The sequence below is a fragment of the Octopus bimaculoides genome, chromosome 12 (genome assembly GCF_046866305.1).
Source record: "Octopus bimaculoides isolate indiv1 chromosome 12, ASM4686630v1, whole genome shotgun sequence".
Classification (NCBI taxonomy): domain Eukaryota; kingdom Metazoa; phylum Mollusca; class Cephalopoda; order Octopoda; family Octopodidae; genus Octopus; species Octopus bimaculoides.
Window position 1 is genome coordinate 57,032,420 of NC_142939.1, and position 61,487 is coordinate 57,093,906.

General features: G+C 35.6%; 2 protein-coding genes and 1 pseudogene across 12 annotated transcripts; 2 read left to right on the forward strand and 1 right to left on the reverse strand.

Annotated features, from left to right (window-relative positions):
* Positions 1–103: 103 nt before the first annotated feature.
* LOC106884396 (RAB6A-GEF complex partner protein 2) lies at positions 104–16,004 on the reverse strand. Of its 7 annotated transcripts, none has more exons than XM_014935755.3 (10): positions 15,655–16,004; positions 10,274–10,343; positions 7,129–7,277; positions 6,595–6,749; positions 6,145–6,228; positions 4,983–5,132; positions 4,077–4,220; positions 2,487–2,614; positions 1,632–1,809; positions 104–1,339 (listed from the first exon to the last, which is right to left on the reverse strand). In XM_014935755.3, exons 3-10 carry the CDS (start codon positions 7,236–7,238, stop codon positions 1,116–1,118), a joined length of 1,173 nt encoding a protein of 390 aa, XP_014791241.1. In that variant the 5' UTR covers positions 7,239–7,277; positions 10,274–10,343; positions 15,655–16,004; the 3' UTR covers positions 104–1,115. The 7 variants fall into 7 exon arrangements, with proteins under 7 accessions (XP_014791241.1, XP_014791239.1, XP_014791240.1 ...); XM_014935753.3 differs by lacking the exon at positions 15,655–16,004 and adding an exon at positions 14,505–14,727; XM_014935754.3 differs by lacking the exon at positions 15,655–16,004 and adding an exon at positions 13,717–13,877.
* A 1,201-nt stretch (positions 16,005–17,205) lies between these two features.
* Positions 17,206–17,360, forward strand: LOC128249218 (U2 spliceosomal RNA; annotated as a pseudogene).
* Positions 17,361–18,336: 976 nt separating this feature from the next.
* LOC106884397 (glyceraldehyde-3-phosphate dehydrogenase) lies at positions 18,337–59,503 on the forward strand. 5 transcript variants are annotated; one of them, XM_014935757.2, is made up of 13 exons: positions 31,113–31,142; positions 38,988–39,157; positions 43,256–43,294; positions 48,990–49,033; positions 51,192–51,288; positions 52,390–52,496; positions 53,023–53,113; positions 54,257–54,372; positions 55,380–55,518; positions 57,131–57,225; positions 57,482–57,560; positions 58,290–58,471; positions 59,294–59,503. In XM_014935757.2, exons 2-13 carry the CDS (start codon positions 39,047–39,049, stop codon positions 59,367–59,369), a joined length of 1,176 nt encoding a protein of 391 aa, XP_014791243.1. In that variant the 5' UTR covers positions 31,113–31,142; positions 38,988–39,046; the 3' UTR covers positions 59,370–59,503. The 5 variants fall into 5 exon arrangements, with proteins under 5 accessions (XP_089217209.1, XP_014791243.1, XP_089217207.1 ...); XM_089361081.1 differs by lacking the exon at positions 43,256–43,294; XM_089361082.1 differs by lacking the exon at positions 38,988–39,157.
* The last annotated feature ends 1,984 nt before the right edge of the window (positions 59,504–61,487 follow it).

Genomic DNA, 61,487 nt, shown 5'->3' on the forward strand with positions numbered 1-61,487 from the left:
TACATTCAACTAAAAACCCCTTAAAGGCAGTGTCCCAGTATGGCCACAGTCTAATGACTGAAAGAAGTAAAAGATAAAAGATAAAGAAAAACAACAACAAAAATTTCTTCATAGAATTTCTTTTTCAGTTTAATAATATTTCATAGAAATTATTTCATGTACACTATGGTATATATTTGGAAGACAAGTATGTGGAATTAAATCTGACTGAGATGAGGAAAAAATGATAAGAGATCATATATTTTAAATGTGTGTATGATCCTATGCAAGAAAAAAAATACTTTGGCTATTCCGAATTTTCTTCTTTTTACAATACAAGATGGTGAAATATAGAACTGGTTATAGGAGTTATGGAATTGCACATTGTCTAGGAATTCCATTCATTTATCTGAACTAAATAATTGTTTATACTTTCAAAGCAATTTGAAATATGGAATCTTGAAAGCAATTTAGAATATGGAATTTTGAAAGCAATTTAGAATATGGAATTTTGAAAGCAATTTAGAAAATGGAATTTTGATTAAATACAATAAATAAATGTTTTACTTTGCTGAATTTGAACTACTTCTTAACTCGTTTAAAATCTTATTGATTTATTTGAAAAGATATGTCTCAGTGAGGAAATAAAAATTTGGACAGAAAATAGAAGTGTTGAAAATAAAAATACTTTATAAATAGCAATTCTGCTAGAGCTCTTGTGATTCTTTCAAATGTCTGTAACATAAAGAATGACTAAGTTACTTTGTCAATGTTTATTCCTGGATATCTACAGGAGAGTATTTTCAGAGAAACTATCTCAAATAAACTTTCATTTTTGTCAATTAAATAAATGGGTAGCTGATATGTGAATAAAGATTTAGTTGCTGTGATTTTACAGGGACAATATAATACAAAGCTATGATGACATCCCTTCATTTGTTGTGAGTGACCGAAACTTATCTTGGTTTACAGGCCTCACAGGTAACACAGTAATATTTGATTCAAATATCTTGCTGCTAACATTTTACGAATGTTCGTTAATGTCAACACAACTGCAATCAACCTCCTTTACATTCACACAAATATATTCAGGTATTATACAGATTTTTCTTTCTCTTCCTTTTTATCGGAAACCATTAAACTTGGATAAATTCTTCACTTTTCAGCAAAGTAGCACTCCATGCATGGATTGGACTCGTAGGAAATATTTTAATAGGTAGGTCCCACACCATTGTCTCAACATTTAGTACTGGCGGTCCCTGCCACATGGAGCAACCATCAGCTGCTACAATCTGTTCGGTGTCATGTACTTCATCAACTACTGTGACAAACTCAAAATGAAGTCTCCATCGAAGACAAACTGGAAAAAGAAAGGATTAAACAATTCAATAAAACAGATGGAATATCTGAATAAGAAACCACAAAATCAATCACTAAATACATAGAACCAAATCAACAGCTTATGGGAAACAACTTTGAGGCCAGATTCCAAAAGTGGCATGAATGCTGGGACTGGTGTACTGCCATGCAAGGTGACTATTTCGAAGGAGATGATGTTAAAACTCAGGCAAATAAGTTATTCTTTATTAAGCATAACTAATCCTGGAACTCTTTGATACTACCTCATAAACAACAGCAACAATTATACTTACCTATGTCAGTAATGAAGCCAGGAGTTATAGTAAGCGGCACAGGGATACTGATGTGGGTGCGCTGGGTATGAAGACACATCTCTTGCTGTTTGCCATAGAAAGTGATGGAAGTGGGTTGGTTCTTTTTGCGACAGCATTCCTCGGCAACGCTCTCTTCACTCTGCAGGGACACACTCAGCTGGAATAGAAAGGGAGAAGGAAAAGTGTAAATGGAAATCATCGTCTTTGTCATTTAATGTCTGTTTTCCAAGCTGGCATGGGTTGGATAGTTTGACAGGAAAGCACCAGATTCCATAGACTGTTCCAGCTTGGTTTTTATCAGCTAGATGCCATTCCTAATGCCAACTACTTTACGTGTACTAAGTGCTTTTTACATGGTACCATAACCAGAGCTTTTTATTAAAAAACAACAACCACTTGTTTCTAACATAGGCACAAGGCCACACTGTTTTGTGGGTGGGTGAATTGGTCAGGAATAGTTGACTACATAAACCCCAGGACGTGACTAGTATGTTACTTTATTGATCTTGAAATAATGAAAAATGGGATTTGAACTCAGAATGCATGAAGCCAGAATAAATACCACAAGTTATTTGTCCAGTGCTGTAACGATTCTGCCATTTCTCTTTTCCTTCTGCCACTTGTCCTGCCATCCCATTATAAAACTAATGAATTCTAGCAAAATTCATGGTTAAAAAGTTTGGTTTGCAACCATGTATTATGATGATTGGAAATCCAAAAGCAGATTAACACACCAAGAAGCAGCAATCATCTTTTGTGTGACTGAGGCCATTAAAAAAAAATGAGAGATCGATAGATATTATAGATAGAATGAGAGAAAGAGATTCAATTTACCTGGACACAAGCTACACTACCACCTGAAAAATCAAACACTCCATTGATATCTTCTCCCAAACGATATGCATTTTTAAACAGATGAAAACGAGCAACTTTTCCTCGAACATTTGTGATGTTGTAGAAACCTAAAAAGAGAGAAGAATAGAAATAGAGTCAGTAAATAAGTCTTAGTGAGAGATCAGCTTTAATCCTAAATAAGCAGCTTAAACATCCTCCTCTTAATAATTTATTACCTCCGCCTTAACGAAGATGGAGGTACTGTTTTCACTCGTGTTTGTTTGTCTGTGGACAAGATATCTCAAGAACCGCTGGATGGATTCGGACGAAACTTCCAGGAATGTTTGGCCTCGTGACTGGCATGAACTGATTAGATTTTGGGATCAATCTGGTAATGGACAAGGATTATTTTTCCAGTTCTTTCACTTAATTTTTGAGAGCGGTTGGGTTCATTTTTAGTATTCTCGTTTATGAGAGCAGTAGAGTTTATTTCAGATATTCTCATTTTAAAAAATCATCTCTAGCTAATTGTTGAGAGGACGTTGGTGTTGCCTTGGTGGAGGTTTGCACTCAATGAGTGCTCTTGTTGTTGTTGTAGTTTAACAGGTGCAGGTATGACAGTGTTGTTAAGTTAATTCCCAACCACATGGTTTCAAGTTCAGTACCATAAACAGAAACTGAAAGAAACTCGTCATAGGCACAGGAGTGGCTGTCTGGTAAGTAGCTTCCTTACCAACCACATGGTTCCGGGTTCATTCCCACTGCATGGCACCTTGGGCAAGTGTCTTCTACTATAGCCTTGGGCTGACCAAAGCCTTGTGAGTGGTAGACGGAAACTGAAAGAAGCCCATCGTATATATGTATTTATATATATATATTTATGTGTGTGTATATGTTTGAGTGTCTGTGTTTGTCCCTCCCATCATCACTTGACAACCGATGGTGGTGTGCTTACGTCTCCGTAACTTAGCGGTTCGGCAAAAGGGACCGATAGAATAAGTACTAGGCTTACAAAGAACAAGTCCTGGGGTCGATTCGCTCGACTAAAGGCAGTGCTCCAGCACAGCCGCAGTCAAATGACTGAAACAAGTAAGTAAAAGAGTAATCATCATCATCATCATCATTGTTTAACGTCCGCTTTCCATGCTAGCATGGGTTGGACGATTTGACTGAGGACTGGTGAAACCGGATGGCAACACCAGGCTCCAGTCTAATTTGGCAGAGTTTCTACAGCTGGATGCCCTTCCTAACGCCAACCACTCAGATATATATGTATATATATATGTATGTATGTGTGTCTTTGTGTCTGTATTTGACCACCGCTTGACAACTGGTGTTGGTGTATTTACATCCCTCTCTAACTTTGCGGTATCGCAAAAGGGACCAGCAGAATAAGTACTATGCTTAAAAAATAGAACAAGTCCTGGGGTTGATTTGTTCAACTAAAATTCTTCAAGGCGGTGCCCCAGCATGGCCATAGTGTAATGACTGAAAAAGCTAAAGAAAAAAAAGGATAGACGTATAAGCTATTTATAAAAGAGGAAACAAGTTCAATAATGCAAAGAATCAAAGTTTTCAAACCAGACATACGAGCAGTTTTCCTGGTAGTGACTGTGGATAGAACTTGCAATGCCATATCTAAAATAGAATTCTCCTTCCTGGAATGCTTCAAGAATGGGTTTGTTGGAGCTACATCTACTTCGTTTTCATTATAAACACTTGTATCATTTAACCCTAAAACAGAAGATACATGCATATATATATTAGCAAATAATACTACTTTCCTACATTCAACATCATATTATGGTAAACAAATACAATATATATATTTCTAGAATAGACTCCTATATATAAGTGTGTGTCCCTGTCATTTTTTTTCTCACCTCTCCCTAATTCTTTTGTGCCTCTACCTCTCTCTTCTCTTCCCACGTGACCGGTGTTCAGCCAAGCCTGACCTTTCTTGTTTTGGGTGGCTGTTGTGCATGCAACATCGTTATCTCTCCCTGTGCCTGTGAAATATTGTATCCCAGCTGTAAGGCCTTATTTATATATACGCCAGCTTAATTTTATTTGTCCTTAGTCGAAAGACATCTGTTGTTAAGTCCCGTTATTATTCCTACTGTATTTGTGTAACATTGTTCGTTTTTTTTCTGTCCTTGTTTTTGTATACATTCGCTGCTTTCTCCCAAGGAAGCTAATGTTCTTAGCTTAGTTTTTTCCTTGGGGAATAACCAGCTGAAATTGCAAAGATAATCTGGATCTTGACTGAAGAGAGAAAACTCCGAATGACATGTCCGTGTTTCCTTGTATCATTTATCTGTATGTTTTGCGTTCTTGTCCCATTCTGTATTATTTATATATATATATATATATATTTTGAAAAAAAGGAGGCAGTCTTCTTTCTTAGTGCTCTAGCAATAAGTTTCCTCAACATAACTGACCAATACTTGACAATGTAGCAATAATAGAAAGAAAAAAAAAAAGGAGCATACCTACCAAATAGCACCATAACACGAATAGGAATGCGAAGTAATTTTGTTGGTTGGTTGAGTCTCTGTGTACCAATGGTGATCTTGTAAGAGTATTTAATAGCTTGACCTCGATAGGAAGGAGGTGAATCAGCTGGTACAATGTCTTTGTATTCATCTGTAAAATAAATATAAAGGAATAATATTGAAACAGGAGAGATGCGTGATAGAGTGATTGGTGCTACTTTAGCATGTGATCTACTACAGTATCTGTAAGCTATGCAATAAAATGACCTGATCTGGGTTAGTGTTTAGGTCAGGGGATAGGGATAGGTTATAGTTTAGGGTTAGGGGTTAGGATTAGGATTAGAGTGCATGCTAAAGTGTTAATTGCCAGGCAGACTGCACACTCAAATAGTACAGAGTAATTTAAATAGAGGTTTTGGATTGCTAAACCACTGGTCTTGGGTTCATATTTCATGGAGCTTTCTAGACATTACACTTCATTCTAAGTGAATCACTTCAAAGATGTTATTAATGCTCTTGTAGTCATTAATGGCTTTGGCCATGCTGAGATCTTTCCAGAATATTACCTGACATCTAAATCCAAAGTGGGACTAACATTTTTGTCACTAAATATGATAGATCCAGTCCAAGATGCAGGCAGCTTATTGCAATATACTCAGCAGTATGTGGAAACGATCAGCATATTTTTTTTTCCATAACTGCAAACACTGAAGAGCACAAGGTTACATAATTAGACTGTTATCTAACATCCTGTTGAACCCCTAGTACAAAACTGATTGGTAAGATCAGCCATAATGGATATATAATACTGTACGGTATTATATATCATTTCCCCAAGGTAAGATTGAACCTGAACCTACGTGGTTAGGAAGCAAGCTGCTTAACCATGCAGCCACATCTGTACCAGCATGGATGATGTAAATATGTAAAAACACTTCATCTCTTAAGATGAAGTTAATAGTGTAATTAATGTTTGCTAGTAATATCTGTGGAAGTCAATAAATGTCAAAGAAAATTTTATTACAACTTTGTCCATAATAATGTTAGCATTTCAGTGAAATATCAAAGCCAAAACATCTTTATACAGAAACAAAGTGTGTGTGTGTGTGTGAGAGAGAGAGAGAGAAAGAGAGAGAGAGTGGGAAGGGCAGTTTTATACTTACATTGTTTTGACTCTCCAGGTGCCAGTTTGAGGTCACAGAAAAGTATTTTTGGTTTTGTTGAAAGAACTGTACAACCTTTTTCTCCTGGAAAATTATCAAAATTATAAATATTAATGAAAATATTTAGGATCTAGTTACATTAACTGTTACTGAAACCTACAGATAAATATACAAACACACACATATTTATGTGTGTGTGTGATCATCATTGTTTAACATTTTCTTTCCATACTGGCAATGGTTGGATGGTTCGAAAGAGGCACCTGTGCTGGTGACACATAAAAGGTATCCAGCCATAGAAACCAAGCCAAAATGGACTGAAGCCTGGTGCAGCTCTCTGGCATACAACTCTGGTTAAACTGTCCGACCCATGCGAGCATGGAGAATGGATGCTAAATGATGATGATGATGATGATGTTTAAATGATACTCAAGGAAAATTAGGACTTACCTTTGTTTGGAACAAACGATGTCTCACAGCCTGTTGTTGATACTTCTTCAGTGGATAAATTAGTGGAAGATGGCAAGACAATACGCGTCTCACTCACTGTTCTTTGACAATGTATCTGGACGCTGGCCCAAGCAAGAACATCATACTGCTCACCACTAGAAGATAAATAGGATAAAATAAAAATAAACACAGAAATCAAACAAGGCTTTTATTAAAATATCTCATTTTTGATGGCTTCAAAAATGCACTATGGGCATATGAGATGCACTCCAATTTCAGCAGTACATATTAACGAAGAAAAAAGTTTGGCAGAATTCTGGTTCAAGCCTCACATATAACCCTTCATAAACTCTTTATTGTTTGGAATTTTCAGAAAATTTTTGTGAATTTGTGTTCAGTGCTAGTTTGTGAACATCCCTGTTAACTTAGCTGTTTGGCAAAAGCGACTGATCAAATAAGTATCAAGCATGAGCACTAACAATTCAACTCCCCGCCACAGACACACCTCCACCTGAGACAAACAAATATACTTACTGAGATTCATATTCAGGAAGAGCTGAATTTGAGAAAGTGATGATACAATGGATTGTCTCCCCTGCAAGGTAGACTGGCCCACGAGGGAGGGTGGCCACCACATCAATCATCTTGCTTCCTTCAACAGCAGCCAACAACAGCAACACACCCTGAAGCAGAAGAGAACAGTTCAGTATGATTCAACACAACTTACACAATGCTGTATGTTTTCTATGTTGTATATTTTCTATATTTATGTTATATGTTTTCTATATTTTAGCTATGTTTTAGCTTGGTGGTGATATGGAGATGAGAAAATAGGCACTTGTAGATGTGTTTGTAAAGGTGTGCATGAAAGATGCAGAACACACACACACACACACACACAAGCTTCTTTCACTTTCCATCCACCAAATCAACTCACAAGGCTTTGCTTGACCCAAAGTTATAGAAGACACTTGCCCAAGGAGCCATGCAGTGAGACTGAACCCAGAAACATATGGTTGGAAAGCAAACTTCTAAACCATACAACCACTCAGTGATTTAAATATCACTTTTAGTGTGTGTGTGGTGGTGGTGGGGTAGAACACACTTTTACTCTTTTCAATTGTTTATAATCAAATGCTATTACTCCCCTGGAATTGCCTCTACAAGTAGAGAACGACCATTTTCCTCAGCTTGTAAATAACTGTCATTGTATATTTTATTGCAATTGTGTAGGTCCTCTTTGGACCTGCAAATTACATCAGTCACTGTAACAGCTACTGACTTTCTATAAAGTACTGAGGACCAAAACAGAAGATTGCTCTTACATCTGGAACAGCACCACTGCTACTACACATACAGATCATCATCATTCACAAATTACGAAGTAACCACACGGCTAAGCCCACATCCAGACATTATAGCCCACATCTAAAGAAAGGAATTTTTGACTGATTGGTATAAAGTTGCTCACGAATATACACTTGCTTTTAGCCCAGAGATATACAGTTTTCTCTCTCTGCCTTTTCTATGACTACTACAGTGGCCTCTGTTCCTCTAAACTGACTAACTCATGGGTCTCCCCTCCTCTTGTCCTTCTTATTTTATCTCAACACTTCAACCCAAAGAATGTGATCTAACCTTTCTTCACCCTTGTTCTTTCCCTGGATATTAGTTGTTAGTTTTCTGGAATTCTCTCTCTCTCTCTCTCTCTCATCATTTAACACCCTCCTTCCATGCCAGCATGGATGCCCTTCCTAACACCAACCACTCTGCAAAGTGGGTTGTTTTTTTATGTGGCACCAGCACAGGTGAGATCAGTTTTAGCATGCTTTTTACAGCTGGAAGCCCTTCCAAATGCCAACTGCTTTACAGTGTGAACTGGATGCTTTTTAAGTGGCACCAGCACTGACAAGGTCACCAAGTAACTTGCAAGACAAGGAATCTTTGAGAGAAGAGGCAGTGGAGGAGATGATCTTGAACCAGATGATGAAAGGTTAGTATGATAGAGAGGCAGAAACAGATGTCTTGCTGTAGAGAAGGCACATGGTTATCCAACCAGAGAGAGTTAACAAGAAAGAGGGCAGAAACAGGTGTGTTGCTGTAAGGGTTACCTGGGCAGAGAGAGAGAGAGAGAGAGAGAGTGATCAAGAATGAGAGCAGAAACTCTCTCTGTGAGTATTTTTTCCCCAACAACCATAGAACTAGCAATGATGATGATGATGAAAGAGAGAATTCCACAAACACATAAACGGTGCTAATCTTCCTAGTCTCAGAGTCTCCAAGACAGCCTACAGAGGACAAGAGCTCTGCAGCTTCCATCAGACCACTCTCTCTCTCACACACACAAAATTTAATGCAGTTGTTTTCTCAGTCAACAGAAATAACATAAAAATGCTACAACAGGAGAAACCAATCAATAGAATAAATCAATTGGGTTATTTCAAACATGGTGTGTGAATATGTGTGTGTGCCAATGTATATATGTCTATGACTAATTGTATATATTATGTGTGTGTGTGTGCAGCAATGTGAGCATGTATATATGCATGACTGATTCAATGTGTGTATGTGTGTGTGTGTGTGTGTGTATCAGTATGAACATGCATGTTTATATGTTAGTGCGTTTGTGTGTGTGTATGGGTATGCATATTCACATAGCAGATAGTGCTTGTATAAAGTATGTGTGAATGTGCTAGTCAGTATGCATGTGTGTGAAAGTAAATGCAGGTATCTGCTTGCATATGAGTGCATGCATGTATGTGTGGTTGTGCATGAGTGTATGTACGTGCCTGTATGTATATATGACAACATCAGTGCCTACATTAACATGTGTACATTTATATGTGTGTGTGTGTGTGTGTGTGTGTGTATACACAATCTTCTGTGTCGTAATTTTGTCTGAATATATTTATATCTATAGATGAATTGTACGGTTGAGATACTGTTGTTTGTATTCTTGATGCAGAAACTGTGACTCAGAGCTCAACATTAGTATGGAAATTGAAAGAAGCCCGTCGTATATCATCATTTAACATCCATGTTCCATGCTGGCATGGGTTGTACAGTTTGACCAGAGCTGATAAGGCTGGGGGCTGCACCAAGCTCCAGTTTCTGTTCTGGCATGGTTTCTACAGTTGGATGTCATTCCTAACACCAACCACTCCACAGAAAGTACTGAATGCTTTCTATGTGGCACCAGCAACAATGCTTTTTTATGTAGCACTAGAACTGGTTCAATTCTGCTATGGTGGCTGGATCTTCTTGAGTATGTATATGATGGACTGGTCTCATGTGAGTGTGTGTATCTGTGTGTTTGCATGCACTACTGTCTCCTTATCCTGACATTATATGATAATTGTAAATGAGTGTCACCGTTATGCAAGCAGTGTCCTTTGTTTCCAATATTGTTAAATGTCTGGCCATGGGGAAATGTTACTTTTCTTGGAAACAAATTAGGGTTGAAATCAGAAAGGGCATCTGACTGTAGAATATTTGCCTCAATAAACTCCATCTGATCCATGCAAACATAGAAAAAGGGATGATGACGATGATAATGTCTATATATAATTAAAAGATTAATCACTTTTGTTTTGAATGGTGAGAAAGTAATAATGTGTGGAAAAAAGAAAAAAAAGAAATGCAATTACAAGGGTAAAGAGACAATTATTGTTTTACTTACAAATAGATATAAGGCCTAATGATATTCCTGTTTTACCATAATCCAAAATTTGACTGAGTAATCTACCATCCTGAAAAGAGAAAGTTGCTAAGACATTAAGTTTAAACAGTTATTCTTCATATTTTCTGTGACTTGTTTTTCAAACATGTTAAATAATTTGATACATCAGAAAATAGCAAAAGGCATCTGTTTGTATTGAATATAATTCCAAAACTATTTGCACTGATCAAAATATGCTGTAATTGAATTAAAATATTACAAAATAATCTAAATAACAATACTGGGACTTAATAGCAGAGCCCTCAAGTTCACTTCAAATGTTACGGTTCATCACCACGAAGGACCTCTCCTAGTGATTGAACATATTCAACGTAGGAAAGATTGCATCATAAAAATAGTCTTCCTCTTTAGGGCCTCCAGTAACATTCTACAAAACTCAAGTAAGGCCCACAATCAATAGTGTAGCATGGGGGAGGGGATTTCAGCTCTGAGTGATGCTTTTATAAGGGGAGCACTTTTGGGTTTGCTATAAGTATAGGCAGTTTGCAGGGTGGAGGTAGAATGCTTAAAGGCAGTCCTGGGCTACACTATCCACAATGAAGTACAGCTCCAGCTTCTACACCTGGAACAGTGCTGTTGCTGCACATGTAGATACTCTAGCCAACCACTCCCCAAAGGCTATGATTATGATCAGCATAAAGTTCCTCACCAATACTTTCCAGCCTCTGATCCTCAAACATGCTTTCTCCCCTCTCTGCATATATATATATATATATATATATATATATATATATAGGTAATCTTCAAGTTTAGGGGGATAAAAAAAATAAAAAAAAATATTCAAGGGAAATAACTGCACGACTTACCAGTATTATCCGTTTTCTTCTAGCTGTTTATAAATAAATCACACCCTAACCCTAACGTCAATCAAATCACGTGTGTGATTTATTTATAAACAGAGATGTACGGAGAATACTGGTAAGACGTTCAGTTACTTCCCTTGAATATTTTTATTTATTTTTTTTATCCCCCTAAACTTGAAGATTACCATATATATATATATATATATATATATATATATATATATATATATATATATATATATATATATATATATATGGGACATTACCGAATGTGTCCTCTTATTCAAGACGGTAGGCTGTGTTTTCAAAAGAACGTGACTGCTGTTTCTGACAGGTTGCGCAACCACTGAAAGGCTTCCTGGTTTGGCTCATAAACCTTAATAAAACGTATTTTGTCAACAATTTATCCAAACATCTTGACAGAGAGTAGCATGTGAAAGCAATTATCTCTCTTTTTTCTTTTTTTTTTCTCTAGACGAAAATTAAGATATATACTAAAACAAACAATGGTATTGACTTCAAATTTTGGCACAAGGTCAGTAATTTCGGGAGAGGGGAAGATCAATTATATCGACCCCAGCACTCAACTGGGGTGGGGGTAAAGAATACGCACAACACCCGTTTTTGGCGTAACGCTAACCCCCCGAAAAGGAGTGGTGTGCGTATTCTATACCTTCGCCCTCGACTGGTACTTATTTTATCTACCGCGAAAGGATGAAAGGCAAAGTTCACCTTGGCGGAACGTAAAAACGGACAAAATACTGCGAAGCATCTTTTGACCAGCGTGGTCGGCGCCTTAAAACAAACAAAAATATTGATGATTGGAACAAACAAAATAATAGAGAAACGTTAGAATTCAAACTGTTATGTATCCAACGAAGATCTACAAAAAATATTAGTAAAATGAATGAAAGTACTGTCAAAATATGAACTGTAAAATATACTTCTTAAAGTGTTTCGAGTGTAAGATAATTTCTTTTCCACGTCTACACATACCGGTTGGCAGGAAGGACACTTTGTCTTTAAATTCACTTATATATCATGAGTTGATTACAGATGTTACGATGAAAATTAATAAGTTTGAAATCAAATCAATCACACATATGTAAGACCAGGTCGACCCCATAAATTAACCCTTTTGGGCGATTACACGATTCAAAACTAAATGCTTTTTACTTCTAGTTTTTTTTTGTTTTTTTTTTCAAGATAAAATTGTAAATAAATAGCAATATTTATCTTCAAAATTTTAAAATGCTTATAGGATTCTTCATTAAAATTCTGACTTTCTCTTCTCTCAGACATACATACATACATACACACACACACATATACCCAGTTAGACTTGACTGGTACCTCTCATTCGCAATTTCTGTTCATGGTCTGTAAAATAATTTTTTTTTTATTTTTGGTAAAAATTTACCTATATATATATATATATATATATATATATATATATATATATATATATATATATATATATATATATATATGCGTGTGTGTCTCAAACAGTTTGAGGGATTTTAGAGAAGGCTTGTAGTTGGTTACATCAACTTTCTACCCCAAAAGGACAAATGGGTAAGTCGACCTCAGCTGGATTTAAACTCAGAACGTTCAAGAGGTGTTAAGTAAAATACCTGGAGTTTTGTTTTGGTTAACATTCAGTGCTAGTTCACACCGAAATCTCAGACTAATTTTTGACACTTCCTCTGTTAATCCTTTCCCCTAACGCCCACCTACATTAGGTTAATAAGTTCGCAGTGTGGCCGAATGGTTAAGACGTTCGCTTGGCAACCACAACGTCCCAGGCTCGATCCTAACGCCTGGTCTCTTGGACAAATTTCATGGTTTACTGTCGCGAGTTGATTCATAATTTGTAAATGAAATTGGGCAAACAGAAACTGGATGGAACCCCGTCGGATGGATTAACGAATGTAATTTTTAAAAGTATGTGGCAAGGCAAATTGTATTTATGTTGATTCCGTGATTAAAAGTACACGTGTCTGAAATCCTCACTAACACGTTAATCCAGGAGCAGGTAATTCAGCTGATTGAATGAATACATCAGCTTTCATGGGATCGCTCATCTACTAGAAATAGCAGGCAAAACCTCCTTTTGTCTTTCCGCAAAATATCTCTCACCAAGAGGTATATATCTACTCACTGGATGCAAACTTAAAAAAAAAAAAATTCTTAAACAATCACAAAACAGAAACAGAAATTCCTGAACAATAGAACTTGAAATTATTTAGTATGCTAAAATACCGTAATTTTTTTTCTTCCGGAACTGTGTGTTTTTAAGTATTGTACACACAAATCTACAAAAAGCAGGGTGGGGGAATTTTCGGCGAAAGTAAAGAATACGCACACCCGGTGTTTTAGGGTTAGGGTCACGCCGAAAACGGGTGGTGTGTATATTCTTTACCTCCGCCGAATTTTCGCCCCCATTGGTTTCTTTTTATTTATTTATGTTAAGCTTAACTTCGAAGAATCATAATCTCAGTTGTTTAAAACATAAATCTGAAATGGAAAAAAATTATTCATAAGCATATTTGTAATCTATGATATTTAAAATATACAGACCCAAATAAATTCCAGTATTTAGTACATACTAGATAATTTCTAATTCTTTTTGTATAAGGATGTCCAAAGACTTAGAATAGAGCGGCAGGGAACTAATGTATACATGTGGCCGCTATTAGTGATATATACAGATTATGCAGTTGACAACCTGAAGTGAAGGTGTAAAAAGTGGAATCGGTTTGGTGAAAAACGAAAAGGAGGAAAACGTTCTAAGTGTTGCGAATCGGAAACAAATTTAAAAAAAAAACTGTACTGCATCTCTGTAACTTTTTAATTCACAGATGTAAATAACGATGTCTTTCGCAGTTTCATAATTGTAAAATAACTCTAGATACATGTCAAAATAAACATAACAAAAACGAACTTATGAAAGAAGGTGTGAGATAAATAAATATAGAACTGTCTATATTTCTAGACAAGACGACAAACCGAAGTAAACGTTCATATGACAAATTTTAAACATTGTCCACGTTAAATTTTATTACTTTCTTCTTTTTACTACTATTGTTTCACATAACTGAAACTGTATTTGGATGAATGTTGTTTCAGACATATATAGGTATATACACATATACACATTTATATATATCACATTTTCCGCATCACATAAGATCTCGCATTAAGCACAAAATATAACATTTCTTTCTTGTTTGGTTCACTTCTACCAAATAGAAAACGATTAGTTATATTAAATCAAAACGTTTCTAGCATGGATTAGTAAATTAAATCAATAACAAATAATTACTAAATATGCAGATAAGTAAAAAATATATGAAAATTAAACATACCAAAGCACCAAATCTGACATTTGTGTAGAATATTTCAGTCAGTGAAAACAAAAGTTTAATTTATTGATTAACATTTTTCCTGTTTCCTTAGTTTCGAATTCTGAAGTTTGTTTATTTACATTTTTACGTGTAAATATTTATAGATTTATGGATGTTCAATTGATATATATATATATCAATATTTACCATGTGTTTTGCTTGCGAGAGAAATCGAAAGGGAGACAACTACGTGACAGTGATCACGCGATCAGCTCTACGGCCACGTAACCTTTACGTGGATGTGGAGCTTACTAGAAATAGCTGACACATTTCCCACAACTTTTGTTGGCACTCAGTCGCTTACGACGTCGAGGGTTCCAGTTGATCATATCAACGGAACAGCCTGCTCGTGAAATTAACGTGCAAGTGGCTGAGCACACCCCAGACATGTGTACCCTTAACGTAGTTCTCGGGGAGATTCAGTGTGACACAGTGTGACAAGGCTGACCCTTTGAAATACAGGCACAACAGAAACAGGAAGTAAGAGTGAGAGAAAGTTGTGGTGAAAGAGTACAGCAGGGTTCACCACCATCCCCTGCCGAAGCCTCGTGGAGCTTTAGGTAGGTGTTTTCGCTCAATAAACACTCACAACGCCCGGTCTGGGAATCGAAACCGCGAGTCCGCTGCCCTAACCACTGGGCCATTGCGCCTCCACTCCCACAACTTACACATGTCTTAAAAGACAGAAGACCACATTGGATACAAAGATGTTGATAGACGTAGTCAAGACAGTAAGACTGAATGATCATACTACAGTCATGACTGGTGAGCATTTGATCGTAGGTTTTCCAATTCGTTTAAAGGGTGACCTAGGTTTAAACAACGAACAGATTTTTCCATGGTCATTTATTTGCCCTTCGCGTAGTTGAATGAAATGTAACAAGATTCCAGATTTTATTCAGCTTATCCAGGACTCTATTATCGAATGTGTCTGTCCTTTCATTAAAACGGTGTCATTTACGTATGATTCGAGGGCTATTTCAAAATACGTTGTATTCATACAATTACTGCAGACCTGGGATTAAATATCAGTAACTAACAACAATGATTCGCAATACGAGGTTCTAAAAACAAAACTACTAGCATAGAGAATAATGAAGATACAACTTACTAAAGTGTGAGAAGAGATGATGGTTTGATCAGAAGGGGTCATAATGACATGTTTAAAATAAAACGAGTTTTTAGTCCGTCAGGAGAGAAGAAATTTGACATTTCTCGACTGAATAACCTTTCGTCAGAGAGAAAGAAAACACAATGCGTTTTTCTAACGAAAGGTCAAAGTGAATGTGTCAAATTACACTTCAATTCATGGTATCTCTTGTTTCGGCCACAGGACTGCGGCTGAGCTGGGGCACCGTCTGGAAAGGTTTTGTAGTATAAGTCTGGTACTTATTCTATGGTTTCATTTTTGTCGAACTGCTAGTTACAGTGACGAAAACAAGCCAAAACGGTTGTCAGGAGATGGTGGGGAAAATACACACACATACGTGACAGTCTTCTTTCCGCCTACCAAATCCAGTCACAAGGCTTAGGTCAACCTGAGGCTATTGTAGAAGACACTTGTCCAAGGAGCCATGTAGTGGGACTGAACCCGGAATCATGTGATTGGGAAGCAAACTTCTTAGCTCACAGCCACGGCTACAAATTTATTTAAAATTTTATTCTATAATTGTTGCCGAGACAAACCGTCACGCTACCACATAATGGTTTCAAATTTTGACACAGGGCCAGTTTTTTTTTTTTTTTTTTTTTGAGGGAAGGGGTAGGACTTGACTGGTACTTATTCTATTGATCTCAAAAGGATGAACAGTAAAGTCGACCTTGGCAGAATTTGAACTCAGAGCATAAAGATGGACGGAATGCTACTAAGCATTTTGTTTGGCATGCTCATGGTTCTCCTAGCCCAATGCCTTTAAAGATACCACATAATGGTGAAATATGAGAGTTGCAATTATTAGTAAGAATAAACTCCTCTTTTGATAGCCTGTGTGTGTTTGTGTGTGTGTCTCATCGTTTTTATTACTTCCATTTTTTTCATACTGATATAGGATGATGGATTAGATGAAACTGGTTGAAGCAGTTTACAACAGTTGGATGCCCTTCTTGATACCAACTCTTACTGATGGAATCATTGTTCCAGCAATGAACATTCAGTCGAGTATTCCACAGACATCTTTTCACAATAAAAAATAGATACTATTAAAAACAAAAGGTAACATTAGAAAGTACTGTTTATTGTTATTTGGAGGCAGTTTTGCATGTTCCAACAAGACTCAGCTACCACCTCTCATGCAGCTTGCATGGCCCAGGAGGGGATGGCTGAAAATTTTCATGATCAATCATTGTCATGGCTGATGCTGGTATCACGTAACTGGCACATAAAAAGTACCCATTACACTCTTGGAGTGGTTGACGTTAGGAAGGGTATCCAACCATAGAAACCATATCAAATCAGATTGGAACCTAGTGCAGCCCTCCGATTTACCATTTTTAAAATATGAAATAAAATTTATTTTATAGAGGATTTATGTATAAATGACATTTCTATAAAATAATCTAATAAAAATTTATCATAATTTTGAAAATAAGTGAATACCATGTTTTTGAAATATAACTTTTATTAAATGTTATTAAGAGATACTCAGTTTCCCAGAATTTTGGTATAGTTTTCTTGAATTCCTGGGGTTTGCTGAACCCAATCAGAGACCATCGATATTAAACTGATTTTTAGAACGAGGCGAAGAGTTAGGGGCTTGCTCCGCCTTTGTCACGGGTTGGCCTGGTATATCAGTACTTCTAGGATTCAGCCCATCTCCCACCCGGGAGATATCAATAAAATTAGGAAAACGCTGCTTCAAGTGAAAGATAACAAGATTACATGACAAGGGAGGTAACTTCTAAGTTACTAAAATGAGACCATCAGAAGGTCTTTTTTTTACTGTATCTCAAACAACTAGGTAGTAATAAATTCTAGGAAGAGGCACAAAGCAGAAGGTCTTAAGGGAAGAAGCATCCTCATCCACTGTAAAGGGCCACACCACTCTGAAGTGGTGTGGCATCCATTCTAAAGTGGTGTGGCATCCAGCCTCGCAAACTTGAGACTGCAACCACAAACAGTTCCATACCTCATTGTAACAGAAAACAGGTTTGAAAATGGTTATTTTCACTTATTTCACTCATTTTATTGCGGCCATGCTGAGGCACCACCTTGACAGGTTTAAGCAGTATTTTTTTTTCTAAGCCTGGTACATATTCCATCGGTTTCTTTTTTTTTTTTCCTGAAGACGTAAACAAACCAGCACCGGTTGTGAAGCAATGGTAGGAGCAAACAAAGCACGTACGGACATACACACCTATATACGACGGTCTTCTATCAGTTTTCGCTTACCAAATCTACTCCCAATGCTTCGGTTCCACGTTGTGGGATTGAACGCAGATTACGTGGTTGGGAAGCAAACTTCTTACCACACAGCCACGTCTACGCCTGTATGTGTATATATGGAAATAAAAATAATAAAATATTTAGAAAATTCTTTTCAGAATCGTAATTTCTGTTCTATGAAAGGCAGGAAAATTTAGGGGGAAAAACCCCATCCTTTACATTTACCATCGGGCATGGATCTTCGATGGATAGCTATTCCAAAAAAAAAAAAAAAACTACCCGAAACCGATTACTATTTTAACGTCGAAAATAAAAGTATACAAAAGACATTTTGGTAATCTTCAAGTTTAGGGGATAAAAAAAAAAAAATATATTCAAGGGAAGTAACTGAACGTCTTACCAGTATTCTCCGTACATCTCTGTTTATAAATAAATCACACACGTGATTTAATTGACGTTAGGGTTAGGGTGTGATTTATTTATAAACAGCTAGAAGAAAACGGATAATACTGGTAAGTCGTTCAGTTATTTCCCTTGAATATTTTTATTTATTTTGTTTATCCCCCTAAACTTGAAGATTACCAGACATTTTTATTATTGATTATTGTAGTATAGATTCTCATTCATATCTCATCAAATTTCTTACAATATCTGTGTGTGTGGGTGTACGCGCGTGCGAGCGTGTTTTGTGCAACGAAATATCATGATGTCTTTTAAACTTGAAATATTACGTAAACAATAATAGATCATCACCGGTATTTATCATTTTATTTTATCGGCCTCACCAGAAGGACGAAAGTCAAAGTCCACTTCAATGAGATTTGAACTCACAATCCAAAGAGCCTTAATTAAATACAGCAAACATTTTAAAGCCACAACAATCGCGCGCGCACGTGTATATATTTATGGGTGTGCGTGATTAGCTTTAATATGTTCACGACTACCATAACCTTTTCCCTTTTTTTTTATACGTATTTCTGCACATATAATGTCAACTAAGTACCGTTAGAAAGTCAACTGTTCTGTGATGTTTTTTTTTCTAGATATACTATATTTCGGTAGTGAATCTTAACCCATAAAATGCTCCGATTTGCACTTACATAGCATGGACTGCTGAGCACATTTTATGGAAATAAGACTACCATGCACACATAAAAAACAAAAAATAGAATAGCTTCTTAGTATATAATAGTAGCAAGTTTTACATCTGAAAAGTCATTAGTTGAACTATTAGTCCTCTTGCATTCTGTGGGGTATCGGAGCGTTTGAGTGACATTAGACCCCTAACAAACGCCCATAAATTAAATGCATCTATCTGGGCCACGTTCGTGCCCTGTCGACCTGCGTCTGACGTCGACGATCGTGGTCTGTCGCGTTTTAATGTGTTAATGACACATTAGGAGGTTAAATAAATATGTTTGTGCTTCAGGGACGTGATATGATTCAGAATTTGTTAATTAAAGATAATTAAGATCAGAGTATACCACCGACTTTGTTTCCTCATAACTTTCAGAAAAATACATTTTGTCATGAAATTTTTCAACGAATATCTTTCTGACAGTGTAGATTACAATTATAGCAGAATTTAAAGTGGAAGAAAAAAAAAAAAAAATTGTAAGCGCGCACTCAAACATACTGACATAAAGAATCCTTTTTTTTTTTTTTTTTTCGAAATTTCAAGTTTCATTTTGTAGATAAATGTGATGCCTGTCAATTTGTACGTGTTCGCCCACTAATTTTTTTTTCTTTTTTCTTCACATTAAATTCCAATAAAAGCGTAATCTAAACTGCTTGAAAAGTATTTGTAAAAAAAAACAAAAACATCATGAAACAATTCATTCGTTTGAAAATCATGAGGAAACAAAGTCAAGAGGAACACGTGTATGTGTACGGAAAATCTTAATGACATATTAGGAGATTAAATGAATAAGTATGTTTGTGGTGTTCAAGTCGTGATATGATTCGAAATTTGTTACGTAACAATATTTTTTAAAAAATGTTACAAACAGAAATTTCAATAATCAAATATTTCACTTCGTTTTTTTTTTTTTTTCCATTTTTTAAAACCGACATTTAAATAGGAATTAACGTGCTTTCACTATACATGGTTAACGAGAATGGTAGAATGAGACTATAGTGATGATCTGAGCCGGCGAATTGCAGTACAAATATATATATATATATAACATGGCCTTGTGCCAATAATAGAAAGCACCTAATTTTAGTTATAACCTTCACCGAAACATTGTATGGTAAGCAATGACAAAGAGGTGAAGGACGAAATATTATCCCCCGTCAGCTAACTCTCCTCCCTCCATCCACCATCACCACCTCTATAACTTCCCCATTCGCTAAATGTAGAATGGTAGAATGTTGCAATGGTTTACTATGTTAAGGTGTTGCTGTATAATACCTTTGTATCAATATACGTGTCCGTATTTCCCCTCTCTTCTCATTCTCTTTCTCTTTTCCCCCCCTCTTTCTATCTGTGTGCGTACTATAAAAATATATACATAATGCTAGCATACCCGTGTCGTAAAAAATGCCGAATATTTTATTAATGATAGGAAATGTCGCATCAACACACGATGGGAGAAACCATTGCTAAATGTCAGCAATCTAGTAAATAAAATGTACATACACACAACTGAAATACTTGAAAGATAAGATAGAGGCGCACCATCTTGATTGAAAACATCGCCTGCATAATGTGTGTGTGTGTGTGTGTGTATGAATATATATGTACATATACATAAATATAGGCATACATACTTATATATATACTTACACGTGTGTGTGTGTGTGTGTGTATATATATATATATATATATATATATATATATAGTGAGTTCAAAAAAGAAAAACGACAAAAAAACAACAAAAAACAACGCGAGGACGTGATACAGATATTGATATATATATATATATATATATGTATATATATACACATACATACATATACACACATGTACATATACATATATATATTGGTAGTTGGTGTGTATATATATATATTAATGTTTATACATATATATATGTATAGACATATATATATATACATATATATGTGTATATGCATATATATGCACACATGCATACATACACATACATACATATACATGTATGTATGCATATGTGTGTGTGTATATATATATACATACATATACATGAACATATATATATATATATATATATATATTTACTTGGAGAATGGAGCAACAAATACAAGAAAAAGCATTTTCGTTGGACTAGATAGCCATTGTTTTATTATGTGGAGCTTGTGAAATGAGTCAGTGTAGAGATTTAGGTTATGTAATGAGTCATTTTGTATATTATGTCATAGTCACTAACGTACGTTTCGATCCAGCCAGTGGTTTGGCCGACCTACCACTTACCTATATATATATATATATATATAAATAATACAAAATGGGACAGTGGCGTATGCACACTTTGTCTCTCTATATGTATGTGTGTATATATATATATATATAGACACACATACACATACAGGGTGTGGTGAATAAACTGTCGTCTGAATTATGCAAAAATGAAAATAACACTGACATCTCATTTTGACAGATTTATTTATCAAAATTACTTATAAATATCTTGAAATACTAAAGAGTAAATTTATTCAATAAAATCACTATTGGCTTCAACCACAACCTCCAGACAACTTCGGAATCTCCTGTAACTCTTCTGGATGGTCTATTTGTTTAAGTTGGTGAATGCTGCCATAATCCTTGCCTTCAGTTCATCTTTGGTGTTGCAAGGAGTTTTGTTGGTCTCTCATTCAACTGCACTCCTCACATAATAATCAAGGGGGTTACAATCTAGGGAGTTAGGTGGCCAGATGTTAGGGGTGTTGTGGTCACAGAAACTGTCTGACGGCCATGGAGGCATAACATCACCATTACTAGTGGTCACTTGAAACACCATGATGTTGACTGAATGTTTGATTTTTATCACTTTCGATACATGTCCTCAGATCACATTGTCATCAGATTGACACCCAAACACTCTGAAATATTCATATTGGGGCTTCTGGTGTGAATGCCAAGCAGCACAGCATGTCGTTGCCAAATTTCTGGCAGAGTGAATTGCATCATGGTGGTGTTTTTGTCACAGATGGTGCTCAACTGACCCTACTATACTGTGTAGTCGATAAAATCAAAAACAATGTGCATGCATGAAATTGAAAATGGACTAAAACAAAAGAATAAAATGAAAGTGTGTATATATATATATATATATATATATATATGTATATGTATATATATATATATATATATATATATATATATATATATGTTGCCAGTGCCCCTGGACTGGCTTGTGCGGGTGGCACATAAAAGACACCATTTCGAGCGTGGCCGTTTTCGTGCGGGTGACACGTAAAAGCACCCACTACACTCTCTGAGTGGTTGGCGTTAGGAAGGGCATCCAGCTGTAGAAACTCTGCCAAATCAGACTGGAGCCTGGTGTTGCCATCCGGTTTCACCAGTCCTCAGTCAAATCGTCCAACCCATGCTAGCATGGAAAGCGGACGTTAAACGATGATGATGATGATGATGATATATATAGAAGGTTTGGAGATGATGTACAGGAATTATATATTAGAAAAAATAATAAGGTACTCAGATGTCTGGATGGTTGTACATTTACAGATTTTTATTAATATGTCACATGTTTTTATAAATTAGTGCTTGCATCTATTCTTGTAGATTCTCCAGATTTAATATATATATATATGTTCACATTCACGTAACATCTATAGACATTTTAAGTGAATGATAATATTTTGAAAACAAAGTTTGTAATATTCAGTTTCATATAGATATTTATATGTTTGTTTGTGTGTGTGAAACTGATATAGTAAATACAATTTATGATAAAAATTTGCAGTTTTATTTTGAGTAAAATGCTAGTGGCTTTCAGCGCAGAGTCTTCAAATGCTTTTCGCATGGTTTACCACCTCTGACTGTCACTCACTACCACTCCGTTTGTTGTTTTACTTTTCTTTCTGGCAAGCGCAACTGACTGGACACACATTGCATTTTATTATATGGCTACCTAACTCCCCAGACAGCAACCCCCCCACTTGATTTTCATGTGTGGGGTGCAGTTGAATGAGAGACCAGCAAAACTCCTTGTAACACCAAAGATGAACTGAAGGTAAGGATTATGGCAGCTTTCCGCCGGCCAGATATCATTGTGTGGTACCACAAAGAAAAGACATGTTCTATTGTATGAATCAGCTGCCCTCTAGACACCAAAGTGGTGAGAAAAAAAGCAAGAGAAAGAGGACTTCTATGGACCGTTGATAAGGAACTTGCAAATCCAGTGTCCAAGATACACTTTCAGATTCATAGCTTTTATTATTGGAGCAACAAGATACATAGCATTTTGTCGGGAACAAAGTATGGCTAAACTTTGGATCTTGGGGCGAGAATGCATATCTTTAATTCAGATACTACAAATAATCATGATATCTGGGAATATAAAAATCTGTAAAACCTTAAAATGTAAAGGAAGATAGTTAAAAGAAAATACTTCCCTTCACAACCTTGCTACCAAATTGGGTGATCAGTCAAAATTTACGCTAAAATTAAAAAAAGAAAGAGAAGAACATACATATATATTTATATATGTATATATGTGTGTGTATGTTACTTTGTATATATAATGTGTGTTTTAAAGTTATTGAAGATTCAGGTGTTATATTGGCTCTGATTTTTGTTTGCGTTTCTTTTTATTGTTTTAACAGTTGCTGATTCCATTTCAAACTGTTTCACAGTTTCTGTTGAATTCTTTCCATTCCATTTTTGAAGTTGATTTAGTATATGAATTTTTATTTCTACAGAATCACAAAAATATTTAACAAAACAAAAAAAATATTTCTAACTTTAGCATTAGTTTAAAGTTAGTTTGTTTTACTATCAAAGATATGAAATGAAAAACCAAAACAGAGATGATGAAGTGGGTTTTATTCTACATAAAGTAAAAATAAAAAAGTGAAAAAGGTCTGATCAATAAGTATCCGGAATCTTGCCATAGTAATGAAGCTAAAGCATGCCGAGTGAAGCCGCTTTACACAGATTGACTTTGAACTCTGCTGTGTATGCGCACTAAGTTTTAACATTGTAGCTCACTTCCAGTGTTTACAGCAGTGCTTGGAAAGAAGGTGAGTAGTATGTGATTGTGGCATTGACTATAACATCAAATTTTGCCAAAAGCTTAGTGATACCTGCTCAGAGGCCTTCACAAAGTTTTCAAAAGGTTTTCATTGCTCTTGACACAATCAAGAAGATCTTGTGCAACCAAAACCTGAGTGTGTTTTTGATCAGCTGAAAGCAGTTTTGGAACAAACTCGGCAGACATGCATCTCCTACCCAAATCTTCGGTGCTAATGGACTGAACTGAACCATAACTAATCTGCACATCCTCTGATAACTCATGGATGGTGATTCAACGATTTCCCCTCACAGCTGTAGGCACAGCTGCGATATTTTTCTCAGTTCTGCCGGTTGCAGGTGACCCACAACATTCGTCAATATCAACATTTTTCTGGCCATCTTCAAAATGTCTGAATCACTCGTGCATTTGTGCGCGACTCATACACTCCTCTCCATACACTTTCTGCACCCTTACATAAGCCTCTGAGCAGGTATTACCATGACAACTTTCTCTCTCATTTTCAATGCGACAATCACACACGCTACACACCTTCCTTCAAAGCACTGCTGTAAACAGCGGAAGTGAGAATGTTGAAACTTAATGCGCATGCACAGCAGAATTCAAGAACAATCTCCACCAAGCAGTTTCAGTCTGTGTGCTTTAGCTTCATTACTATGGCAACAACAGTCAGGATACTTATTGATCAGACCTCCTATATATATATATATATATATATATATATATATATATATAGAGAGAGAGAGAGAGAGAGAGAGAGATAGATATATTTATATACACACATATGTATGTCATCATCATCATCATTTAACATCTGTCTTCCATGCTGGTATGGTTTGGAATATATATATATATATATATATATATATATATATATATATATGCACAGAGAGAGAGAGAGAAAGAAAGAAAGAAAGAGAGAGACATATTCACACTACACACACACACACACACACACGCGCGCACTCATATGAAAAGGAACTCTCTCTCTATCTCTCTCCCTCTTCTAAAATAGACAAGAAACCTCAGTGTTGTAGTTGGTGTGTTTCGAAGAATGCATCACTTACTTACCTACTGCCTACCAATTAATCTGTTTTCCAACATTTCTTCATCATATGGTAGATAAGTCTGTCTGACAAACGCTAGCTACTTATAATTACTCTCAGTAAATGTAAAATGTACTTCAGTATACCATTATGATTCTGTTCCACCACAATCTATGCCAAAACTATTAAATAACTGCCAACATCATCAGTGATTGAGCCTCTGTGTGGTTTTACACAATCTACTTAATATAGCAGCCAAATTAGCCTTAAATCATAATTGTTGGCCACTGGATGGAGTATATTGGTACAATGTGGTTGTGGGTGCACTGTGCCATGTGTAAAATGCGGGGTGGTAGCAGCTGGAATGTTTTTTTAACTGCAGGTTTATCCACCACCAGAAGGGTTTGTTCAAAGTAAAATGATTTCAAATTCTTCGAGGAGATCCATCAAATTCATGTGCACGATATCGAAGAATAACTGAATGCCTCAAAAGATTGGTCATTGAATATGGGTCAACAAGAAAAATTGATTTTTTTGAAGAGTGTGGCATATAATTTGCATCAATTTTAAGTGATTGTAATCAATCATTAGTTATATCTTATTAAGTTTTTAAAATGACATTTTTTAAAAATACATTTTTCCACAGTATTTTACTTGAATCCTATCAATAAAATTCTCAATGATTAATTGATTTTCATGTTCACCTTGTTTTCTAAAGAGTTTATTTAAAATTGGACAAAAAGTCATTGGACAAAAACATCATCGGACAAAACGTTGTTGGACCAAAAGACATGGACGAAGTAATGTTGGACAAAGTGACATCGAAGGAAAATTCAGGTCATGCTTCCTTCAAATCCTATTCCATCACTTTTAAAAAGGGAAGGCCACACATTAGTTCTTGGAGTACTTTGTACACCTAAACAAAAACCTTGATCAGGATTGACCTGGAGGTAAATAACAACAACAACAACAACAACAACAGCTGCGACTATTTTTTCTCTTTTCTCTGTTATGGCATTGCATATCAAGGATTACATTATCTAATGTGCCCTTCCTTTCGTAAAATGTGATATGATTTGATAGAGATTTAGTTGTTAATTCTTGCTGGTTAAGGAGACTGAATAGAAGCTCCTTTAGACAAAGAGGGGCTTCAACTGAGAATATATTAACACTATAGCCAAAGGAAAATATTCCTCCTCCTCCTTGTCGTCGTCATCGACGCCACCATCATCATCACCACCACCACCACCACCACCACCAGTTATTGGTTGCAATTCCTGACAAAATGGGATTTGAACTCAAGATGCACAGAGATGCACCAGACACTGCAAGAAGCCCTGTCCAATGCCCTAACAATTCTGAAAATCTGTCAACCTGGACTGGTACTCTGTTTATGAATTTGAAAATATGAAAGGCAAATTTAACCTTGGTAGGATTTGAACTCAGAGTGCAGTGAGTCAAAACTAATACTTTGAGGCACTCTATCCAACATGCTAACATCTGCCATGGATGCCAAGCAGTGGTATTGAATCCAGGACTTTGTGGTTGTGAAGCAAACTTCTTAACCATTTGGCCATACTACACCTACATACACATACATACATGCACATATATAGATATGTAGACACATATATATGCATGTGTGTTTGTGTGTGTGTGTGTGTGTTTGTATGTATATATATATGTATACACACACATATTATATACATGTGTGTATATATATATAAAAAAATGGAGATATTACGGACAAGAGGAGCCAAACAGCCTGAATGATTTACTTTACAGATTTATTTTATATAATAAAAAAAGAACCTGAAAAATAAAAGTTAACATTAAATTTACTTCTTAATCTTGTATGCTTTGCAATTTCTTTTAAAATATTGCAGAGCATACAAATGATTCTGCTTTAAATGCGGTATTAGTTTCAGCATATCTTTTTAGCATATTCTGTTTCTTCTTTTTCTTTTATATATATTTCCTGGCAGTGGGTGAATATTGCAAATTCTATTAATACGTGAGGCAGTATTTGAAAGTTGAATCTTCATATCAGCTTTCATAGCTAATCTGTTTCTGAATCTTTTGGTTTTGGTGTAAAATAACGAACCAAGTCTCTCATAAATATTTTGATTGAAACAGCCCCAACCCGTAAATCGTATATTCAAGTATGTACGGTAAATTGGAAAGATCATTAGAATGTAAGAAGATAAAATACCTGGTGGTATTTGTTTTGTTCAACTCTCTACACTTTGGGTCAGTAAAATATATACTAGTCCAGAGTAGAGGATTAACAGAATACAGATTAGTGAAATCAATATTCTGCTAACGAACAGAACAGATTTGTGATATTTGTTCTGTTTTTTTTTTTATTATTTAGATATGAATTCTTGAGTGGTAAACTCAGAACTTTTAAGAGAGAGGTTCAGCCAGTACATCAGCCTGGGGTCTAGAGAGTACAGGAAGGGGTCTGGAAAGCCATGAAAGCTCCAGAGAGCAAAGGAGGGACCTGGAGAGCTATGAAGAGGTTTTGAGAGCTATGGAGGGGTCTGGATAGCTATGGAGGATCTATAGAGCCAGGGAGGATTCTGGAGAGCCATGGGAAGAGTTTGTAACAATACACTGGGCTTATTCCATTCACTAAACCTCATAGCTCCCTTGAATTTGGAGCAGAGCCCTTTTCTCAGAAATCTGAACATAGTCTTGTTCTGCTAGCCAAATTCTTACTCTTTGTATCCAGCATTTGCCAGAGGAGCATCTTGTTTTTTCTCTTCATTCATGACATATCAGTAAGGCACTCTACAATTCTCACCTTCTCTACTTGTCAATCCAGAGAGGTAAATTCTCTTACTCTTTCACTCTCCTTCTTTCATTCAGTCTCTCAGCAGTCGCCTGTAGATGAACATAGCTCTGACATGGACAACAAAACTTCAACTAATCCTCATTCAATAACTCAAAGCAGTTGTTTTAATACTGTAACTATAAAATAAACACCATTTCAGCTATTATTTTCTTCTTTCATTTATTCAATGCACTTTGAAAACAACCAACTTATCCATTACGTTCTTGGTGATCTGACATTTACCATACCTCCTATCAATTGTTGCATTTAACAACTCCAACTTGCCAACCATCAGCATACAAACCATTGCTTTTCCCGACAAACTGTTACATTTCTGGTAACTTTCTGGCTCTTTTAAAATGTTACAAGTTCATAGTGTTTGGTTTGTTCAGTTCTTTTGGCTACACAATCCTTGGACACCTCCCATTTGTATTTTTCTAGATTTCAACTGACTTACAGTAACCTGGAGGGCTAGACTCGATATTTCTCACCTGCTAAAGAAAACCAATTATCAGAAGTTGATTGACAAGCCACTTGTCAAGGGATGGCATGCAGTTTCATACCATAATGAAGTCAACTGCTGTGGCTTTCCAGCTAGATCAACACTCTATTTCCTGCAGAATATTGATCTAGAACAGGGTTTCTCAACCATTTTTTATCTATGGACCCCATTGATTACTATTTTATTCTGGTGGACTCCTATAGCCATTTGATATTTAAAAACTAGTTTTTTAGAAACTTCTTTCAAAATTCCTTTGTTTTTCACACATGGTTGAACAATGTGAGGCATTAGAGAAAGAAATCTGTTTCTTGCATTATATACCAATACATACATCTAAAGCAAAAAATTTTCAGGAACCCTTGGAATATTATTGTAGATCTCCATTTTACTATTTTGTTGCATGGACCCCCAAGAATCTTATAGGGACCTTCAGGGACAAATAGACCCCTATTGAGAACCACTGATCTAAAACCTAAACAAGTGAAGAAAGCCATTGAGATAGGCACAATAGCTGAAAACAGCTCAAGGTGGCTATGGTTGATAAGAGACAAGTGGAACCCTTCCCATAGGCGAAGGCTAATTCAGTCCTCACTGCCCCCATCCCTTCAAGCAAAGCGTACAGGCTAAAGGGTAAAATGCCTGTGTCCCTGACACACCCGCTGACGATATGGAAAGGTTACCAATATAGAAGAGTTTCGAAACACCTGAGTAGCTCCTGCAGCTTCTGCATGGAGCAAAGCATCTCCGAGGTCTATTTGTTGTGTGCATGTGTGTTTGCCCCCCTCCACTTGACAATCGTTTGTTTATGTCCCCATGACTTTGGAGTTTGGCAAAAGCAACCGATAGAACAAGTACTAGGCTTAAAAATAAGTACAGGGGTCAAATTGTTCGACTAAACCCATCCATATACAAATGGTACTTGCTTTATCTAGTGCTCAAGATATTTTCTTAAATAGTTCACTTTATACGGCTATGTACCAATACTGTTTTCTGTTCTGTTTTGCTTGAATCTAAGTCCTTTGGCCACCAGAGATAAAGTTGGCCAATTGGCATACTGATGTAGGCTACTGAGGTAGAAACACGAGTCCACGACTCTCCTCTTAATTCCAGACAGCAAGCTTTCCCCTTTCCTTAATGGCATGTCAGCATCAGAGAAATTTTGTATTTTGAGATTATCTCCCCTTCTCATGTGGAGCTGGTCACAAATACCCTTTGGTAATTGTGATGCGACGTCTAGAGGCGGAGATAACTTTAATAAATCAATCATTTTTGTTGTAAGGTATTTAACACTCCGGTATTTGCCTATGTTAACGGTAAGGACTACTCAAGCATACAAATGTTGTTTAATATCAATGATTGAACAAGGACTGCTGCTGTTGTTTTGTAACTAGCCCTTCGCCAGCTCTTACTAAGTAGTCTTATGACGAAACAATTCCAGCCACGATTAAACTGTTTTTTCTTTTATGACAATGTTATAACAATTGGGACATCGTTAAAAGGGATCAACTGGACTGTTACTAAGGGCTTACGTAAACAAATTTCCATAATAGACTAATCTGCCTGTATAACATGTTCTTGGAAGCAAGTTTGACTAATAAATTACTGGTGCATTAACTGTTGTTGTTTCACTGCTATACCGTAGTTAGGTGGTATTGTTATAGATTTTTAGCCGACAATGCATGAATAGACATTAGTTAACACTGCGTACAATATTTTTGTGGACAGAAAAAAAAGGCTCTAATCAGAAGCCTTTATAAGTAGTATCTCTGAAGGCGAATGAAAAGAATACTCAGACATTGGTGGAATCCCAACACAGGATTGAAACTAGTCCGCCTGATCCTGTTTTTTCCCCTTCTTCTGTCCTCGAAAATATTGCGACTGAGTATCTGTATTAGTAGGTAGTCACTCATACTTAGCGGTCACGGTTGGAACGCTTTCGTAGTCATACAGCTGCTCGATTACGTCTAATTTAGTGTTAAACAAGAAAATATGTGAAAAAAAAAATATATATATTATCAAGCAAAATCATCAGATGGGTAAACTTTCGGCAAACCGAGTCCTTGGAGGTAGTTTCGATTCGCATTTGAAATTAAACGATTTTAATCATGCCATTGAAAAGGCATGCATCTCTTAATCTCAATACAATTTATGAGCTGTGCTTTGGTATGAAATTAGTATAGAGAATTCAGAGCACCAGACTAATGCATCACAATATTTAGTAGTCCCCCACCCATCTCTCTCTATCACGAAAGACTACATTTTTAGCTATTCGCCACCCTACCCAACCCTATCACATTGCTGCAAACCATCCTTGCTCCTCCCTTGGGTCGATAACATAAAGTACAAATAGCAAACTTGCATAGCTGATTCTGTCAAACTTACAATATTACCATTTAATGAATGAATAAATAAATGAATATATGTACATATCTATATATATATATATATACACACATAATGTTACACAATAACTGGCTTTGTGCATAAACACCAGAAATAAATATTAATAAAGTAGTAAGTATGCTCACATACCCTAATCACCCCCTTATGCTAAGTATATAATGGACTCAACCAGTACTTCATAGTTTTACGCATGCTCGTCTGACGTCCCGGTCAGATCACGACTTTGTGTTCAGGTAAGAAGATGTCTCCTTAACACTCTCGCGCAGTTGTCATTTCTCTCTTTCTCTTATTGCTGTGTCTTGTTTATTCTTTAATTTATTCTCTACCACTGCCCTGTCACACTAGACACGTATAATAATGATTATCTGTTAATTCATGTTTATCTTATCGAGGAGGATTTTTTTTTGCTTGTCTTCCTTTTCTATAAATTTCTTTTAATTCTAGTTATTTCTTTTTTCCTAAATGTAATTATTCTCAAACCTTTTCCTTCACCACTCTACCCTTCTTTTTTTTTTTTTTTGTCTGATCACTGACTCTTTCTCTCTCCTTTTTTTTTCTCTCATTTTCTCTTTCCCCCTTTCTGCTTCTGTCCCGTTTTTTCCCTCCCACTTTATCTCCCTCTCTCTGATTTTCCTCTTTTCTCTCTCCTCCTTACCCTTTTCCTTAGACGTCATTCGTCCTTGACAATTATCTGTGACACGGATACCTTCGCCTTGTTCCTATTTATACATTAAAAAAACGCATCCAAAACCCAAAAACCCAATAAATTCTATTATCCAAGCTATTTCAAATTATTCTTTTTTCAAAATCATTAAATGTTATTACGTATTTATATGTAAAGTGATGAGATTTTGTGGTGTTCATGCTTTCTGTTTTTGTTTCCTCAAGGACATTTGCGATATTTTAATTTTCTCAATATATGAACATATCTTCATTTCTTTAAAAAGAAATTCTCGAAATTTAAAATAGCTAATATACATAATATATATTTAAGAATAAAAAATTCTAATGTAAGTTCAGTTGGCCGAGCACTGAGCTCTACTTTTGTTAGTGTTCTAACATATTTTATTTAACATGAAATATTTAATTAAATATGGTAAAGCTTGCTTAGTATTAGCATCAGTGACGGATTTCGGCATATAAGGCTAAATGTTAGGACTTAGATCTGTAAAGGCTTGGAAATAAGTTGTATTAATTAGGACTTGGTGTAATTTTTAAATGGTGGTGGTGGTGAGGATGCAAAGTTAAGGCCTCATCGACTCATAAAGTGCCGAATTTAGACATAAAGGCCGGAAAACTCCGGTCGAGGGCCTCACAATGTGCACGGGGGCCTGAAAATGGATAAAAAGCCATGTTGTAATTAAATACAAAAGATCGAAATCCTTGCAAGCTTTGTTATATCGAAGGACGTCACCGACACTAAATTCGGCACCAATTATGCACATAATAATTACATACATGTTAATTACCATTTTTTTTTTAATACTTAAGTTTTACGAGCTTAATAATGTATTCTTTTAGCTTTGAAATTAATTTGCAATCCCAATAAGTTCAATTATTAATGAGACGTTTATGATAACGGAATTAAATGTTGGGTTTTAAATACGTGGAAGGTGTAAATTTTTATTGATATAATGTCGAAGTCTGTATAACCTATTTCCACCTATTGAAAAATCTTTTGTGTACATATTTGTGTGTATATATATATATATATATATATATATATATATATTGCATATGTGTAGTCATTGCTTTCTCCATTAAACTTTCTTTTATCTCTACCACCTTTAAATAAGAGAGATAAGGGCGTTTTGTTGTTTTTTCTTTAAAGTAGGCCGACCGACCATTAATTAAACGACCAGATTCATAGAAATAATTAACAAAGGATCTTTTGTTAGTTTTTCGCACTTCTTCTTCATTGTTTAGCATTGATATATTTGTTCTGTGATATTTATTGCCTGTTATAGCCATTATTCTTCTCTTTCCTCTTTTTCTTGTTTTCCCTCCCAATCCTGCTAACTTGTCACGTACTTCCCCACACCTTTTAATAATGGCGTGTTCTCACTCTTTCAATAACTACGTAGCTGTTCGTTTCTATATTAACGGCGTTGATTATTTAATTCTAACCTTTTATTCTCTCTTTACTTAAACTAATCAGCTATTTTTTTTTAATTGTAAAAATTTCGGAGAAAAATTAATAAAAACGGCCTAGGATGTGATATGACCTTGAGTGCTTGGGGTGAAGGTCATATGGCGGTCGTTTCTTTTCTTTTTTTTTTTTAGTCAAATTTGCTGCACCCATTTTCTTTTAAAATTTCTCTTTTTATTGTATGGCTTTTTCTTTTAATATTTATAGCCAATATTACTTACTGCCAGTATTTTTTTCTTTTTGAAGCCTGGGAGAAATTAGTGTATAAGATGTATACCATTCTCAAGGACATTTAGCTAGCGACGTCATACAAAAGAGGAGGCATACTTTTAGTATGGTCTCTGTGCCTGCTAAAAATAGCAGTCAAATTTCCTTATCACAGATTAAAACAAAAATTGAAAGAACACGAAAGATAAGGCCATCTTAGATACACCTAAGATGGCATATCCTTCGGTAGGAACATCTTTGATGGTACTTTCGCTTGATCAGCACTGACATAGAACTGTTTGATCGGAGGAAATGATTCCATGAAGTTCATGCCTTTCTCAAGGTCATTAAGCTATGTCGAGACGATCTCGAAGTTGTGTTTAAATTTAGAGATTGTCTGATGTTTTGTTAATCGTTATATAAACGTGGGGATTTTCCTATAGGAGCAGCAGCAATATTTAATATATTTCTGTCTGGAGAAAGTTTTTGCTCACATGATCATAGAATATCTTGGAAATGAAATAAAATTTATTGTCCATAGTCTTCAGTTCGATTTTAAGAGCTTAATTTATTTATGCTGTATATGGAGAGAAAATGTTTTAATGAAGCTTGCCTGGTGGTTTAAATATTTCTTCTTTTCAGATACTCCCTTGTCAAACATTTTTTTTTATTTTGTCGAATGTTCAACGAATGTTTACATCAAGCTTGTAATTTTATCTCCATATACTTAGCTTACTTTTTAATATGTATCTTCGTACCTTTAAATTCATAAATTAAATCTCCATGCAATAATATATTCGTGTGTGTGTGTGTGTGTGTGTGGCTCGCGATTGTGCTTCTAGATTCTCCCATTGCATTCGATTTCAGATCTATCAAGTTTTGCTCTCCATCTCTCTAAATTTCAATTGGCATCTGTTAAATTTAAATTTCTTTTATTCGTTCACACACACACTGGGAGTGGGGGAAGTACTCAATACTGTTAGAATAACGTTCAAAACTGAGGATCGGAAACTAAACTCCGAGTAGCGATTCCTTCAATCTCTGCTTTGAATACATGTATTCATTTCATGTTGTAGGCAATTCTTTTTTCTCAGTTTTGCCATTTTCATCTAATATGGTAATTCTTAGAACTTGATTTCTCCTTCATCCACCCGTCTATCGGTTTTCTTTCTCCCCCGCACTCTCAAGTCTGCTACTTCATCTTTTTTTTTTCATCCTGACATCGTTAATTTATTCTTTATCTCCTCATCACCCCCCTTCTCTGTACATCGTCTTATTTCCTCACTGTCTCTTTCCCCACCCTGATTTAGCTTCTCGAATTTCCTCTACATGTACTGCTGATAGGGTGGTAAGATTTGAGATGGTTAAGTAGAGAAAACAGCTTCTTCCCTGTTTTAGCTATCTCGTATAGTGTCAAACTCTCCTTAACTTGCTTTCGTTTTATCTTCGAGGGGTACGTGGACATGACTTAAATACCCTCCATTACATTTCTGTAGACAGCTGGAATAGCTTGGTCTCATACTTTTGACCATAAAGAGATCAATATTTGCAGTTAATGCTCGAGAGATTCAAGCATTTGCATCTGCTTTTATTTCAATCGAAAGCTGGAACTGTCTACTGCTTTCTCTCTCTGCTTTTTCTCTATTTGTTGTGTGTGTCGCAGCCACTTTTTCTTTCTGCCTCCATGCACTTTTCATTTTTCTCTTTCCTGCATTCGTTCTCTCTCAATCTGCCTGTCTATCTACTCTATGCTACATTTGTCTTTGACTGTTTGTTCGTCTCCCTCTTCATTTAAACTGTCACCCTCTTTTTGCAGACCCTTTGTGATATCCTCCTTTCACCATCCCTGTTTTTCTTTGTCACACACACACACACACACACCTTATTAAATGCATATCCTATATTTTTCACATTTCCTTTCCTTTAACTTTGCACACCTGCCCCTTTGCTTTGTTTCCTTTCCCCTTTCCCCTTACCCCTTCCCCTCTTTCACTTCACTGGATCAAAGACTTGTCCTTGCTTTTCCTTATTCATTTTCAGTTTCATTTCTCGATACTGAGACTTTTCAGAGAGCAGTCAAAGAAGTTATGGCACGATGCTTGGGCCGGTTGAATGAAACAAATCTAGGCCATGTACTTTTACAGGGCCCATTTGTTCAGACAGAACCTTATTGTTTGGGGCGAGGGGAAGGCAGGAGAATTAATGCCTCCTCTTGTCTGACTAGTTTGATGCTAAAAAATAAACTTATATATATAAAGACAATATTCTATTTATGCTAACATGGAAAGAAGCTTAGCAAGTTTTCTTTTGTTTTCTTTTTTTTTCTCTTTGTGTATGCCACATCTTCGAAAAGTATTGAAATATTAAAACCTGAAATGAAACCGTCTCGGTACTGATAATGTCCATGTTCATTGAACATAACCCTTTTGTATTGAAGTGCTGATATTTATATATTGTTGGCTGTGAGGTTGTCTGACGGGGAATAAATAGCATCATTGATTCATATACATGAGCTAAAGATCTGTTAATTAGCTGATTATAATTAGTTATGGGGAGTTGGGGTTGAAGTTATGGTAGTTGTTTAGCCACAGGTCATCTCTGATCAAGTTGACCCATGTCACAAATGTAGGTTCAACGACCAGGTGTCATCCAGATATTTGTTGCAGATCACTGGTGAACCATTTATAGATCAGTGTGTCAATTTTTGTTTCTTTAATAATCCTGTTATTGATGTATCGTATATACATTTTCATTTTAGATAAGTGATATATAACCTATTCGAAATCTTTTTTTTCCTTCCAAAGTCCATTGTCATCTAAAAACCTTCAGTGTGTCACTGACTCTTGTCACAGGTTTACTATTACTGCCCCTTGATACACCATATCTCTGCCAAGTTAAGGACTCCATCATGTGGTCAGCTTTTATGTGGTGTAGTGTCAGTCTGAGAATGTTCCAATTTTTTTTCCCATTTTTGTCTGTAGCTTGTGAGTTTTACTTTGATCAAATTAATTTTGATGTTAGCTGGAGTAAGGGGGGAGAAGTCGAGGAGAAATAGGCTGTAGGGCTGCACATTGGAATTGTGTAATGCTTTATAAAAGTAAGTTCTAACTATGTCAGCTGCTGGGTTTCATACAGGATGTGCATTGTGATCTTGAGAAACATTGTGGCCAAGTGAACCGCCCCCCGCCCCCACACACACAAAAAAAGAACAAGTAAAATGAAAACTAAAGCAATCATATTGCCCAAAAACATCGATCAGTATATTTCAGTCATACAGTATTTTGGCTAGATCTGTTTTATTGTCATAGTGTAATAGATTGGTGAGCTGGTACAGTGCATGACGGTAACAGATTTGAGATGAAGTAATGATATAGGGTCATTTAAAAAAAAACTGGACATTTGTGCAGAGGCAATATTCCAGGTCTCCAGCCCTTGGTAAAATGAATTCAATGTGGTTTTTTTTTTACAATTCTTTTTTGATAATTTTTTTTCTGTATGCTATCTGAGGTGAACAATCTACTTGTTAGCCTTATCTAATGCTTCTAAGGAACATTTTGCTTAGAGTGACTAATAAACTGTTTCATTAGTAATACTGACCTCTTGCATGTTCTTTATAATCTTTCTTCCAAGTAGTGTCCTTATAGTAATAAAACTTGCTAGATATTGCAACCAACAAGATTCACCCAAGTCGCACTCAACCATTTTAACTCCATAATGTAAATTTACGTGCGCTGTTTACTCACTCTTCATCAGATGACAAATATACACAGCCCTATCTGCTGCGGTTTGTGTACCAGTTGATATAAATATCCGCTATCACTAATGGAATCGATATTAGAGGCCCCTGTGCAAATTTCAAGGAATCTGGTAGATTTGCTAGACTCCTGTAAATATTTCCTACTCAGTTTGAGACTTCATTACCATAATTGTATAAAAGCGGTAGTTTTGGTGGTTACACCACTATGACTCCCTATCATATTTGTACACGTTCAACGAATTCTTCTGGTCCTTTACAGAATTTATAGTTGCATCCAGCTATGCCAGTTTTGTTGAATATACAGTCTTTGCAGCGATGACAGTTTACATAAGTGAACAGTGCATGCTTTGAACTGTTGTGTGCTAATTGCTGATTTTGGCCAAGATGATTATCGTCAGTGCAACCCGGTTGCCTGATAAAGATCCGTTGTCATGGGGGTTAAAAGAAAAAAGAAAAAATGAAGGGCATTTTAGAATAAGTCCTAGAAACTCGTATAGACTGGTTGAATGGTCATTGCTTGAATGCTTTTGATCATAGATTTGCATGGCAGTAAACAATAGCCTTCTTCCCTAATTGTAGAGGGAGCATGTGGAAGGTGTAGACCTAAGATGTAGGACAAAGTGGTGAGAAAGGGCCTACAGACTTTGGGACTAACAGAGGGGATAACAGGGGACTGAGATTCCTGATAGTTTGCTGCGCTTGAAAAGACGCTTCAAGCTAAGTAAAAGCAAGCTTGGTTGCCCTTGCATACAGGCTCATTTCCTGCAACCCTCTCCAGCTGAGAATCCCTAATCTTGTGGGCTCATAGGTGCTGCATAGAAGAACCCATTACATTGTAAAGTGGTTGCTATTAGGAAGGGCAACCAGCCATAGAAACCATACCAAAACAGACATGGTACCTGAACAGCTGTTTAGCTAGTCAGCTCCTGTCCAACCCATGCCAGCATGGAAAATGAACGTTGAATGATGATGATGCTTTAAGATGAAGTATTTTTCATCAGTTTATTTGTAAATGAGTTCTACAAATGCCATAGCAATGTTGTCTTCCCAGGAGGCAATTGATAGGTCAGTAGTTAATGGTCTTTTATTCTAACTTGTATTTGGTTGTGTAGATTCTTACAAAAATTATTGTAGCAACTTCATGTAAATGAGGCAAAATATGAGAAAATTATGTGAAAATGTCCAACTGCAAGGAGTCAATATTCTTTTTGATACTGAGGACCTTTCACATCTTTCATTGAAGGCTGTTCTTGCAGATATTGAAGTTTGTTGCACTGTCTTGGTGTTGGATTTTTTCATTGTTCTCTTGTAATAAATATTGACTTTTATTTCAGTGTTAGTGCTTCAGTCTAGTGCTATCGAAACCAGTCTCGTGGTGAGGATCAAACTGATGGATAAATTTCACACCATATTATCTTTACATTCAAAACGAACCTAGACTCTTTCAGGGACAATAAAACAAAAAAAAGCCAGAAGTAAAAATAATCTTTTGAAAAAACTCCAACCTAACAAAGACATTAATTTCACAGATAAAACAAATTCATCAAAATATTTTGTTCAGGAGAGGCGTAGGGTAAATCTTGATCTACCCCAACTTTTTTGTTTCGGCAAACAAAAGATTTATTTTAGAAACTTTTTTTTCTAAAGTGTTATTAGTCAGTATGACGAATGCCAGTCATTTAATTGTTGAATTAGTCTGAATAATGTAAATTATGAAATTGTTTGTAGTGGTTATTAATTACATAATTGCTTGCTGCATGAGACTGATAGATTGGTAGCATTCATTAACTGTTGGTTTGTATAGTTACTTATGCTACATATACGGCAGCCTGATATTGTAATTAACACTATTTGGTGTATATAGTCCCTTATTAATTTACTAGACTTAAAAAATATTAAACTCATTGACAATTTGTAGTTGCATTCTTAAACTCTTACCTACTTCCCCACTGTTCTGATAATCAGTACTGGTGAGAAATTAATCATCTTAAGCCAACTTAGCCGAATTGATTCCAGTGGCTACCATGGCAGCACTTGATCCAGCTCTCCTGCAGACAATAAAAACTGTTGTTTCGGAAGAAGTTAACCGTGCAGTCGAACCTCTGAGACAAGAGCTAAATCGTCTGCGAAGCAAGGTAAAAACTACATTTGATGTAGATCAAAACATTATCTGTATAAAGTGAGTACACGTAAATATACATATATATAGGTAGTAACTTGTCTTTTAAGACTTGTTTGATTATTGTTAATTATGAGTTATATAAATTAGCCTTACATTTGTTTTGTCTGTGAGTGAGGCATGCTGTTCTTTTGCCTTTGTCTATTTGACTGGCAAAAGATTCCACATTCACCACAAGCTTCAACCAATTCATGATTGGAAAGGCATACATGCAGCCAAACACTGTTGTAAAATAAGCCAAGGTTCGTGTGAAGTACATGGAAGATTTTGGCAAATGCCACATGCTTACTCCTTGTCTTCACATGTTTTTAAAAATTTGTGTTCTGAAGAGGTGACTGACAGTTCTGTTGCAATGGATGCTCTATTTTTATCTAGTTTGATACTGCACTATTCCGAGTTCAAATTGCACCAGTGGTGACTCCTTTTTCTGTGATTGAAAACCTATCATTCATTATCTAATTTAACTCAAATGACTCTTCTTTCACTGCCTCCTACAGGATTTGGCTCCATAGACTCTTCTTTCACTGCCTCCTACAGGATTTGGCTCCATATCTATTTAAATAAGCATATTGAGTAATTATCATGTCCTTTTAAAATCTTGGCACATTTTTGTTTTGATGCAATCTTGTAAATTCCTTATTTCTCAAAATGTCTCTCCAAGAAGAATCTTATCGAGAGTAACTTGCCTGTAACTGTTCGTCACAGAAAGGAGATGTCACATTGTTCCCTTTCCCCATTTCACTTTGGTGTTTCTGGTTAAATCGAATCCATTGCAGTGTCACAGCACAAGTGTTCTCATTGTGGCTCTTATTGAATTTTCTGTAAATAGTGTTCATGTTATTTTTCAATCCTTCAATTGAATTAAAAGTAATAAAAGAAAAAAATAACCCAGCATATTGCTTTTGAATTAACCAAAATTTTAATGTGGATGGTATTAGATTTAAGTATCAATTTGAAACAAAAGAGCAACAGTCCTCACCTGAAAGAGCAGTTTAGTTCACATACTTGCTATAAAAGAATTATTCTCTCAAGTAATTGAAAATAAAGTATCAGCGATATCTAGAATATAGAAGGTTAATCTTATTTTGCTGGTCTTTTTACCAGGCGAGTGTTTTGAGCTGAAACTGTTGAAACTAAAATGATTTACAGTATGGGAGAAACACGATAGATGCTTAAAAACTAACAGTATTAATTTCACTGAAACATTTGTTATGTGTTGTTACCAGGTCATTGTTCAAGCAACACAAATTTTGACATGACAAATGTTTGTGAAATTAAGTCTTTATTTTTGAATAGCTAATAGGTCTTCTGTGCTATAATAATTATTAGTCTCTTGATTTTGTCAAGAAAATAGATTTGTTTTTGAAATTTTGTAAATTGCAAGCAATAGCATAACCGGTTGCAGGTTTCCAATTGATCACTGGTGCTTTATTCTTCAACAGCAAGTGACATCAAAATGTCTTTGTAACTCAGGATAGAATAAATGCCACAAGGTATTTATTTTGCATGTCCCATGTTAATCCGTTTTCTTGTCAATGTATATATTCCACTGGTATGCAACAGACTTCCACACTATTCCTACAAACCAAATTCCACTGGTAGGAATTGGTTAAGCTGAAGCTATAAGAAAAGACACTTATCCAACCTGAGGTGCCGCATAGTAGGACTGAACCCAGAAATATCATTTGCAAAGTAAAGGTTTTGTGGAGAAGAAAATTGCTCTTTACATATAATCATCACTTTGTCTATTGATTGGGACCAGTTGTTCCAACTGGGAGAACTGACAGTTATTTACAATTATTGAATACTAAATGGATATGTTATTGCATAAACCTTGTTTTCAAGTCAGAATAGAAGAAAATAAAAGGAAACTTGTTTTCTGTATGTTTTTAAAATGGTTATTGGTTTCAGTGATTCACATAGGCATTAAGCTAACGTTCTTACATCATCCAGTTGTAAATTATAAATTAATATTAAATAGTATGTATGGAGTGTTCTGAAGAAATCGGGATTTTAGTGTTGAACCAAATCGCACTATGATGCCATTGCTATCAAAAGTTATCTCCCTTCCCTCAGTTTTCCAATCTGATGGCTGCTAAATGTATTACGGCTGTGTTGTCAACACATTGTATCATGGCTTAAAAGATGCACGAGCATATTAGAATGCAACTATTATTTCAGCAGTGCATGTTTAGGTGGAGAGCAGGGAAAGGGTTTAATGCATCAAAGCCTATAAAGTAGGCGTCTCAATTTCTGACCTCATACCTAAATCAGAAATCACAATTTGTATCAAGTGCAATTTGATGCATTGATAAATGTAGGAGGTCACCTACTTAAACATTTTCAGAACATGTATTTAATTGCTTGGGTGATACATGCTAGTAATTAAACACATTTTAACAGGGAGTTTAGTAACTGAATGAGTACTCAATACTAGGTATAGAGTACATTTAAGTAAATTTTGGTTGAGCTCTTGTTGCCAGTCTTAGATCTCCTTAAGTAGAGCTGATCTACTGACATTCTTTGTCAGCTGGATCTCTGGCTGTGAGCCAGGATACAGGTACATATATAGATATAGCTATTTGGCTTTGACAAGGAATGCTTCTTATGTTCAGTCATTGCAACTACCTACTCAGTGTGAATGTCGAGTGTAGGACTGACAACTCCACACTAATTACAGGTATGGTTCATCTGGTGGTGGTCTGTCATACAGTGTCTCCCCACTTTCACTTGCAAGGTTTTTGTTGAATTGGGAACGTGGCAGAAAACTCTTGCAGCCTGGATTGATCTTAGAATCGCGTACACACACACACACACACACAAAAGAAAAACTTAATTAGTGTTCCATGTATACTGTATCTTCTCTCTCTGCTTGTGTCATGGGACTGCAGCCATGCTGATGCACCACTTGGAAGGGTTTAGTGTAATAAATCAACCCCAGTACTTTTTTAAATGTCTGGTACTTATTCTATCAGACTCACGTGAATTACTAAGTGATAAGGACATAAGCAAAACAATACTGATTGTGAAGTGATGGTGGGACACACACACACACACACACACACACACACACACACTTCTTTCAGTTTCTGTCTTCCAAATCTACTCAAGTTTTTGGTTGGCTCAGGGCTATAGGAGAAGATGCTTGCTCAAGGTATCATGCAGTGGCACAGTCACCTAGTGGTTGGGTAACAAACTTACCACACGGCCATACCTGCTCCTTTATATACTTGCAATACAATAGATTGGATTTTCTCCTAAACATGAAAATTTAATTATCTTTTTTATGTTGCTAACAGTTGTTTTCCTTCTCCAACTAAGAAGTAGATTTCAGTTGAGGATCCTTTGCATGTCATATCCACTACCACACAAATTTGTGTGTGTATTTTCTAGAATATAAATCGGATGTCTTCGAAAATATTTTAATGTTAAAAGGTATGGTTGAAGGAACCCATGTATTACATTTACATTGTCCATTCTGATGTGATTTGAAATCAAAACCAGTTTTTAAAACTAATCATTTTCCATTGTTTTGAATGAGAGCAGATTAGCTGCAGATAAAGATATATGCTACTGAGGAACTTTTTAATGATTCTCAAAGGTAGAAGATTAGCTCAATCCAAATAGGCTGGATGGTCAATAACTAAAATTTAGTATTAGTTAGATGTAATTATAGACCTGTATCAACATCGTTGAACATCCATTTGAGATGGTAAACTCCAATGGATCCACTAATAGAGCTAAATCTGTCAGTATTATCAATTATGTAGAAAACCTGATATGACTTCAGATTAACTACAATAGTTTTTCCTATTTTGACTTAATTTTAAAGTAACTTGTTGAGTCACATAAGATAGGCCATGGCTAAAAATACATGTGAGGTTATTGCTCTCTTTTGTTTTAAATTGTTGTTTGTAAGGTCCGGTGCCATTTACACTAAAATACAGGCAGTTAAGTGTGTTTCAAGTGTATTTTTTAATGTATGGAATGTCTCATAGTTTGTTACTTATCACAATTGCACTGTTCATGTTAAGTGACCTTATTTTTTGCTAAGGTATCTGGACAAAAACCAGCCAGTGAAATTGTACCTGTGGTAGGTATCTGCAATGAATTGCCGAGTTTCTAGATGGAATAAAAACTGCATGCTGGTTTGAAATGTCTGAGTTAAATGTAGCAACAAGCTTTTATAATACATAACACCTGTAGTTGTGGGAAGCACTTCTATGGTGTACTTGGGATCTTGTGGCTGACAAGCTTTAAGTGCGATCACATTTCTAGCTTATTTGACTTTCTGGTCTAATTTTTAAATCAAATCTTAATTTAGGTAGGTTTCCCTTTCATAAACAATATTCAAGGATGGAGCACAATTCCTGCATTGTGTCTAGTCCTATGAATTGGCTCTTTCATAATGCTATCACTTTCTTCATTGTTGCTCTTCTCTTAATTTTCTGTGTTTCCCTTCTAAGGGACGGGCTGTTATTGTAAGTATGGAGGTACTTTTCCTTAAACAACTGAATTATGAAATCTTTTTAGCAATTTTTTTTTTACTCCATTCCACCCTCATAAACCAAACTCCAAATTGTTTAGTTCTGTGATGTCCATGTTATGTCTACCTTGTTTTTAAAATTTATATTTATCAATCTTGAATCAGCCTGTTAAACTGATCAGACTTCTGATGCTGACTTTACATTTAGTATAATAAACTTTGTATAAAAAAAAAATTTGAGGGTAGATGTTATCAGAATGGGTAGAATGTTAGACAAAATGCCATGCAATTTGGTTATCTTCTTCTGAGTTTGATTCCTATCCAGTTTGACTGTATTGATGATGTCAGTGCCCTGACAAGACCAGTAATTAGAACGAATAAGAGAAAATGAGTTGAAAAATGGAGAAAGCAGCAATGGTCTGCTCATAAGTTAATGCCCCTACCCTTGGGAATCATAGGAACACTTTTTTAGTACTTTTAGATCTATTTGATAATTGTAATTTTTTTATGTAACATTATGATGCTTTATTAATGCTATATTTTAATGTTTCTCTAATGGCCATTCTAACGTAATTGTTTCCCTTGGAGAGAAAACCTACTCAACATAACACCTATATCTCTCTCTTTGTCTTAATGATTTTTTTGTTACTGGAAGGTAAAAAAAAAAAAAGATCCTTAACTGGATTGCATCTGAACAGGAACCATTAAAACGTTGAACACTGTAAAATTAAAATGGTCAAATTTCTATGTATATAAGACCCAATCTCATAAGCATTCTAACATATAGACCAATGATACACACGGAAGGGCTTAAACACAAACAGAAGTGAACGGTCTTAATTGAAGAAACCTTTATGGTCAAAGTTTAAGATTATTGTACATCTGAGAGCTAGAGAAACTACTTAGTGCACTTGCAGTGTCTTTCTGTATCTTGTTTTCAGGATGTTCTAGATAGTGTTACCATTTCAAGAATATCCTCTCCTTAGTGGAATATATATATATATATATATATATATGCACACACACACACACACACACACACACACACACACACACACACACACACACACACACACACACACACACACACACACACACACACACACACACACTCTCAAATGCTGATATTGGGGGTTGTGTTATATACCTTGACCTGAGCATAGAACAGGGCTCACCTCTTTGAGCTGGGAAATGAATGGAATGCTTGGTGTGTCTTGTGGCTACTCCCCTCCTAAAAAATAAATGGGGAATAGGCTTGGGAATATAAATATATATCTATTGTATGTGTGTGTGTGTGTGTATAGACAAAATTAGGCATGTAAGCTTAGGTCATAAAATGAATTTTCATTCCTCATTCTTTTGAACATATACAGCATTTTCTTAAAAATTATTCATTGCAGTTGTACTTAGGCTTATCTAAGTTTAATAATTTCCAAAATACATTTGCATAAATTTATTTTGGGTTGGATTACTTTAATATGTTGAACCATCTGGGGTAATTTGGGGAGCAACAGTTCTTGGTGAATCAACATTCCCTGAAGATTGGTCAAATTGAGCTTCATGAATATTTACCAAAATAATTAAAATCCCCTGAGAAAATGTGCGCATATTTTTTTTCTCCTAAACACTTTCCTCCTCAAAATCAGGATAACTGTGTCCTGTTTGAGAAACGAGCCACAGGAGATGGGGTAGCCGATGCAGCAAGCGTTGCTGGTCATTCTCTGTGGTGAAGCCTTTGCAATCCTGTTCATGAGGTGCGATCAAACACCCCATTTGATCTCGTGTGTACAATGCATTACTCTCTCCCCTCAACTTCTACTTAATCCCCCACTTTTTCGTTATTTCCTTGCTGAGGTAAAGTTTTTTTTTTTCCTCGGTAATTTGATCTATACTTTTAAAGGTTTTATTTTTCTTTCTTTAAAAAAATGTTAAAGCCATATATATACCGAAAAAAAAAAAAATTTACTTGATTATTTTAAAATTATTCTCGTGTTTATTGTTACTTGAGAGCTTGTTCTGTTAGGTGCCAACAAGAAACTTCAGAAACAGCAACAATATTCTGTGTCTCTTAAAACTATTCATCTGCAGTATTGTGGCCTGCACCTTCACTTAAATTCAGATGTGACCGTTACATAGAAGCTAGACTTATGACTAAACCTTACCTTTTCCGTGCAAGCATTATTAAAAATGTGAAATATTTGGGCACTAATTGTTTAATTTAAAATCTTGAATAGTTTTTTCCTGTTGCATGTGTAATTTGACACCTTATCTCTTAGTATCAGGCTGTGTTATATATATATATATATATATATATATATATATATATATATATATATAATATGTTATATATATATGTTACAGTCTGTCATACCGTCCATGATGAAATACCACAAGGTATAGAAAATACGTATTCGCCTTTATATATTTTATCCTTTATATTGAACACTCAATATTTCATATATTCAATAAGACATTCAATACTTCATTTCATTGTACCATCCATTTTTATATTATATATTCCATATTCTATATCCCACATTAATTTTACAAGAATATAAATAAAACATAAAAAACAGAGTTGGAATTCTTTTAAATAAAATATATATATATATATATATATATATATATATATATATATATAGGCTTTGTTAATGTTAGACTTTTCTAAAGTCATCGAGTTGCTAAGCTGATATTTTGATGTATAAAAATCATGTTTAAAAATCTGCAAACACGTTATTGGATTTTTAAACATCACAGTGGTTCCTATATTACAAAATCTAAAATAAATTGCTTTTTAATTTGTATTCATTTCCTAACTTGACATTTTCCTGTTTTTAATGTTCACTACATTAAATTTAATAGCTGTGTGTGTACAGAAAAGTGAAGTGAAAACTATGCGCAGTTGACACACTTAAGCAGTCACTGAAATTTTTTCTGAAATGAAAGCTTACAAGGCCGAATCTATATGAATCACTTAATGTTTAACTTTTTTCCTGCATTGTTCAATTTTAGAAGTGATTCGGTCAAAGTGGTGTAACACTTTGACTAGTTCAATCCTAGATGAGGTTTTGCTAATTACAAACCAGTCTTTTCCTCCAATCTTACTGGAATGTATTGTTTACTTGAGTTCAATGAGACTCCTGAAACAAGAATTCAGCATTTAACAACTGAAAGTTAAAATGAAAAAAAAAAAGAAAAAAAACCCAGTGAAAATAAAACTAAATATAGTTGGCTTTGTTCATAGTTTCTAAAATTGATTAGCTTTATGATGATATTTGTGGGAATTGGTAAATATAAACAGGGAGATTCTTACATTTAGTTGGAGTAATTTTTGTATTTTAAAAATTAAATTGTGATGACACCATTGATATGCTTCAGGTTTTGTTTTTTTTTTTTTCAATTTGAAACTATTTCACTTCACTTTATTTATACTAATGCTTCTGACGAAAGGCATGAATACCACAATCTTTCATTCCATTTTCAGAAACTTATTTTAACTTTAAATGTTTGAGCTGCTGGTTTCCCGATCTAAAATTTGTAATAACTTATGTTTTGGTTGTTTCTTTTGAGCTTTCTGAATTGAAATTTCGTTAAAAAGTGTTTGTGCGAAATTGGATTTTATCAGTTGTGCATGTTCTGTTAAAAAGAAAAATCAAACTCAACTCCATTGCTATCAAATAAAATTGCATTTCATTATTGAAGTTATATGTTTGTTCAGGTGTTTTTGTGTTTTGTATTTTCTTACAGAAAATGTACGTAAAGTTTGTTTCTTCTATTTAAATTTTAGAAAATCTGCCAAGAAACCTGAGAATACCATCAAAACTTTTATAGTTAGGGGCCTCTGTTGGTTTGGGATGATCAGTTATCTGCACACATCTAGGCTTGGGCAACACTTTTTTGAGAAAGACTGGCAGTTCCCTGTGTATGCAAATATCTCCACCTCACTGATGTTATCCATTGAAAAAGCTGATTTAAACAGATTCGTGCCCAACACTAAAATTTCTAATTGACCAGGAAAAGTTGACTTTGGGTCATCTTGAACTTGGAGTATAGTTAAATTCCACGAGACCTTTTAATCTGTTACTATACAAAATACTGTTCAATGTTGTGCTGGGGCTTTCTTTTGGTTTCCATGGTTTTATGCAAATGAAATAAATCTCCTTAGGTAAGATGGATGCCAATCAATTGAAATATTTTCTGCAGCTAGCATTGACCTTCACACTGCCAGTAAAAAAAAAAAAAAAAAAAAAAAAAAAAAATCAGTTTTAACAGTGATATTTGCTTATAGTGAACTAATACAACCCTTGCACCTACTCTGTAAGATGGACTCAACCTTTCACAAAAGGTTTTGGTTGTAACATTGCAATGCTTCGTCAGCAACTCCTAGATCTACACAGGTATGATGGGTTTTGATAGACAGGGTATCATTGTACCAACATCAGATGAACTACAAGTCTCCTAACTTTACATAATCATGATAGAAACTAACAAAGTATCCAGAATATGAAATGAAATACAAGGCCACAATTTTACTTAGGGACATTGATAATATTCGTCTGAATATATGTAGATGTGCCAACAAAACTTTCATAGGAAAAACTGTAAGGTGTTGTAAACAGTTTAAATAGTTGGTTACAAAGGAAAATATTGCAAGCTATGATTGAGGTGCTTCCCCACTGTCACCTCAGTTATATGCAGTCAATATCCTGCATTATATATTCCTTGAAAGAGATGGGTTTACAAATGTTGAAAATAGGGACCTTGGTTCAAAATTCTCACTACACTTTGCTGTAATCCATTCTACTCTGCTACAGTTCTGGCTCCATGTACAGCATTAGTGACAGAAAAACAAACAAAAACAATCCCAACATCGCTTGACAACCGATGCTGGTGTGTGTACGTCCCGTAACTTAGCTGTTCGGCAAAAGAGACCGATAGAATAAGTACTAGGCTTCCAAAGAATAAGTCCTGGGGTCGATTTGCTCGACTAAAGGTGCTGCTCCAGCATGGCCAGTCAAATGACTGACACAAGTAAGAGTATTGATATTTATTTTGACTCCCTTTACTTTCCAGAAGGAATGAATTCTTTTGCATCCGCACGTGCATGCGTGCGTGTGTGTGCATGCATGTGTCCACATGCGTGTACGTATGGGCATGTGTGCACATGTACACGAGTCTATTTTGAGTGAATCCAAATAAAAGCTTTCTACAAAGACAATGTTAATCGTCTGTTTTACAGGTACTAATTTTGAAACGCTGATATATTTAAAAATATTAATTTATATTTTCTTGTTTCTTCCAGTCTGTAAACAAAATGGCTCCTAATCATAACGTTGGTATTAATGGGTAAGTTTTTGAATAATTCTCTTATGGTTGAATAAAGGTTAACGGTTGAGGTTTACCCCCCCACCCCATCTGCAATGAAAAGTCAATTTAGCTTCTGTCAAGGGAGAGAATTCTGAAATTCAAATTAACGATTGGTGTCATGCAGTTAAGAATTGGTCTGATCTCAGGTAGGTAGTGACACCACTGCAAAGCCCTCCTGAGCAAAGCAAAATTCAGATTGTGTACAGTGAGATCTGGAATGATTATTTGCATATTTATTCCGAACTTGTCTAGGCAGGTACTTTTTATGACGTACACTAGAGCAGCCATCATATTTTGTGTCCAAACTTGCTTAAACAGGTTAAGGATAAATGTGAATAATCACTCCAATTCTCACTGTACATAGTGCAAATGATTTTTCATGGGTTGACAAATATAGGTACCAATCAGTAAACAATTTTTATTGAAAGTATAAAGCCAGTGGCCTTCATTTAGGCTCCGTTATATCTGCTTTTGGTTGATGTGTTGAAATGGTGTTCCAGAATGCTGTGTGCTAGTGAGCCAGGTATGTTGAACACTGTTGTATTGGGTAGAAGTTATTCTGTGATGTATACAACAGCGACCAGCATATTTTGCATCTGAACCTGCATAGAGGCTTTAAGAATAAGTATGTAAATTGTTCTATAATCTTGCTGTATACATTGTAAATCTACCAATTCATCAGAAAATCCAATTAGATTTGTGGTAATTTTCTTTTTAAAATTAATATAGAAATTGAAATGTTGGTCATGAAGTACTGCATTATCTTGTAACTTTAAGATTAATTCAAAACGATATCAATAAGTAGGCTAAAGGGTTATGCAAAGGACTTTGGAATCGGGCTTATTTGCAAAAGAAAGGGAGGCAGGGGTGAGGGGTGGAATAGTGAAATAAGTTATAATTCAAACTTCTGATACACTGATAACCTTAATATTATTTTGCAAATCAATGAAAGTGATAAAGTATGTCATCTTGCAGGATTTTTCATTTCTTAAAAAGTTGTATAATATCTACAAACCTCAAGATGTTCATGGTTGTCCTCTAAATAAATCCATCTTAACCCTTTATCGTTCAGATTGCCCTATCAAATGTAATGCTTATTTATTCATTGTTGTGCATTATGTAGCTTTGAGGTTTCACGACATTGTAGGGCGGGTGTGAAAGGAGGCTGGATCTGGTTTGACCATAAAACTGGTAAAATATTTGGGCCAGATATGACTAGTTTGTGCTAAAGGGTTAATTTGTCACCTTCTTTAATTTCACCATCAGCTCTTGAGTGACTATGGCAATATATTGTTGGAAGTATTCGGGCTTGGTTTTAGTTTAAGGATAAATTCCTCTTTCTTGACATCCTGAAAAGGGTTCTGAGGCTTGTTTTGGTTTTAATCCTATTGGAATTTGGGCTTTATTCCTATTGGAATTTGGTATGATCTTATTTAGCTCAAGGAAGTATCAGCTATGATAAATTTTTGACAATGGTAGGAATTGATTTGCTGGTGTTACTGCTATGTCCAGCATGTTGAATGGTTACATAAAGGTTCACTTGTCCAAAGTTGTATTTTTATCTTCTAGTCACATGGAAAGACTGCTTCTGAGACCAGAAGGAGGGAGATAATTCTCAAACCTGGAGACCTGGTTCCAAAATGTTTGTAACAGGGTAGTGTCTGCTGAAGTGGAAGCATGCAGGCCTAGTGGATAGGGTGTTGTTCTTACAACTAAGCTTATCGTTTCAATTTTTGGACCATTGGTGCATCCTGTTTTTAAGCAACACTACCTTTTGCACTGCTCCTGTCCACTTGGCTGTAATTGCATTCCGATGATAGCTGGGAAGTTAACCCTGTGATGGATTGTCCTCCCATTTGGAATGAGGTAGTGAGAGCAGTGTTGTAATCTTGGTCATAGAAACCAAGTTAAGGTCTGCCCTTACATGTCTAAGGGTTCATTAATGGCCAAGATTCTCTCAAAGCACTTGAAGATGCCAGGTGCTAAAGGAAATAACTTAAGTGGGTCAGTAGCATGAGTTCACTTAAATTATAATGTAATAATTATTGGTTAGTGGTTTGGAATGACTTGCTGAATTTTATGCAGTTCTATATTTTTTCATTTTGATTCCTTTTTTAAAATTTCTTTTTTCTTCCAGCTTTGGCCGTATTGGTCGTCTTGTATTAAGATGTGCCATCATGAAAGGGGCTAAAGTTGTAGCCATCAATGATCCCTTCATTGACTTGGAATACATGGTAAGTGCTAACTGATCTTGTTTACCACTGGGTAATTAGTTAATGATTCTTGATACAATAGATAGCCCTAGTGTTTTTTCTTAAATGGGCCATTGCTTTATCTTGTAATTGTTTTGGTCATTGGACTGTGGCCATGCTGGGGCACTGCTTTGAAAGATTTGGTTGAACAAATTGATCCTAGTACTTTTTAAGTCTTGTCATTTTTGTCAGGCTAAATTATGGAGACATAAACAAACTAGCACTAGTTGTCAAGCATTGGTATGACACATGTGCTCATGCATGCACATGCATGCAAAATGAACCTCCATACAACTTCCGTCTACTAAATTCACTCGAGGCATTGCTCAGCATAGGGTTGTAGTAGATGCTTGTTGAAGGTGCTGTGCAGTGGGACTGAACCTGAAACATGCGCTTGCAAAGTGAGCTTCTTAACCACACAACCATCCCTGCTCCACAAAAGTACATCGCATCAACTGCGAAACAAACCTGGGCTGCCTGCATGGCAAGTGAGCATTCTTCCCCCTAACCAACTGCCCAGTCTCATGATACTGGAGAACACACACACACACAAATAGCATGAGTACAGTTTCTCTCTACTTATCTTTTTCACAAGGCACTGGTCTGCTTGAGATTATAGTTGAAGACTCTTAAAAAAAAAAAAAAAAAAAAAGACACTCAACCATTACCAGGCATGAACTTGGTATTTAATCAAAAGACCTTTTGATTCTGTTATTTTACCCTCAATGATAATTGTTTTATGCACATGACCTGAAATTTTTGAGGAAGGTATTTAGTCAAGTAGATTGACCCCAGAGCTCAACTAGTACTTATTCCATAACCCTTGAATGGATGAAAGGTGAAGTCGACCTTGGTGGAGTTAGAATTTGGAATATAAGGCCGGAAGAAATCTAATAATAACAATGTAACTTTTGTTCTTTGTTTTAGCAAACTGCTAGATTAAAGCACATATTTTAATTTTTCGGAATTGCAACTGAGTTGAAATCTCAAACTAATCAGATATTGTATTAAATATTCTTAATAGATGGTATTTTGCTTTTTTTTAAAATTTCACCATGTATGCTTTCTGCTAACTAATTTCAGGTCTACATGTTCAAGTATGACAGCACCCATGGAAAATACTCTGGGGAAGTCAAAACTGAAAGTGGCAAACTTGTAATCGACGGCCATGCTATTGCTGTCTTCAATGAGTAAGCTTTCTAGATTTTCTATTTCCATATTTTAGTGTCAGAATGCTCTTGCTTTCTTGGTAAAATGACTGAAATATATAGATATGAATTGAATTATTCCTCTGCTCTGAAGCATTGTGCTTAGTTGGTTCTGTCCATTTTAATTATGGATTTGTGAACTGGTTAAATTGAACATTTCCCAAGTTTGACAGGAAACGAGTATATGGATGGGGTATATAAGTTAAGGCTAGTAAACTTCAACCTTTGCCACTATAGTGCACTATTTTAATTTTGAAATTTGAATTTGGAACAGTCCTGGGTGGGAGAGTTTGAAATTACCTTTCTATACTTCAGCTAAGATATGAGTTGGGTATGAGTTAAGGCGAATAAACTTTAATCTTTGCTGATATTGTGCACTATTTTAATTTTCGAATTTGTATTTGAGTTTAGCCGGGTGGGGGGAATTTGAAATTACCCTTCTATACTTCAGCTAATATCACTTGAAGATGGTTTTGAAATTGTTTTGACTGTGAATTTCATTTGCCAGGAAAGACCCTGCCAAGATTCCATGGAGCAGTGCTGGTGCTGATTACATTGTAGAGTCCACTGGTGTGTTCACATCAATTGAGAAAGCATCAGTAAGTAAAGAACATGGACGATTTTAAATTTTATTTTTCTCATCACTTCTTTGTCTTATACTTTTACTAGATAAAAATTTGTGGATAGGTTTTATATTGCATATAATTTATACAAGAAAATATAACCTAGAGAAGTGAAAATAAGTCCATGATGTTAATTCTTTTTAAGGGTGTTCAAAACATTGCAGTTTTTACTGTCTTACTGTTAGTAACTTCCATCTTACTCCTATCATTCTATGGGCTGCCCAACTGATCCTCAGCACTTGTCCTTAGCTCATCATTTAGGACACCCTTGGTCGATTTGTGTTAGCTACCCTTAGGATCTGATTCACACTCCTGTTATGTCCAGACCAGAGTTTTTAGAAGTTTCAACACAATACTTTTGCTGAGGTACAGTCTTTTCTTGTGCTCTCGGGACTAATATTTGCATACCGAGTCTTGCTCTGATTTTCTGGTTGCACTCTTCTGTTTTGTCAACATTAGAGCTTGGGCACCTTAAGCAAGTGTCTTTTATAGCCACAGGTTGACCAGTGTTAAGTGGATTTGGTAGATGAAAACTAAAATACATTGTATGCGTGTTACTGTCTCATAGTAGATGTAAATGAGTGTCACCATCGTACAAGTGGTGTTCTTTGTTTTTCATCTCCCATGAAAACTTGTCTGGTCATGGGAATATCAGTCTTTGGAAGCTGGTCGGGGTTGGTGACAAGAAGGGTATCCAACTGTAAAAAACATTCCATCTCAACAAAATCTATCCAATCTATGTAAACATGGAAAAGTGGATGTTAATGATAATGAAAGCTAGGGTTAATTAAAAACTTGATATATGCTGGAGATTTTCTCTGCATTTGTAAGTTTCGTCTGTGTGAAAAATTAATAATATATGGGGGTTTGTTTTTATTGAAGATTCAACCATCTTTGTAAGATTGTAAAATAAGCGCTAGTAATGTATTCTTTATACTTGGAATAAATTGATTTGCATAAAGAAAAACTAGATACATTTTTAATCTCATTTTACTTCCAATTTAAAACCTGAACTTTTCTCTTTTGAAATTTATAAATGATACAATTTCTCATTCATGTTGTTCTATAATTTTCTTTTCCACTTTGAAACTTAAGTATAACTACTTTCTCTTTTTCCAGGCTCATTTCGAGGGAGGTGCCAAGAAAGTTGTGATCTCTGCACCATCTCCTGATGCCCCTATGTTTGTTGTTGGTGTCAACCATGAAAAATATACCCCTGACTTAAAAGTAGTCAGGTAGGTTATCTATTGTACTTACTTATGTACCTACATGCTCTACTACTTAAGCATGGATTAACCCTTTAGCACTCAGATTACTCTACCAAATATAATACTTATTTATTCTCATCATCACCATTGTTAGCTTAGGTTGGATGGTTTGACAGAACCTGGCAGGCGGAAGAGCTATCCAGGTCCCATGTCCATTTTGGCATGGTTTCTGGTTTTGAATGCTAAAGGGTTAAAGCAAAATATTTTTTCCAATTACCATTCATAAATAATAGCCATTTTTTTTTTTAATCTATGAGCTTAGAAAGCCAAAAATAGCTTGCAGCATTTTTGAAAGTTAATGTCGCAATTTGTATTTGTGCATTCAAATTTTGAAAGCTATTTTGACCATTGAGCTGATTTCAATGTTTCTGGAAGTTTGCTTCATATATTAAAAGCTAATTCCAGAAAATTCCTAGCTCATGGGTAAATCTTGGCATTGAATTTGTACTTGCAGAATATACTATTTTGATGTTAAGCCTTCAAACAAAAGATCCTTACTTAAATGATGGTAGAATCAAATATCTAATTTTAACCTAAACATGTTGGACATCTCAAATTAGCATTTCTAATGAGGAAATTTGGTCCAGTAAATATTACCAATTTCCAGTATTTTGCAGACCTGTTAAAATGTCCTGGTTAAAGTAACCAATAAATGTGCAGAAACCGAGACAAGTATTAATGTCTATTCATCCACAATTTTTAGAATTAATGATTAACTTTGTTGATTAAGATTTAAGCAATTTTTATTATGGTTATGCAGTTCGGTACTATATAACTTTGCTTTCCAACTACCTTGGAATCAATTCTACTTACGTGTAGGTTATCATTAAAACCTAGTTTTTTTTCCTTAAACCAGTAACAGTATAGTATTGGTGATGAAGTGAAACCTATTGGCTTTGTTTACTGTTAGCTCAGTGAGCTGGGTTTTTTTTTTATTATAAATTATTATTTGTTCCTTTCTTGTCAATTTGCAGCAATGCCTCATGTACAACCAACTGTCTTGCTCCTCTTGCTAAGGTGATCAATGACAAATATGGCATTATTGAAGGTCTCATGACAACCATCCATGCCTATACAGCGACACAGAAGGTTGTTGATGGACCCAGCTCTAAGGTAAGTGCATCATTTTTAATATACCATTTATTGTTGTTTGGTTAGGTCTGCCCTATGGTTGGAACATTTAATTGAAATTTATTGTATTAGCAATGAATTTCATTGTGACCCAAGTTGGGATGCCCGTTTCCATGCTGGCATGGGTTGGATGGGTTGACAGGAACCAGTAATGCCAGGGGCTGCACCAGATTCATGGCTTGGTTTCTATGACTGGATGCCAAATGCAAATACAGTACTTACAACAAATGACGTAACACATACAATAAATTGATAATTAACACTGCATAAAGGTGCCTGGTTCAGTGGTTAGAGCAGTGAGCTCACAATCACGAGGTAGTAAGTTTGATTCCCAGACCAGGCTTTGTGTTGTGTTCTTGAGCAAGACACTTTATTTCATGTTGCTCCAGTTCACTCATAGGAATGAGTTGCAATATCACTGGTGCCAAACTGTATTGGCTTTTGCCTTTCCTTTGGATAACATTGGTATGGAGAGGGAAGGCTGGTATGCTTAGGCGAATGCTGGTCTTCCATAAAAACTTAGCCCAGAGTTGTCCCTCGGAGGGTAACTTTCTAGGTGCAATTGCATGGTTATTCATGACTGAAGAGGGTCTTTACCCTTTTTTCTTTAATGCATAAAGTAAACCATTAGAGAAACGCCAACAAAATATAACTTCTGCCATTCAGCATAAACATGCCCTACACTTCAATGGCAAGATGTAGTTTAAATGTGGAGCAACTCTAAAGCTTATCTGGATCTGTCTTGTAGATATGTAGCAAAGTAAACAGCTTATGGTTTGGGTGCCTGATGTTTGGGAATGATGTTGAGAACTCCCCATAGGCAGTGGCTCTTGTAGATTTTGTTCTGTTGCTTTAATTTACTGCATAGCGGTAAATTAAAATGCTATTTCAATGTATGGAAGAGGATCAGTGGGAGTCATTGCTTCACTTAATATCTAAAGATGGTATCGACTCCCTTGATTATTAGGAAGATGTACAAATGGTAGTGGGAATAATGTGGAAAGGGTCTACGATATTAGTTTCTTGGTGTCAACATCATAGAATTTTACGTGATCCTGGAATACAAGTTCTTGGGTTCTCTTCATGTTCAGTGCCATGTTTTTTGCATTCTGTGTTTCTTGTCTTTGTGTCTTTAGGAGGATTCTTTATTGTTAATGAAATGTGGGTGAAAATTCAGTTTTAGGTTAGGTGCAAATTATAAGGCTCTGTTGGGCATTAACAACAACAATAATAATGCAAATACAATAATTTAGCTCCGATTCCCTTAAATGGTTTCATTTATCTCGTGTTACTGAAGTGTTTTTATTTTACAATCTCATTAATAAGTAATGTTTGACATGAATATCTGAATTGTTAGGGCTGATATTACAGAACCAAATTAATTTTTACATGTTCAAGTTTTTTTTTCTAACTCACTGCTGATTTCAAATCCCATCTGGGTGAATTTGCTTCTCATTATTCTACTTTTGATAAGCTATCTGTAATGACTGAGCAATTCTTTATTGTGATTTCGTGTCAAAAATTAGCAGTTTGGAAAAAAAACCATTGCTGATGTCTATAATGTGAACTTTTATGTAATAATTTCTTGTTTCAGGATTGGCGTGGTGGCAGAACTGCTGCCTGCAACATCATCCCTTCATCAACTGGTGCTGCTAAGGCTGTCGGTAAAGTCATCCCAGAGCTGAATGGGTGGGTGTTTTTTTTTTTTTTTTTTTTTTTCAAACATTTTTTTAAATGCTTCAATGGAGTTTTATTCATAACTAGCTAAGGATTGGTCGTCTAAACTCTGGACTTATAAGGCATTCACATTCTAGAATGAATGTATTTATATTCAATTACTGGATTTAATGTCTCTAAATTTTGTAAGATGTCAAATATTTGGTTTTGGGTTTTGCTTTGAATTTGTTTTAGAAAGAAAATAACCCTTTTTATTTGTCCTTTTCAGAAAACTGACTGGTATGGCTTTCAGGGTGCCAGTCCCTGATGTGTCTGTTGTTGATCTGACATGCAGGTTGTCCAAAGAGGTAGGTCATTGTGTGATTATCTCTTATGATAGATGCAAGTACAATTGGATATGTATCCAAGCAAAATTGAATCTACAATTAGTTTTTAATTAAACGTTTTTATGAATAAACAGCAACTTTAGTAAAATTGAAAATATCAATTTCTAGTTGTTTTATTAACTTAAAATGTCATAACAATCATAAATTTATTTCCAGCAATTTATATTTTGACTAACTGAAATAAAATTCATTTATAACAATCATGTAGATATATTAAAAATGGATTACTAGCTGTTTGTCAGCTCTTTTTAAGTTAGAGAAACCATTGATACTTACATTGAAAGATAATTTATTAGTGAGCTGAGTTTTGATTCTCTGTTGCAAGTTGTGTGTGTGTGTGTGTGTGTGTGTGTGTGTGTGTGTGTGTGTGTGTTTGTTTCTGTCCTTTGGAAATGTGTATCTTGGTATCAAGTTCCTGAATTCTTAAGTCATTTGATACTATTCGCTTACAGAAGAAAATTTTAAAATTTCATGCTTTTAAAAAAACCCCAAACATTTGAGTTAAATAAATCTCTACTAAAGCTTGTGACAGTTTCAATTTCTGGTTATACTTATATCACTCATTTGTTATACACTTGAAAGAAATATGATTATCAAAACTTCAATTTATTGTGGAATATAGATTCTTGTGTCGCAGTACATATTAGTTTTTATATTATACTAATAAAAAACTTAAATTCTTATTACCAGACTACCTATGATGAGATCAAGGCTGCTGTTAAACATGCTTCTGAGAACGAGATGAAAGGTATCTTTGGCTACACTGAAGATGCTGTTGTCTCCACTGATTTCGTGTCTGATCAAAGGAGCAGCATTTTTGATGCAAGTGCTGGTATTCAGCTCAGTCCAACATTTGTCAAACTTGTTACTTGGTAAGTCAACCTTGTCATTTATGTGGTGGTGTGAGTTGTTTTCGATGTTTATATTATGTTTGGCGTTAGGAAGGGCATCCAGCTGTAGAAACTCTGCCAAATTTAGATTGGAGCCTGGTGTTGCCATCCGGTTTCACCAGTCCTCAGTCAAATCGTCCAACCCATGCTAGCCTGGAAAGCGGACGTTAAACGATGATGATGATGATATTCTGCACGGGGGCCCACTTCTAAACAATATTCTGCATAATACACTGTAAGCATATTAACGATTTGCTGTTGAATGTATTCATGATATGCCGTTTCTTAGCCATTAGTCCATTCATTTCTTTAAATATCTTGGAGATATTGGCCTTAAGTATTCTTTTTGTCAGTTTTACATTTGAGTATACTTCTAATTTCTCTATCCTTATTAGATTTTTTTTCATTATTTACGAGTGAACATGAAGTTCATTTTGGCTTAATAAAAAGCTGAAGTTTATGCATTTTTAATGTTTCAAGGGCATATAATTGCAAATGTTACACCTAGCTAAAGCTTTGAAGTTTTTGGGTAGTGCGGCCCGCCTGGGGAAGAGCTGTGTCTCGTGCGGCCCGCCTGGGGAAGAGCTGTGTCTCGTGCGGCCCGCCTGGGGAAGAGCTGTGTCTCGTGCGGCCCGCCTGGGGAAGAGCTGTGTCTCGTGCGGCCCGCCTGGGGAAGAGCTGTGTCTCGTGCGGCCCGCCTGGGGAAGAGCTGTGTCTCGTGCGGCCCGCCTGGACAATTACTATCTGAATAGCAACTATTTCTGAACATCTTGCTAATAAAAAAAAAATTTTGTCTCTTTTCAGGTATGACAATGAGTTTGGTTACAGCTGTAGAGTGATCGATCTTCTTCACCATATGCAGAAAGTTGATTCCAAGTAACTCCACTTTTTGCTCACATGTAGTCTTTCTAATGTCTTGTAAAGTGGTCCCACCTTCAGTTTTAGAGGATTGCCTAAGCAGATGGAACCGTTGACACCTGCTACAAATAAATTAAATAAAATATGAAATACAAACTCCTTGTTTCTTTTCATTGTCGTTGGCTTCACCACTGTTATTCTATTTTCACCCAGTTAATAGTATAGGAGTCATTTCCCTCATTTCAAATAACTTTTAATATTTATTTACATATTTTTACTTTGAGTTCAAATTATAATCAGACGATTTTTGCTTTACATTTTCAAGTTTTTTTCACCTTTCTCTGAAGATGGTGGTATGTGGTTTTAAGGAATTTAATTACTATTTCTAGCAGGCCAAGCGCTCATGTAGAGGCTCATGTGGTGGATCAGCTCCAAAGGACTTTCATGCTGGTGTGGCTGTGGGGTTAACAAGTTTGCTTCCTAACCACATGGTTTCAAGTTCAGTTTCACTGCATATCACCTTGGGTGAGGGTTTTCTTCTGTAGTCCTAGGCTGACCAAAGCCTTGCAAGTGAATTAGGTAGACAGGAACTGAAAGTTCATCATATGAATATTTCCCTCTTCGTTTTGGATTGGTATTTGGCAGCATCGAACAGAGAAATAAGCTGGTAAATAATCTGCCAACCCATGCAAATTAGCTGAAAATAGTGGTGATGATTGATGCTTGCAGTTCTGATGCATCTTGTGCATATACCAGTGATGTTATATTTTCTGCACATATTCACCCCCACTTGCTGCCCAACTGTGGTCTCAATTCATTTTGATTTTGTTATATTGGTTTCAAATTTTTGGCATAAGGCTTGCAATTTCAGGAAATTAGATATAAAAAATCTACTGGCTATAGGAATTGACAATGCTAGAGTAATGATAGGAATCAACAATGGTGTTTTCCAGAAATTAAAATAAGTTCCATTATTACTTCTATTAAGATGTGTATGCCATTCTTTACAGTTGGCAGTATCCCACACTTGTGCTGAAAGCTTGCCTATAAATTTAGAATTTTTGGTATCCAAAACCTCTACAAACAACTTTACCTTGCTATCAATGCTAAAGAACCTTTGAAGATCGTGAATTCTTTTACAACTAGGTGGCTGTCAATAGAACCAGTGGTAAATAGTATTTTAAGTCAATGGTTTGAATTGCAAACTCGCTTCCAAACTACAACTACAAAAGAAAAATGCTTTACAGCACAAACGTTACATAAAATGCTTTGTGATTCTAGGAATGAACTTTTTATTTTGGCATCCAATTTTAAAACATGTTCAGGAAGTGAATAAACTGTTTGAACCAAACACTGTTGACAGCAAAACTACTTGATGATCCTTCAAATCTGTTACATCATATGATAGTGTTGCCAACATGTAGACTTGATCTGGATGCTTTTATTGAAAAATTTCCAGATCCCAAACCAAATTTAGGCTACAATTTCGAGAGAAAGATAGCAGAAATGATTACCAAGAAGACTAACAGCCACCAAAGAAAGTAATATTCACATAAGAGCACAAAAATTTTTTCTTTGCTCTTTTATAAAGAGCTCAGATACAGTTTGCCAGGAAATATTAATATATTGACGAATAACAAATGTTTTTCAGTAGAGAATATTTAGCAACATTTCAAAGAGCCAATTTACCTGTCTTAGAAGCATGCATTTAAAGGAGGAAAAAATTACTTCAATTGAAATTCAGTTTAATAACATTCATTTAGTTAAATGGACAAATGCATCTAATACTGAGGCATTCTGGCTGGAAGTCTTGGAATATAAAGATGCTACTGGAGGAAATCCTTTCTAGAGATGTTACAAATTTTGCCATTAATCTACTGACATTGCCAAACTCAAATGCAGAAGTTGAATGGCTGTTCAGTAGTATGGGTGTAATCAAATCAAAATTGAAAAGCAAAATGCATCTTCCTACGCTTGGATCAATACTGTCTATAAAATATGGCCTGAAAAGATATGGCAAATGTTGCAAAAACTTCAATATTCCAAAACAATTAACAAGATTGAGACCATGAATGTATACAGAAGTCAGGACCTAGGCACTGCAGCTGAACGTGATCAGATCAGTGAAATTCAAGAAATT

Coding starts and splice junctions, on each gene's coding strand:
- LOC106884397 (XM_014935757.2), top strand. CDS start 39,047: ATGGCAGCACTTGATCCAGCTCTCCTGCAGACAATAAAAACTGTTGTT. Junction 54,373..55,379: donor CCTGACTTAAAAGTAGTCAG/GTAGGTTATCTA, acceptor GTCAATTTGCAG/CAATGCCTCATGTACAACCA. Junction 57,226..57,481: donor GTCATCCCAGAGCTGAATGG/GTGGGTGTTTTT, acceptor TGTCCTTTTCAG/AAAACTGACTGGTATGGCTT.
- LOC106884396 (XM_014935755.3), bottom strand. CDS start 7,238: ATGATTGATGTGGTGGCCACCCTCCCTCGTGGGCCAGTCTACCTTGCA. Junction 4,221..4,982: donor TCGTGTTATGGTGCTATTTG/GTAGGTATGCTC, acceptor CTTCTGTTTTAG/GGTTAAATGATACAAGTGTT. Junction 1,340..1,631: donor TGGCTTCATTACTGACATAG/GTAAGTATAATT, acceptor TTCTTTTTCCAG/TTTGTCTTCGATGGAGACTT.